This window comes from Corvus moneduloides, chromosome 24, assembly GCF_009650955.1.
Source record: "Corvus moneduloides isolate bCorMon1 chromosome 24, bCorMon1.pri, whole genome shotgun sequence".
Classification (NCBI taxonomy): Eukaryota; Metazoa; Chordata; class Aves; order Passeriformes; family Corvidae; genus Corvus; species Corvus moneduloides.
Window position 1 is genome coordinate 2674712 of NC_045499.1, and position 70196 is coordinate 2744907.

Consider the following 70196-nt stretch of genomic DNA (forward strand, 5'->3'; position numbering starts at 1 on the left):
AACTGATTTCCCCTGGTTCAGGCTGTTTCTTTCTCTTCTCACAGAGGGTTTAGTTGTAGAGAAAAACATATCAACAACATAATTACTTGTCTTTTTCCTCTCCCACCCTCCACAGAACTGATATCAAAATAACTCCTCAATAATATACATATTTATTTTCTCTTAATTAGTGCCGATATTTACAAAAATTGTGATACTCTGTGAAGAATAAATTATATACACTGATGATAAACCAGACAGCAAATGCTCATTTGGAGATGTATGTACACAGCTCTGTATATCTATATACAACGGGCAGCCTTATTGACTCGGGGGCCCCCTGCCCCTTCCCACGCACCCCCCGGCCGTCAATAAAGCAGGAATTTCTATAAACACTGTGCAATTCGGATCCAGCTGGTGTCTAAAGTTGTGTCTAGCAAACGCATGGTTAAATGACTTGAAATTCCCACGAGTCCTCCTTTAACAGTTTATAGGCCTCTCTCCATTCCTGGTCCCATTTCTCCCGTAACCATGGAAACAAAAGGTTCAGCTCCAGTATCCTTAGGATGGGTCCTTCTTGGATTTCCTCTTCCTATTGATTTGCTCAAATTAGGCACCACATGCAGGGTTGATCCAATACCCATTTTTTCCCCTTGCGCTTCGGGGATGACATTGGAGGACAAGAGCACAGTCTCAAACAATGAGGGAGCAAGTGCAAATGGATAATTACACCTTATAGGCAGCAGAAAAAAATAAAAAATAATAATCATCAAAAAAACCAAACCCCAGAAGACCAACCCCAAGCTCAGGACAGCCAGGCAGGGCTGGGGAGGAGATGTGGTGGGTCCATGTGCGTGGACCCGGTGTGGTTACACAATGTCCAGCAGCTCCTACAAGCCAAACCACCCCCTCTCTGGAGGAGAAACATGAATAAGGGATTTATCTCTCATCATACACAACTGGGCTGGGGGATCCTGTCCCCGGGGTGTAAATCAGTGCTGTGCTCCCAGGGCTGCTTCACCCCTGGGCTGGGCCCTCTTCCCCTGGTGGGATGCAGCAGGGTCGGAGCTGCCAGGTCTGAGCAGGGGGGTGAACTTTGGGCAGCCAAATGCAGAAACATCGCGGGGACACCGAGGCTGGGGGTGCTGGCAGGGCTGGGGAAGGGTGGAGCAGTGGCTGGTGCTTGGGGGGAACCCTTGTCCCCCCTTGGGGCCCCTGGCAGGGGCTGGTCCCCAACAGGAGGGACCAAGGGATGTGTCACATGGAGGTCAAATACTGCCAGGGGTGTGAGGACAGAGCCACAGCCTTAATGTGAGTGCAAACCAAAATGGTTTGGGGTTGACTCAAGCCTGCCTTTCCTCAGGCCTCTTCACCCTGGCAGCACAGTGACCAGCTCCCATGGGTGACCACCACGGATAACTCCCATGGAGAACTACCCCCAGGGATGCAGACCTCGGGATGAGGTCTCACGGTAAAGATCTTGAGATAAGGTTTCAAGGCCAGGTTGGACAGGGCTTGGAGCAAGCTGGGATAGTGGAAGGTGTCCCTGCCCATGGCAGGGGTGGAACAAGGTGAGCTTTAAGGTCCCTTCAACCCAAACCATTCCGGGATTCTGTGATAAACCTACCCTGGCTCCAGAACAGGACCTGCCACTCTGGGACCCAAAAGTCACCATAATTTAAGAGACCTAAAACCCAACCGTTACAAACGGTAACCCCAAACCCCACGCAGTGCAGCACAGCACCTGCATCTCCACCAGATCCCTTCAACTTCTGCTTGGCTTTCCCTGCACAGTCACAGAAATGGCCGTGACTGGCCCAAGCCGGGAGCTGGGGCTGGGAACAGAGACACTGCAGAGCTGCTGTTCGCAGAGGAGTGCGAGGAGCTGAATGCCTCAGGATGCTCCCGCTCCCAAGGCGAGATCCAGATCTCCTCTGCTTGCACCCATCCCCGAGTGTATTGCAAGCTCTGGAAAAGCTACAAGACTTTGGCAGCAGTTTCGAGGGCTGACCCAGGAATTATCTGATAACAAAGCGAGGTCCTTCCTGAAATGCCTCCTCCTCCTCTGTCTTTTTCTCTCCTTCTGTGTATTTATGCACAAATATGCCCATATTTATACACCCACGTGCCACACTCTCATAACGCCAATCCAGAGATCCTTTTCTTCTTATAGCTCAATATTCAAATCTGTGGGACTCTGACACAGTCGCTGCAGAGATTAATTTTCCCAATAAAACACAGTGCTCCAGAGAGATCTTTTTTTCCTAATCACTTGGAAGCATCCAGCTGGAACACGAGCCTCACCCCATTGCCCTCAGCAGATATTCTGGAAGATTTGAAAGGGCTGATGGGCGGCCTGCAGGCTTGGGCACGAGGTTGGGTGTTAGAAGACAACCCGCCCTGTAATCACAGCTTTCCAACTCTCCAAAACTGTGGCACAGTGGCTAAAACTAAAATAGAGGCGCTGCCTCCTCCGGGTGCCGAGCCAGGAGCACCTCCACAGACCAGAGAGCTCCAGTCCTCCATTCCAGCCTTGGAGAGAGGGAAATGGCTCCTCATGAGGAGGAAAGGAACCAGACTACCTCTGTTTAGAGGTCTGATGAAATCCAACACAGCTCTGGGACCCTCCCCTTCCCCAGTCCCTAATTTAGCATCCCCAGTCTGAGCCACTTTGCAGCTCATTTTTGCACCTTTCAGAGGCAGGAGGAGATTGGGATGCTCAGCATCTCCACAGAAACAGGCCCAGAGTCTCTCAAACCAAATTCCTCAAGAAAAAATTAAGAAAAAAAAAGAAAAAAATATCACAGTCTCCTCCTGAAAAACTGGTTCAAGATCACATCAGTGAGTCAGAAGCAAAGCTAGAAATAGCACTAGAGCTCCGACCTGCAGGCACAAATCCCATTAAAAGCTATAGGGGAACCGTTTCTCTGTGCGAGGCAGAAATCTGGACCCTTCTGCTCCGTGGGGGCTCACGGATCCCTCCCAGGCACGGCCCTCGCCGACCCTTCCCACCCTGAGCCAAACATCTGAGCGCTGATCCTGGGCATTTTCCTTGTGCCCCAAACAAGGGCAGCCCAGAGCTGCTCTCCCACCGGGGCTCGTTTTCCCCAGGAGCATCTGCCAGGGTCAGTGCAGGAGGTGCCGGATCTGTCCTAAGGACGGGACGGGCTGTGCTGGCCCCCACCATGGGGCACGTCAGTGACATCAGGAGTGTGGCCTCTCGCTCTTCGTCCCCATTCGCCCCTGCTGAGCGACTGTGGAGCTTCCCAAGGCAGCCAGGACCCGCCGGCTTGGAGAGTGGGTTTGGAAGTTTGGATCCTGCTCACGGATCCGCTCTCCCCTCCTGCCCGGCCTTGCAAAGGCCACAGGAACACCGTGCCCAGAACCCCACAGAACCTCACCTTCCTCCTCACCAAGCCATGACAACCCCCACCCAATGCTTTGGCCAACGCTCCCCCAAACCACCCCAGGCCCACGGGCGTTAAACAACCGGGCACTTCACGAAGTGTCAGCGAGTGCCACCACCCTCCACAACACCTGCAGCAAAACCACCAGCAAAACACCTCAACCCTGAGTGGGAATGGGATCCCCTGGTGCAAAGGGCGCCCAGAGGCGGGCGAGCAGCATCCCAGCACATCAGGCAGCTCCCCCGTGCGAGCTCATGTCCCCACGGACCCACCACGAGCCAGATCCATGGAAGTTGGATGACAGCCCTGGGAATCGTGCCCGAGCCAGCGACTCTCGCCAGCCCTGTCCCGTCCAACGGGATGAGCTTCAGAACTCAAGATTTATTGCTTTTGGTTGCGCTGGCTTCTTTGTGTGTGTGCGTGAAGGGGCTTCAGTGTCTCCCATTCCCAAGCTGCCACAGCAAAGTGGGAGTGCAGGGCTCCCAATTAACGAGATCCAATTAAAGACAGGCCGGGGACCTGAACACCCCTGAACCCCAGCACATGGGTGCTGCTGGTCCTCTGCCCCATGCAGAAGCAGGGACTGCCATGCACAAACCATGGACACTTGGAAATAATGATAGCCAGGCCTGAATCAATTAATCAATGAATCAATCAAATAAAAGTGAGGAGTGATTCCACCTGGCCCAGAGGAGCCCCATCAGCACAAGATGGATCCTGCCCTGGAGCAGCGTTTGGAGCCATTGCTGTAGATACTTTAGCACCGGTTGGATTATTGTCAGGAGCAGGGGTTTCCTCTCTGAGGAAGGAAGGGTCTGGCTGACCCCTCGCCAAGCTCCTTGTGCTCACCCTTTCTGCAATATTTCAGGGCTGATCGTGCCCTGGTTCAGCCCAAATTCACCCCAACTGAACCCCATTCCACAGCCCAGGGAGGCTTTGCTCCACCATGACCTTGGCAGGGATTTTCATCCATCTCCCCTGACCTGGAAGAGGAACAGGGCACCTCTCCCTGGGGATTGTCAGCAATGGGGAAAACAGAAGGAAACCCACAGAGGGATGGGGAAAGCAGGTGAGATTCCCCGTGGATCAACAGCTCTCACCCATCCCCAAAAAACACCGGGGATGAGGGAGAGGGAGAACCTCGGGCTCTCTGCACCTCGACCCACCACTCTAAACACCCTGGAAGACGGCAAAGCAAAGGCTCAGAGGTGCCAGCTCAGATCCAGCCCACCTCAGCACGTGCCCGCTCCATCAGAAAGGAATAAACCCCCAGCCCTGAGGCTCTACGTGGTTGAAAAGGAGCTTTCAAGCCCAAAACACACCTTGCCCCGGGGATGCCATGAGCTCCAGGGACAGGTCACCCTGCTCCAGGCCATGTCCCACCATCCCAGCAGCCCTGAGCCAGGGAGTCCTCGATGCCCCGAGCGCTCTGTTTGCTGAGGATTCGGCCCTGTAGTCGCTCTCTAAATATCTATACACACACACACACGGGAATGCTATGGGAAAGGCTGAAAACTGCTGAACAAACAAGTCAGGAGAGCTGGAACCTGCTATTCCACCTGCTCCTCGTGCCCTCTCCGATCCGCCGCGGTTTCTGCTCCTGACACCAGGATTAATGACTAATTACTCGCCCCATAATGAGCGCAGGTGTTTAACTTCCAGCTCACCTTCCCTGGCTTGCATTCGTTGGCTCTTGTGTCTGGATGCTCGGACACTCAGGCTTTGCCTTGTTATCTCTCAGGCTTTGCCCTGTTATCTATCCAACTGTTGTCAGCACATGCCTTCCCCATCCGGTTTTTAACTGTAATGGAGATTTTTTAAACTCCCATGAATCTCCTTCGAGCCACTGGAGAATCTATAAACACTATAAACATGAATACTGTATAGTCTACTAAGAAAATATATATTTGTGTGTGTATTAAATATTCAGATTCATGCAACAAATATCCATGCAGCTGTACTGTATTACTGGTTAAATTTCACTGCAGTATAAATATATTATAGGCCACAGCATAGTTGCTCCAGTTTTATATATAGATATAAAAAAAGATGCTTTTTCCAACTCATTTTCAATGTGTCAGTGGAGGTGTCTTTGGTGATCCTGGAAATATTGATGATGGAAGTGTCATCTAAATAAATAAATAAATTCCAAGCTCTTGATTTATTTACTCGTCCCTCCCGATGCCTCGCATAGAAAATTTAAGACTTAATAAATAATGTGCTGTCACACTAATTATCCCTCCCCTGGGCCTCACACTGGCACACTGCAGTGGCTGAAACTATTGCAGCATGCAGCATTTCAGTTATGAAACACGAGCCGGGCGACGCGTTCGCGCTTGGCTTTCCCGGGGCAGGAACTCGAGCCCTCCAGCAATCCGGCCCCACACCTGCAGCGGCCCTTCAGGAAGCTCTGCCTGACTTTTCCCAGCTGTTCCCCGTGCCTAGAAGCTGGCTGTCACCCAGGACAGGGACCGGGATTCGTGGCACCCCGGGATGGCCCGGACCTGCCCCTTGCATCCCCATCCCGCTGCTCGAAGTGCCCGTCCCCTCCGTATCTTTGGAAACCCACGAGCCTGGGATGGGAGAAGGGCAACAAAATGGTTTGGGTTTGTTGGGTTTTTTTGCACGGACGCTTATTCGGTGTGGAAATCAAAGATTAAAAGTCACTTACACAGCTATTGCTTCCCATGCAGAACCAAATATACACCGTAGAAAATACTGTATTAACTACAATGCAGAGCAGCACTCAATATCTGCAATTGTTCCACTTCAGCTTTAAATACGGGACTAGATTTTAGCGACTAGACATCGGTTAGCATTTTGGTGATATTCACATAGTTTGTGTTAGCTAGGGTGCAATTGGCTGTCTTCAAGTTCTCCTCCCTAAAATCCTCATTGCTATTGTTTACACCTTCCTGAATCTCCATATAATCAGACTTACTAATAGTAGAGGCACTTCTGCTTTTCTTTAGGTCAGGGGAAGAGGGGATCTTTGGGCAGCTGGTTACTTGCAAATATTGAGCCTGCTCCTCTCCCTCGGTCTCCCGGTGGTAGAAGTAATTGAAGTTAGACACTATGACGGGCACGGGTAAGGCAATCGTTAATACGCCAGCGATGGCACACAAGGAACCCACTATTTTCCCCCCGATGGTCGTGGGGACCATGTCTCCGTAGCCAACAGTCGTCATGGAAACCACAGCCCACCAGAAGGCATCGGGGATGCTCGGGAACTGGGACTCGCTCTCGTCGGCCTCGGCAAAGTAGACGGCGCTGGAGAAGAGGATGACGCCGATGAAGAGGAAAAATATCAAGAGGCCCAGCTCCCGCATGCTGGCCTTGAGAGTCTGTCCCAGGATCTGCAGCCCCTTGGAGTGCCGGGAGAGCTTGAAGATCCTGAAGACCCGCACCAAGCGGATGACTCGAAGGATGGCCAAGGACATGGCTTGCTGGCCCTGCTGACCATCCTCCGGCTTCTCAGCCAGCTCCGTCCCTAAGGTGATGAAATAGGGAATGATGGCTACGATGTCTATAATGTTCATGATGTTGGTAAAAAATCCAGCCTTGCTGGGGCAGGCGAAAAACCTCACCAAGAACTCGAAGGAGAACCAGATGATGCAAAGTGTCTCCACGATGAAGAAGGGGTCTGTGAAAGAAGTGGACTGCTGGTACCCCATGCTGCTGTTGGAGTAGGGGGGATGGCTCAGCCCGCTGCCGTGCATGTCTTCGTTCTCATCCCGAAAAATGGGCAACGTTTCCAGGCAAAAGCTGACGATGGAGATTAAAATCACCATGACGGAGACAATAGCTATAATCCTGGCAGGGCCTGAGCTCTCGGGGTACTCAAAGAGCAACCACACTTGTCTCTGAAACTCATTCTCAGGCAGCGGCCTCTCCTCTTCCTTGATGTAGCCTTCATCCTCCCGAAACATCTCCATGGCTTCTTCCCCCAGTTCGTAGAAGCGGATCTCTTCGGAGAAGATGTCTAAGGGCACGTTGACCGGCCGCCGCAACCTCCCCCCGGACTGGTAGTAGTACAAAATCGCATCGAAGCTGGGTCTGTTCCGGTCAAAGAAATACTCGTTCCGGAGAGGGTCGAAATATCTCATCCTCTTTTTAGGATCCCCTAGTAAGGTCTCTGGAAACTGGGCAAGTGTCTTGAGCTGCGTCTCGAAGCGCAGCCCCGAGATGTTAATGACCACCCTCTCACAGCACTCATGGTCAGTCTCAGGGTTGTACGTGTCCTGCGGGTGACCGGGAAGAGCTGCAGCTTCATCTGCAGGATCTCCAGTAGCAACTGTCATATTGGGCTTTAAAAGAAATCCTTATGCTAAACTCTTCCCAGCGCCCGGTGGTGGGATCGGGGTCGGGGCAGGGCTACTATCCTGCAGAAGGACAGGTACGTAGGTTTGGAAGAGTCTCATGAAAAGGCGAAGGGATGAGATAAAAAAAAAAAAAGGAGGAAAAAAAAAAAAGAAGAAGAAAGAAAATCGCCCCTGCTGAGAAAGAGAGAGATGGAATAAAGTTGGGGGGAGGAGAGCAGATCCCTTCTCTAACACGTCTATCCCCTTCCTGGAGGGGTTAATTTGCCTTCCTTGGGACAGAGTTCAACAACTCCCATCTAAACCCATTAGGTGGAACAGAGAAAACACCTGAGGAACCGTCACCTGTTCAAAACCAGCATGGAAAAACTGGCATTGGCAAACCAGGGCTTATTTTTTGGCTAAAAACAAAAATTCCAGTTAAAAATAGTAAAGAGGGGGAAGGGAAGAGAAAGGAAGGAGGAAAAATAACCCCATCCAGCCCTGAGGTGGCGAGAGGACCCCGCGGGGTGCCGGGCTCAGCTCATTTCCAGGCATGCAGCTAAGGGTTAATTAACATTTAACCGTGCGATCTCAGGCAATCTACCCTTCAGGAAAGCGCCAACTCCGCTTTTAAGTTTAACACCTTCCCAATCCTCTTTCCCTGGTGACATGCTGCCCTCCCTGCCTGCAGCCAAGCTCTGCGGCTGCCGGAATGTGCTTCCAGTTGCCCCGCGGACCACCGCAGTCCCCCTCCTCGGCCGCTGGTGTCCCGGCTCCTGTCATTCTCTGCAAACCACCATGGCACACAGAAAACAAATCACATTACCTGGAGAAGCCAAATCTTAGTGTGTCTCTTAGTAACACCGATTATCTGACCCTGGGGAAATCCTAGAGAGAAATACAGGCTTCCAAGATCCCCATAATTTCCTCTCTCTTCAAAGTTAAAAATAATGGTGAGTCATCGTAGAGAAAGGAGAAGGGACATAAGAGGGGTTAGATTCCCAGATGGTGGAAGTCAGGTCTTGTAATGGTTTGGACTGGAGAGAGAGAGAAAGAGAGACAGAGAGACAGAGAGACAGAGTCTTCCCGGGAGCTGTTGCGGATCTGCACTTCAGGGCAGATGAGCGTCTGTCTGATGCCTTCGGTACGACGGTGAAAAGCTGCTAAGCTCAGCAAAACCCGATGTCCCCAGTGTCCTCGGGAGGTGTGGCATCGCCTGGAAAAAACACCGAGAAGGTAGCAAGCTGTGGGGGTTCGCGAGGAGCATCCGCAAAGCCCCGGCTCCTCCGGGCACCCCGTTTCCCCGGCCGCGAGCTGTTCGCCCGCTGCCCGCCCAACCTGCACTGCAACACGAGAGAGAGGAGGGCGAGAGCGCCAGCGCCGAGGCGGAAAAAACCAGAGCCCCGTGTCCCTGCGCTCTGCTCAGCCCAGCGGGGCCGGCTGCCCGCCGAGCCCGTGCCAGCCGGAGGAGCGGGGGGGGAACGACGCAGCCCCCCCGGCAGCCGAGGCTCTGCAAAGCCACCGAGGGTTCCCAGCACCGCCAGCACCGGGAGTCGGTGTCACCCACCGGGCACGGCACCCGCGGCCGTTCCGCGGCGTTCCCCGGTGATCCGGGAGGCTCCGGCTTCATCCCCTAGACCGAACCCCCCGCCGGCCCCTCTCTGTCCCCCCGCCGATGGCTCCAAGGACCCACGAGCACCGGGGCCCCGGCCGCGGGACCCACGCGACCTGCATCCGCCCTCCCCATCCTCCCGAGAGCCAACCCCCCGGCCGACCCACCCCCGTGGGGATTCGGCTCCGCTGGGTGAAATTTCTCGTGGGGATGTTGAGGTTCATGTTCCCGGTGGGTGCCGGGTTCTCAGCATCCCTGCTCCCGACGAGCGCTCCCTCGGATCATCCTGCATTGCCTCGCACCGTGGAGATGCTCAGCCCGGAGAGGGCCAACCAACCTCTCATTTTTTGCTTTTTTTTTTTCCCTCCCAAACGAAATAAAAACCCCTCTAACCTCCCTTCTTCAGCTCCAACTCGACTTGTCTACTTTGAGCCAGGATTACAGAACCGGGCAGGGGAGGCAGGTGGAAAATAACCCCGCGGTCCCAATCTCCTCGGCAAAGATTTCAGCCATCTCCAGGCCATTTATGCCTGTTGGTTCCTCTCTTCATCTCCCGAGGTGCTGATATTGCCGCAGATCCCTCTTTTCTTGGAAATTTCCCTTTTCCGTGCAACCCTCCTCTCCCTTCTCCTTATGCACTAGAAAAAATAGTACAACCCTGACGAGGCTTGCAGCATTCAACCGCTTCTCTTAACCCTTTTCTGCCAGGCCCACAGGAGAGCAGGTCTCATTTGTCCCAGTTTTTATCCTTTTCCTGCATTTTCTCCCCACCACTCACTCCCCAGCGACTCGCCGAGGAGTTCAGCTGGATTTGACCTTCCCTGGCTCCTCCGAGCATCACGCCAGAACACCACAAACACCATTTTTCTGCTGCCGCAGCAAAGATCTGGCAGCCACAAACCCCCATCTCACCAAAAATCAACCAACCTTCAATGTTTTATTTATTTTTTTTTAATAAACACGCAGTTTTCCTCCTGCCCATAAACGCTCTCCTCCCCTTTCTCCCTTCCCCGAACACCCCGGATTTGTTTAACGGTACAGAAATTGACTTTGTTTTTATTTAACACGTTGATTTTTATTTGGCATGGGCTCTGGGCTTCTTCCTCCGACTCCGAAGCCAAGCGCTGATGCTCGGTGCTTGGCGGAGAGGGTTACGGCATCATCTCAGTTGACATCACCCATCCCAGCACTCAGTTTCTCCTACTTTCTCCCCACAGCCCGTTTTCCTGGCAAACAACCTCCGCCCCCCCTCAAGCATCTTTAGGGTTAATTCATGCAAATTTGGGGGCTGAAGGGGGAGAATGGAGGAGGTGAAGATTTGCCCAAAGCCCCTCAGTTTGTTCTCAGCCCGCACTGAGCACTGCAGGCGGGAGTCACACGGTTTGGGGTCGTGTTTGCGACTAAAGCACGACTCCCTCGCTTTGCACCGTTCCTGGCCAGGCTGTGTTTAGGCAGGGGAGCAGCGGGAAGGGGGGAAGGATGCAGGGATGGGGTGGGGAGGAGAGAAAAAGGCACCAACTTACACTTGGCTCTGCAGTCAGGCATGCGGAGAATGCACAAGCAGCTGCTCTGCTCCCGCCGCTGCCGGCACCTCTCACCTACAGCCCCCCAAACTCGTACCCCGGAGTCAACCTCCGAAGGCAGCTCAGCTTCTCCATGAATATTCATAAGATTAATATGAGCGTCTTTCCCCCCCCACCTCCTCCCGCACCCCTCCTCCCAAGCAGGAGACCTAGATTCCAACCACTGGGAAATAATCATATCCCTGGATACATGATGCTGCCTTGCCATGCGGCTCCGATCCGTCCCATCTTCTTGGTAATAGCCTGGATCTGCTCGGGGAGATCTGGGGGATGGAGCGCTCCCTGCAGCTCTGGGGAAGGAGATGGGGCAGGATTGGACTTGCAGGGGCTGCCCTTGGCTGGGGTGAGCATGTGAAAAGCAATCATTTTAATATCATTTTGTGTTTACTGAGGTCCCTTCATGACGAGGCTTTTCCCACCCCAAAGGAAGGAGATGGCCAAGCTCCTACAAACGTATAACACCTATGGATCCACCCCTGCCTTCAGGCACGAGGTTTGGACCTCTCTGACATCCCCCCATGGCCCCAAAAGGAGCACCAAGGAAGCAACAAGTCCCACAAGGCTCCTGGCACCCAAAGCACAAGTGCTGGAGGAGGCGATGGGAAATATTTTTATTCCCATATACAGTGATCAAATTTGTATGGAGTTACTGGTGCCGATGGGGATCACTCCAGGGATACCCTGAGGTGGGATGGAGGGCCCGGAACACCCTGAATACCTGAGAAAATCAGTGCTCAGTGTAGTGCCCACTCACCCAGGGGGATGTGGGGACATGGGGGGGGTAAACCACAGTATTTTAGCTCCCCAAGGAACCCGCAGCAGTGGGTGGCACAGACAGAGAGCGGGTGCAGCACTGGGGGATGTGATCACCTGCTGCTCCTCCCGACACCCCTCTTCGCCTTGAAACAAAAATTGTATTTTCCCAAGCCCCAGCCAGATCCCAATATTGAAAATTAATGTCTAACCCTATAGGAAAACTGGGAATCCTTCACGACCGGCCCTTGCACTATGGGTTTCCTTCCTGCACGTATCCAGCTTGGCAGGAGGCCGCTCTGGGCGAGGGTTTTTAATGTCATCAGCACCATTTTAGCCTTCTCTGGAGGTGGATCTGCCACGGCAGGGTGGGTCGAACCCAGAAAATGATTTGCCCGAGGCTGATCCTTATGCAATATGTAGAAACTGAGGCTGGGCAGGGAACAATCCAAGTGGAGCTGAGTTTCCAACGCGCTCCTCCTGCTGCCGCCTTGCGAAGGTTCTGCAGAACCAGGGGGATTTGTCATCCAAACAGCACCAGCTCCGTACAAAGAGCCAAAATCCCGTCTCCAGCAAATCAGGGGAATTTCTCTGAATTGAGTGATGCTCTCTCCTGATTTACTACCCTAATTGTGAGCTATTATTATCATCTGTGTGTCTGCGCTCGCCTCCCTCAGCCGCGCTGACAGCTCCAGACGCATCCCAGCCTCTCGGAGAACCAGACGAGCTGAGCTCTGCACCCACTTGGCTGTTTCACAAGGATTTAACAAGATGACGCCTTTGCTCAATACTATTATTAAATAATAATTTCCTCCTGAATTATTTCTCTTATCTCAATGGATTTTATAGACACCCAAACTGGAATTCTTACCCTGTGTGTGTGAGTGGTGCTGGGAAAAGCACTTGGTGGGAGGATGTTCCAGGAACGAGGCGATCCTGTGGTCAGAGTGATCTCCCCTCGTTTCCTTTATTCCCAGGGAAGCCCCCAAGGGCTGTTCAGACCCTCTGTTTGTGGGTTTGTTTGCAGGCAGCCATACAAATAGCAAAAAATGTGCTTTTCCCCACTTTTTTCTGTGGTATCCTGCTGGCAGTGAGTCTGGGAGACACCCCAAGAAGTGGTGCTGTGGGAGATGGGTGGAAGCCACAGGGCAGGGCTATTCCCAGCCCTGGCCTCATCCAGAACAGCTGAATTCAAGTCCCAGGGTCATTGGAAAGCCCAACCCACACCCAGCCCCACTGCTTAGGACACCCAGGGTGGGCACCTGCATATGCCAAGCCAGAGAAGGGGTGAGAGAAGCTCTCTGAAGAGGACAGACCCTGTGCCACCACCTTCACACCTCCTGCACAGCCTCAGGCAACGGCAGCTCTCTGTGGTGTCCTTCCTGGAGACCCTGTCCCACCTCCTGCAAAGCCAGAGGGACTTTGAGGGCTGGAGCAAATCCCAACAGCCATTGTGGGAAGAGGATCCAAGCTGGAGCCCAGCAGAGGCGCTGGACAGGGCAGAGCACTGAGCCCCATCTCCCTCTGAGCCACGGTTTTCCAGCTGAAGGTGTTGACATAACTGGGCCTTGTGTCATTTTGGGAGCTGTGAAAGCTGTAAGCGAGTTCCCAGGACTGTGATTCACCCTCCAGGGAAAGCATCCGACCTCCCACCCGCTGCTGACGTCAGAGGATGGAGCTCCTGGACCCCCAGCCCCTCCTCACCCCCTGCAGTGGGTGGTGGCAAGAGGAGGGGATGCCAGGAGACGTCTAAAAATGAACAGAGCCCAGGAACACGGTGACACGGCCCCACGGAGCAGGCTCTGCTCTCCCATGGCAGATGCTGCTGGTGAATCCCAAAATACCGTGGTGAGATAGGTCAGAGCGGCTTCCCCGAGCCAGGGAGATGGGGAGGGATCAGGGCTTTGCCTGCAGTGATGTGGGAAAGGAGGAGCAGAGCAAAGAGGGATGCTGGGCAGGGCTCCTTGTCCCTGGGAGAACCTCCTGCACCCCAGGAGAACCTCCTGGATCCTGGGAGTAACTGCTAAACCCTGGGAGAATCTCCTGGTTTCTGAAGAGATCTCTTGGTCCCTGGGAGATTCTCCTGGGTCCTCTGTGGTTCTCCTGGTCCATGGAAAGGCACAACTGCTGAAGGGAAAACAGCAAAAATCACCTCTCTGCAAAGTTAACAGTAAACACATCCCTCTGAAATCCTCCAGGGTGTTTTTCATAATAAAATATCCCATTATTTTAAAAACAGCTCCTTTGGGCTCCAGTCTGAATTCTCAATTTGTCAGGATGGCTGAGTTGCCACTTTGCCTCCGAAGCTGCTCCACCAGCCTGGGGGGCCACTCTGGAGAGGAACTGGGCACCACTCATTGAAATAAAAGTCTTTCAGCTCAACCAAAACACGGCAAAGAGCTTCAGGCCTGGGGGTGACTGTGAATGTTCCCTGCCAGGCTGCCCCTGATGGGCCTGGGCTGGCGTGGGGTGGGCATGGGGCCTGGAGGGTGTCTCCCACCTAGACTGCTCCTGCCACTCCGGCTGAAAGGCTCTCAGAGCCGCTTGGTTTCGCTTGCACAGCAGGACAAGGCAAATTCAGCAAGGGAAAAGGAACCAGAAGCCTCCTTCCAGCCAGCGGCAAGGACTTCTGCAAGGAGCCACAGCTCACAGGCCTGGACATCACCCTGACAGATCCCCCCAGCACCCCTGGGGCCTTATTGCCAGTGTCACCTGAGCCCCTGTGTCCCACAGGCTGCTCTGGGCCACCACCTCCTCCCAAGGGGACCCAGCCATGTCCCTCTGTCCTCCCAGCCCTGCTGCTCCAAAGGGACCGAGGACAGAGTCACCTCAGGGCTCCAAATGTGCCCAAATCTTTACCCGTGGTGCCAATGCAACACCTGCTTTGCCGAGCCAGCGCTGCTCATGGCACGCCAAGACAAAGGAGAGGTGATGAACATCTTCATTTCTTCTTCCTCAGGCCTGGAGCAGCCCATGTCCATCTCCCCATGGGACATCCCTGTTCCTCCAGTTCTGGGGGCCTTTTCTCTCACTCCAGGGGCTGGTGCTCACTTACAAACAGGGAAATTGGGCCAAAAGTTGAAACTTTCTGGTTGTTGAGATTAGGGAATAGAAGAGCAAGGAGAGGTGGGAGAAACCTGCAGGGGAGATGACTCTGCTGGAAATGGCCAAAGCCTCGGCTGGACACGACCAGTGTCTGCAGACAGAGCTCCTTCGCCTGGGGTGAGCTGTAGGTGACCTCAGGGTCCCCTCTGCACTGCCCTGGTGGGACACCCCTCCCTCCAGCCGTCAGCCCTGGGACTGGCTCCCCATGCGGGTGCTGGTCAGGGTGGAAACATCTCCCTCGCGGCACAGATGGGATGAGCAGCCCTGCAGATGCCGTTTTTAGAGCCTGTGGGTCTCAGCCCGAGTGTCTGGTGGTGCTGGGAGGGGGCCGAGAGCTGCTGAAGGTCAGATCTGAGCCACGGAGTGGGGTGAGATGTTCCCATCACCCCAAACTTTCATCCCTCCCCAGGAGCTGCAGGACTGCAAACAAGCTGGGAGGAAAAGTGGTTTGAGAGGATGATTTCCCTCTTCTCTTCCTCCCACGCAGAGCTGCTGCAGGGAGGAGAAGCCACCGGCTCAGGCTGGGAGTGCCTTCCCCACGGCCTGGGCATGGTGGCACCGAGCTGGCCCTGAGTGGAATGGCCACAGAGCTGGCCTAATCCCGGGGCTGTTGCAGGACATTCCGGCCCCATGGCCATTCCAGATGGGGAGCTGTGCCAAATCATGGAATCACAGAATGGTTTCGGTGGGGAGGGAGCTTGAAGACCATCCACTTCCACCCCCTGCCACGGGCAGGGATACTTCCCACTGTCCCAGGGTGCTCCAGGCCCCATCCAGCCTGGCCTTGGACACTGCCAGGGATGGGGCAGCCACAGCTTCTCTGGGCACCCTGTGCCAGGGCCTCCCCACCCTCCCAGGGAGGAATTTCATCCTTGTATCAAATCTAAATTAACCTCTTTTAGTTGAAGTCCTGGGTCATGCCAAACCTGGCTGTGCCAGACTGTGAGCTGTGCCAAACCATGAGCTGTGCCAAACCATGAGCTGTGCCAAGCTGTGAGCCACACCCGGCCAAACTGCGGATGGTGCCAGTTCGGGAGCTGTGCCAAATTCCAGGCCAGCCCAGCCCACTCCACCCGGCCTCAATCCCTCCAGAAGCCCCCAGCTGCCCTCACCCTGTGGCCAAGCCCCGCCATGTCTCTGCTGCCCAGCACAGTTCCCTTCCCAGGAAACGGCCCTGCTGTGGTGGGAAATTCCTGGAAGAAAAAAGCCAAGACTTGATGTCCATTTCCCAGGCTTTTGGAGGACGCTCGTTATTTACTGTCCCTGCCGAGCTGCCGGGAGCGGCTGGGGATGCCCCATCGTGGTGACACTGACCTGGCCCTGGGAATGTGTCCCCAGCAGCTCTGGGTCGCTGCTCTCTCTGGTGACCTGGGCAGGTGACAGATCCAGGGCTGCAGGTGGCACAGGGAGGATGCAAAGCGACACTTCCAAGGCTGTGTGGGCAGGCAATGCCAGAGCCCCATCTGCTCCTACCAGGACCCAGAGGCCAGAGCCCCCTGCCCAGAATCCCTGGGGAATGCCAGCGGGATCCATGGGGAATGCCACTGACAGGCAGCGTCCTCTTCCCCGTCATTCCTCTGCTGTATTTACTATTTCTTCATCTCCCACCCCCTCTTTTGGGAAGAGACAGACTTCCCCGTTTCCATGGAAACACTCCCCCTCTCCCCTCATTTCTTCAAAGAGGTTTTCATCTCTTTCTTTCAAAAATAGCTATTTTTAACCACGGCTTCCCCTTCTCCCCCTCCCCACACTCTGCTTCCAGCTCACGTTTTTCCAGCACCCACCAGGCACCCTTGAGCGCCCCTGGGAGTCGTGGAATCACCCCCATGGCCGGTGACTTGGGCTGGGCAAGAGCAGCTCAGATCCATGGTCCAGATCCCGGGGGTTCCCTTGACTTGTGCTGAAACCCTCTGGGGCTGTGGAATATTGGTGGACAAAGAAAGTGCTGGTGTTTGCAGGAGGGTCCTGGGAGCATCCAAAACCCCTTCACTCTGTGGAATGACTGTCCCTGCAGCATCCTCTGTGATCCCACAGCCCTGGGAAGCCAGAGGAATACTTCCTTTCCTGCCGTCAGGATAAACCAAGAGGGGACTAACACCTGACAGAGCAGGAGATAAAGCCCCTTCCACCCTTCCCAAATACCGACAGAGCAGAAACACAACGCAAATCCTCGGCATCAGGGTGAAGTGAGGGGCTGGAAATGCAGCACTGGGAGAACAAAATCAAAATCAAGAGTCTATCAATAAATTGAATGATAACAAAAGGCCTGGACAAGGTGCTGTCAAGTAAAGGAGAATTCCACAGGGGAAATTACAACGTCAGCATTCCCATGGGTAACTATGAGAGCAGAGGGGTGGACAACACCCCTTGTAGAAGGATGCCAGGCCTGGTTGTAACACAAAGGGAGATCCTTTGGATACTGCCATCCACTCAAAAATATCCAAGGCAAGGGTTCCTTAGCACGGCGTGGTTTGAGGAGCAGGAAAATACCAGGAGAAGCCCGACTCTGAGCTGGAAGAGCCCCTCTACATCCTGGGAAAGTCACGGTTGGAAGATCTGGATGCTCTGGCTTGGAAAGAGGCACAGGACACAGGTCATTAAAATCCTGCACGGTGCTGAGGTGCTGGGCAGGGGATGATGGATCGATATTTCTTCATAATGCGGGGAGGACATGGCTCCCAGGGAAACTCCCGAGCGGGAAATCTCAAGGCAGCCGGGGAAGGATTTACAGCGCGGCTCCGTCGCTGTGCAGGGATGTGCTGCTGGAGCTGCTGTGGCCACCAGCCCTCCCAGGGGATGCCCACACTCGGGTAGAGCATAGCAGGAGCCAAAAGGCAGCAGAAACCACCCTGTGCACAGCCAGGTCCCTCCAGAGCCTTATTTCAGCTGAATTTCTCTGTGGCAAAGCCCGGCAGCACCAGGGCTCGCTCCAGGGCTGGCTCTGAGCACCCAGCACTGCGGGACTGCCTCGGGGGCGTTTACCCTTCATAACCCCTGGGCATGCAGCAGGAAACACCACCCTGGAATGACTCTGTGCCCTCACCAGCCTCTCTGCCCCTCAGCTCTTCCCTCTAGAACCCGGCAAATTTAGCCTGACCCGGGGCAGAGGAGCTGCTGGCACTGACCACGTCCTGTGCCTCTGCAGCTCCTTGTACACCACCTTCTCCACACACTGACCACCCCAGGGACGGGCTGCAAACCCTGCAAACCCCACAGGGGCTGGAGAGAGCCTCAAGCCAAGGTTCCTCCTGGACTGGGTATGGGATCATTGCCCTCCCCTCATCAGTGGGGTGTGGAAGGTGTTTCCTGTGGCTCCTCAGGCAATCCCGGTGCCACATGGTGCCAGACCCACCGGACCTGTCCTTCCTAACCAGGCCTGGTTTTGGCTGGTGCCATTCGTGCCCCATCTGCATCTCAGAGTTTGCCACATCCTGCTTTTCCCGGATGTTCAAGCACACCCCAGGTAACCACATGTCAACCGAAAACTGCAGCTGGAGACACCACAACCCTCTGGGGAGCTGCTACAGAGATTGAGGTCACAGCAGAGAACGAAGCAGCAAGAGCTGCTAAAACGCACCTCAGAGAGCCCCTGAGCCAGCCCAAAATCTGCCCTGCCACCCACACCAGCCAGGAGTTGCTGTGGTGCCATCCAGCATGGCTGGATGAGAGGATTTGGGAGTGCTGGAGCTGAAGCTGACTTTGCTCACCATGGATTGTCCTCCCCCAGCAGAGCTGGTGCTCACAGCAAACCTCGAGAGCAGAGATAGATGAAACCACCCAGACCAGTTCCAGCACTCAGTGCTGCTTTTCTAGGAACTTCTTCGTCCCTGTCACAATTCCCGAGGCCGACAGGATCAAGATGTTTTGTAAAGCTCGGGAACTTGAGGTTCTCCACCGCTGCTGAATTCCTTTGGTGTGACCCTGCCCGGGGTGGCTGTGGGCACACGAGGCTGCTGCTCTGATCCCAGTCCTGAGCCCCCAGCTCAGCACCTGAAGCCTCTTGCAGGATTTCCTCCAGGATTTCAGCCCCAGAACTGGGATTTGCGAAAATAACCAAGTCACTTGGGATAATAGTCCGGGTGTCCTGGCTCAGTGAGCACTAAAATAAAATCCCCTTGCAGGAGCCTGGGGCCTCTGGCCCTGGGACACAGCACTTGTATGCACAGCTCAAGTGATTTTATCATGGAATCATCGAGCCGTGGAATCCTGGAATGGTTTGGGTGGGTAGGGACCTTAAAGCTCATCTTGCCTCACCCTCTGCCATGGGTGAAACCACCTTCCACCAGCCCAGATTTCTCCAGCCTGGCCTCAGACACTTGCCGGGATGGGGCAGTCACAGCTTCTCTGAGCAACAGAGGAGAAACAACTTCAATATTTTTAAGGCAACCAAAAACCTAAACCAAAACTTTGACACTCTTTGGCCACATTCACTTTTGAAGCTCACAGACGTGGTTTGAAGCCAAGAACAAGGTTCTCAAATGAGCTTCTGAGCTCCTTTTGCAGGATTTCCAGCTGTGATGGGAGCGGGTGGGTCAGCCCCCTCCGCCTGCGTTCGTGTGCCCGAGCACCGTCAGTGACCTCCCTTCTGGTGACACACCACCAAAATTTTAAGGGTTTTCCTGGAGCTCCCTCAGTCCAGGTGGCTGGGTGGGATGCTGGAAACGTGCAGATTTTGCCCCAGGGTTTTATTTCTCTAGCAGGGGAAATTCTGACTCCTGTGAAGGGCATTAAATTTCAGATTATTTCATCCTGAGAAATGAGTTCACATTAGAGGACCCTCCTCAAACCTCATCCTCACACCACCCTTTCCATCCCCACACTTCCTCTCCACTCACTTCAGTATCAAACACCACACGCTGCGGTTCAGCCGTTTTATTGAACTTTGCGTATGAAAGAACAGTTTCAAGTTCTAATGAGAAAAAAAAAACATTAAAAAAATAAATTCAACGTCAGGTAAAAAAATCACGCAACCGAAAAAAAAATCACTTTTTTAACCGGGAACTGAACACAAGGCCCACACCACGGTGGAGTCACCAGGACGAGGGGATGCAGCAGCTGGTTTTAGCATCAGACTGGTTTCAAAAAAAACAAGTTTTAAACAGTTGCAACACAGCTCAGTGGCAAAACCAGACTTTAAAATGAACTCAGAGGAACAAGACTGCATTTAACATCTCCAGTCCAAAATTGCATCGCTCCTGTGGCACCTGATCAGTCAGGATTTAGGGATGAGTTCAGATTTCCAGTCAGATGCACAGAATTTCCCAATATTTCACTGTTCACAGACCCAGTGCACGTCCCAGGTGAGACAGTCGTGGAAACACTTCTGCATCACCCACTTGCACACGTGTGAAGGAAGGAAAGCAAAGTCAAAATTATATCCAGCCGCCTCCATCCCGGGAAGATTCCGTGAAAACCAGTTGCATAGTAAAGGATGGGAAATTAAGAAACGTGAGCTGCTCCTGTGCTGGAAGTCAATGCAACACCTCCCTTCTGCCACGTTTTGGGGTCTCAGGTGATGAATTAAGAGCCTGCTCTCCTTGCAAGGTGCCAAATTCAGCCACGGAACCCCTGACCTCCAGCAGCGAGGGGGATTTTCCTGCAAGACCTGAGCAATTGGAATGACCAAATCTAATTCCAGTGCACCAATGGCAGCACAAGGGACGTGGCAGCCAACAGAGTTTTGCATTAAAACTCCGCTATTTCAGACACTTTCTGACTACATTTCCACCTAACACCTTTTGATTCACACCCAGCTCTGTACATGACTTGTGTGTTGCCAGGCAAATTGTCCTGCTCTGAAATCATCCTCTGGGATAGGAATGATGCATTTCAAACCCAGCAGCAGTGCTTGGTCTTGCAACAGTCAGAGATGTGTTCTGGACAGCACCAGTCAGCACCATTTCAGACCATTCCCTTTAAAGGTGCATTGATGACATCATCTTGGACAAACCAGGAAAAATGGGAAAAAGAAACATAATTTACCTGTATCAGAGGCTGGTGGAAAATATGGGGATTAGAACATGTAATTTAATTCACCCAGAGATGCTACTTGGCTTTAATCTCAGGTTGAGAGACAGACTTCCAGCTGGATTTGTGCAATGCAGGAGAGCGGGGAACACTCAGAGAAGAAAAACTCTACCTCAGAAATTCCTTAATTTTAAAAGGATTCAGTAGCAATAACAGCATTTGAACACCTGGCTCAGAAAACACCCAGGTGTGAGAGGTAATGAAGCCTCCAGCGTGCTCAAGGCTGTTTTCTGAGATGTCAATCCTGCAGGGCTTTGCCTGTGGAAAGAGGCTGGGATGGGACTGCAGGAATCACAGAATCACAAATTAATGGAATCCCAGAGTGGTTTGAGTTGGAAAGGACAGCTCATCCTGTTTCCATGGGCAGGGACACCTTCCACTATCCCAGGTTGCTCCAAGCCCCATCCAGCCTGGCCTTGGACACTTCCAGGGATGGGGCAGCCACAGCTGCTCTGGGCACCCTGTGCCAGGGCCTCACCAAATCCTGACTTTTCTCCCAAATCCAGCAGGGCAGAGCAGATTTCCAGTATTCCCTCACTGCCTCTGACAGCCCCTTCCAGCCCTGCTGTTAAGCCCTGTCCCTGTGCCACGTCCCCTGAGCCTTCGTTAGTGCCCTGAAACAGTTTTGGAGATCTTTTGCTTTCTAATTTTGCTGCCTTCTTAAAACAGCTTAAAACACGTCATTAAAAGAAGCAGCTTTACGTGACCCCACGCCAGCCCGGCTCCCCAGATCCGCTTTTCCTGCCTCTCCGCCAGCACGGAGCCAACAGCAGAGCTCTCATCACTTTAATTGCACCCTAAAATTAAAAGGGGAAGGGTTGGTGCCCGGCGCTGGGCTGGGCACAGAGCAGAGATGCCGACGTGTTCCGCGTCTAAAGAGCCGCGTCTGAGCACGACAGCTCCGAGCTGCTCCGGCGTCTGGGAGCACGGCTTTGAAGGGCTATGAATAAAGATGAGCAGCCTGCCTCGGGATGATTATGGGAATCAAAGCACGCTATTTTTTGGATCTTCTCTTGATGTCAGCCATCATTAAATCGCTCTCTTTTTTGTTTTTTTAATCGACTGGATACATTTTTAATTTGGCTTCCCTTGCCAAACGCAGCCCTGCGCTGCCGCTGCCGTTTGCACACGGCTGTGCCGGCACGACGGGAATCTGTGACACGCACGAGGCCGGGCTCGGAGTGGTGGCAACACGGATTAATACACTGGACTGACAGGTAAAGACTATCAAACTCTCAATTATCGTGGAAAAGCACATTAACAACCAGCTGGCTCAGCGACCAAGCACGAGGAACCCAAGAGCACGGAGCGCCAGAACGTACAACACCGAGGGGAGGTGGCATTTGGCAAGATTGTCATCATCGGTGTGAGACGGCCGGGGGGTGGCTGGGACCCACCAACCCCACCGGGTGAAGGGATATGGTTTTTCCCACCACTTTAATAATCAAAATACAGTTTTGAGCCCTAACAGAGAGACGCTGTAACAAGTGGCTACCGGAAACAGATGAGGTATCATTATGTTACAGACACACACACACACACACACACGCCATAAAAAAGCTCTCTGTAACACCGGTGAAAAATAAAAATCACTTTAGTACTGATACATTCTATCCCCCATTTTAAGGGCTACTAGATCATGTTCCAAAAGAAACTAAATATAACACCTTTGGGACCAGGGCTTCCCAAGATCCAGCTCTGTGCTGCAATCCAGAAAATCAATTCTCCTCCTGTTAATGTGCCCTTACCTCTGCGGGCAGCCTGGGCCCCCCTCCTCTCATGGGGGCCTGAGGCTGTTTGCAGCCCAAACCCATCAGCGCGGCGGAAAAGTGGGTTTGGGGTCAGTCTCTCACGATTTCAGAGCTGCTAAAGCTTTGTTCAGTCTCCTCTGCAGGCTCCAGAGCACACTGCGAACCTGTCACGCTGCAGGGAGGCTGCAAACAAATGCGTTTTGCAGCTCCTTAGGGGTTCGGGAGGTGAGACGTCCCAAAAAAGCCCTGCTCCATCTCCCCCAGCCTGCCGGCAGCTTCCTCCAATGGGGAAGAGCGAGCGCTTGGGAGTTCCCAGCGACGGGAACGGCTCAGCCTCAGCCCCGAACACCGGGCACTTTTCCCGGTCTCCTTACAAGGGTCGTTTAAGGTCTCCGAGATGTTCATGGTCCGAGCAGTAATTCATTTCCGTGCTGGGGTGGGGCAGGCAGGGGGACACCGCTGCTCTGTGCGGGGACAGGGGAGGGGCGCCTGGAGGGCGTTTGGCTGTGCCAGGGGCACAAACGAGCCCCGCTCAGAGCGCCCCGGCTGCTGCCACAGCCGCAGGGATTTGCCGGCGGAGCAATTTGCTGGAAGATCCCATGGAGAAGCTCCCTCTCCCCGCCCCCACCACGGGCTGGCCTCCGGGCAGGGCACGGCCAAACCAGGTTAATGAGAGCCGCTGCCTAATTAGCTCTAATTTGTGCAGGCGGCTTTCGCACCGCATCGATTTCACACCGCGGGTGGTTTCACCTCCGCGGTTCCCCGGCATCCCTGTCGAGCCTTGGCACCTCCTGCTCATCTCCGTGGGCTCAGGGACCTGCTCCATGTGCTGCTCCAGCAATCCCGGTCCCCGATCCCCATCTCCCTCTGCACCTCGCGCTGTTAAAGCCGTGACAGATCCAGGTGCCAGCAGCACCGGCCCTTTCTCCTCCGTTTGCCCACAGCTCCAGTGACCACAGGGGTTCTACCATGCTGGGAATAAATGCAAGAGGAGCAATGTCCCACTGAGAGCCAGATCCGTATCCGCTCTTCAGTCTCCAGCTGATTAAATTGGCTAAAACTGCTGGGTTTAACAACTTTTGCTTCTTTTCTCACCATCTCAGCCCATTCTGCCCAACCTGCACCTGTGTAGAGCGCCAGAGACTTCTGTGTTTGGGCCCCCCAAGCCCTTCTGCCATGAGCAAAGTCTCCACCACCAGTGGTGCACCTGCCATGGCAGGAGGAGGAATTCCAGCCAAGAAATCATCCGTGTTCAAAAAACAAACAGAATAAATGAGACCTCACCAAAGTCGACACATTCCTTGTAAGAATCACATCCTTTCCCAGCGTTAAGGGAATTTCTCAATCCAAATTTCAGCTGACGTTTGTGTGCAGGGTTCTTGTTCACCTTCAAAGCTCTCCTGCAAGACAGAAACATGGTGCAGTTGGCTGCTTTGCCTTGAGTATTCCCGAGTTTTCCCATTTCTGAGCCTTCCTTCCAGGGAGGGGTTGGTTTAAATTCATCCTCTCTGGGGCTGTGCCTCGAAGCACCCAACGTGTGTCTCCTGTGGATGTTCCATGTGAAAGGCAGGTAAAATCTCCCCTGGGGGAAGGATCCAGGTTTTGGAGCTTCCCTCTGGAAGAGTGGTCCTTGCTCCACCTTCCAGGTGTGTGCTGGGGACCTCAAGGCTTGTCCGTGGGCACCAATCAGCAGCATCAGCTCAAGGGTCTGTTTCACACACAATGATTTTGGTTCCTGTTGCCTCCCCCTGAGCTTCAGAGGAAGCTCTGGTTCACTTGGTTCTGTCCAGTCCAAATTAACATTCCCAAACCATTCCCAGGGAATTATTGCAATGCAGACAAAGAGGTTCCTGTGCTCATCCGAGTCCCTCCAACATCATTTTCACCCTTAAATCCAACGCTGTTCTGAGTTTCGCTCTGTTCCTCCGACGGAGGCTGTGCTGGGAGGGTTTCAATCTCCAAGCGGGGATGGAGGCAGCGTGAGGAGGTGGATGAGGCTGGGGAGGGGGAAAAGGGGGAGTCAGAAGCAGGAGAGACCATCAACCCCTTTGCCATTTGCATTTATCCCTTCACAGACCGTTTATCCCGTGGCACCAGGATAATATTGATCCATGCAGCCCTGGCAAAAGCAGTGAGGTTACAGAAAGCTCAGCTTTAAGAGCTTCCCAGCCCAGTACGGGCAACCCAGAGCTCTAAACCTGCCAGCAAGAACCTCAGTGTGCAAAATGAAACAGCAACAGGCAAAGGAGGGATGGAATTCTCGATTATTACGGAATTAGCAAGGCAACCCTATAATATTCCCACAATTCCGAAGTACTGTGGAAGTGCAGACAAGGGCAGAGAGGCTCTCATGGAATGAAGCAGGAGCATGGTCAGCCAAGAATTGGATTTTTAGACCTTTTCCACCTTGGAATTTCAATTTGTCCTTAGTTTTTCGTGGAGTGATCCTGATGGCAAGGCACAACTGTTCAACACCCTTTTCCTCAGCACCAGCAGAGATGTTCCTTCCTTAAATAAGGACTTAAAGTAAATCACAGCCTTTGGTACAGCACAGAGCTACTTATAAAGGGCATTTCCAGGAAAGTGAGAAAAATGGAACAGGAACGATTCCCGAAGAGCTGAGAACAGCCTGTGGCCTTCGCCAGGAAACAGCGACAGCAACCGAATTTCCCCCCACTCCCTCCCAACCCGAGCAAAACACTTGGGCTGAGTTTTAGCAGCTCTGCTTAACATTTCCTTTCTGGTTGCTTAATCTTTCAAGAGTTGGTTGTTGTTTTTTTTTTAAATAATAATAAAAAAAGACTGAAATAACATCCAAGTGATTTACACCTCTCCTCCTCCTTGTTCCTGGCTTTGCTCAGTCTCGTTATATTGCACATGAGTTGAAGATAATCTGGCTCCAAAGATGTTCCCTTCTACATAATGCACTTGTTAGAAAACACAGATGAAGTGGGAGACATCCCACATATAAATAGAAATGTATATATATGGAATATGAACTGGGTTTAGCTGGGGAGGACCGGCCCTCTGTCAGTCGGGTCTACGGCAGCGTCGGTCACCGTGTCCGGAATGTTTGGGATGTTTGTCCTTTCCTTGGAGGTGTTTTATTTCTCAACACAGTCCTGAAGGTCTTCGTTTCAAAACTTCTTCTGTGATCTGTTGGGCAGAGCAAAGAACCACTTTTATGCACAGGCTGCTTTGGAAACCAGGAACAGGTTCTTTCTTTTCTCAAGTAAAGTGGAAGAGATGTTGCACTTTGGTCCCCCCCTTGAGAAATTCCCATCTCCACTTCCCACGAATGAAAAGTGAAAATTTGCTATTTAAAATTCTTTAATGGACTGAATGCCACACAGTCTAAAGTGAGCTAAAGACAGGAAAAAGATTCATTAAATATATTCTGGTTATTAACTGTTATCTCACATTAACAGCAAGTTCCAAACCCAGAATAATTAGTGCCAAGTGGGTTTTCCTTGTGTTTTTATCTTAATCAAGCTGGGTTTGTTCTGACCTGATGTAATTCATGAGATATTGAGCAACTGGTTGATTTTATAAACCCAGCCCAGGTGATGCGAGGAGCCAGGGCTGATCCCACTCCCAGAGCTTGGACTGTGCAGTCGCTCCCACAGAGCACAAACCCCAAATCCCATTTGGATGTGGGTATGGGGGTGTCCAGCAAAGGGCCCACAAAATCCCCCAATCTCTGCAGTGCTGGAATTGCATCCTTAGCTCTACACTCGAGGGACTCAGCCTGACTCCTATTTTAACACAGGGAGATGCTCTGCTCTAAGACACTGAAATTTCTAGAATTTAATGCAACTGTTTTTATCCCACTCATTTTCCAAAAAATCCGTGCTCTGCCTTTAGTTCCCACCGTGGCAATTGGAGCACCCCAGCTCCCCAGAACAGGCTCTGGGAGCCGGGTGCTTCACCAGCAGCCGGTGATGAGGGAAAGGTTGGGAGGAGCCGCAGCCACAGCTCAGAGCCCGGCCTAAGGCACCGGGACCTGCCTGGTCCCCGCTCAGCCCCAAAATCAGCCTGTTTTCCCCAGAGGGAGAGGCAGGATGGAGACATGCCAGGTGGGATCCATGCACTGAGGAGGGAGAGACCCCCTCTCTGGATGCTGCAGGGATCAGGATGTAGGGATGGAGATGTTGCAGGGATGATGGGGATGCAGGGATGAAGCTGCAACAATAATGAGGATGTGGGAATGAAGTTGCAGGGATGATGAGGATGCAGGGATGATGAGGATGCAGGGAAGACATTGCAGGGATAATGGGGATGCAGGAATGATGATGTTGCAGGGATGATATGGATGCAGGGAGAATGATGTTGCAGCTATGATGAAATTGCAGATGAAGTTGCAGGGATGATGAGGATGTAGGGATGATGAGGATGTAGGGATGGTGATGTTGCAGAGATGAGGGTGCAGGGATAACGAGAATTTGGGGATGTAGTTGCAGGGATGATGAAGATGCAGCTATGATGAAATTGCAGAGATGGAGTTGCAGGGATGATGAGGATGCAGGGATGAAGCTGCAGGGATGACAGGGACGGAGGGATGGGGATGTTTTGGGGATGCTGAGAATGCATCTGCAGAGATGATGAGGATGTAGGGATGTAGCAATGATGCTACAGGGATGCTAAAATCCAGCAGAGAAAGGAAAGGGATGGGAATCCCTGCCAGGAGCAAAGATCCCCTTGCGAGGCAGTGCAGCACTGGGGAAATGAGCTTCCAGAGGGGCTCAGTGCTCCGAGCAAGGATCTCAGCCCAGGCAGTTGCTCAAGCACAGCTTATCCTGAAGTGCCAGCAGGACCATTCTGGGGCTTAAAGCTGACAGGGCTTTCTGCTTTATTGGACTGGGCTTGCTGGGGGATTAAACCCCTCCCACCTGCCAGCCGGGAAGGGCTCCAAACTGCCAGGATCCTCAAGGATCACTGGAGCATTACACACTCAGTAAATAAATAAATACACCAGCAAGACCCAAACAGCACCTTCAGCCCAGGAAATGCCACTGGGCAAGAAGGTGATGGTGGAGTTGGGACTCGCCAGATGAAGTGGTAAATAACGATTTTAATTGCCACCAGGCAAATAATGCAGTGCTTTGGGGTAACCTGGAGCCTTTCCAAGCTGTATCCTTGCTGGTGAAGAAAGAAATGCCAACTCCTCAGCCTAACAATGGTGTCATTTCTCTGAATCCAGCGAGAGCAGCAGTGGGAGTGAGAAGTCAGGAGCACTCAGGAGCTATCAGTGCTCCGGCTCCTGAAGGGATCCAGATGTCTTTCCATCGTACTGGGGAGAGGAAATCCTCTCCATCCCAAGAGAAATAGAGGATATTAAACAGCAGCCACAAAAATTAGATGTTTTTAAATTGGCTGAGCCAAATAACTTCTATCTAAACACTCAGAGCTGGCAAAGCAGCTCCTGGGAGTGCAAGTACTGAGCGTCTCCTGAGTCCTTCCAGAGGACTGGGAAACAGCTCCTGTTTGGGACAGTTTCTTAAGGGACAAACAAAGCGACCTGCAAAACCAACGGGTCTGGCCATCTGTCACTGATCTGGAACACTGTGCTGGAATGGCTGAGAGTCTTCAGACAGAATTAAAGAGGAAGATTTAATTGATGCCAATCAATGCAGCGTTAGGGAAAACAGATCTTATCAAATTAACTGATATCTCTGACTGAGTGCCACGCTTGGCTGATAAAGGTGTTGTGTAAAGCTCTCCTCAAGGGAATTGCGTGGCTGTTGGGTTAAGAAAACCAAAAAAGCCAAATTCCCAGGAGATCTCCCAAGTGAGAAACCCAGCTGGACCCAGGGCGTGTTCCCCACTCGCTCCTCCTCGGGCTCGCTGGGTTTTTTCAGAGCATCTTCCAACCAGGACGGGAGAAAGATCCCTGAAAATTTCCAGCCCCAGGACAGAACAGCCCAGGCTTGTTTCTGATGCTGCACAAAGAAGATTTCCTGCCTTAATTCCGAAGGATTTAAAGTGTGGAATATCATTCAGGCCCCTGCACCCACCGAGGCACGGGCAGAGGTGGAAAACCCCTCAAGCCTGCAGTGCCACATCCAGTTCACAGCGACTCCTTCCTCACCCCCCCTGCAAACTCAAACTCTCAGCAGCCAGGGCCATTTTAAGCCCAAATTTCTTGTGTCTGGTTTCTGACCTGCTGCAACAGCGTGAGGTTAAATTGCACAGGAGACACAGTGGCAGCTTCAAGCAGAGACCAGCAAGGAGGGAGAAGAGGGTTCTCAACCCTAAATGCACAGAGATTTCAGGAGAAATGGGCTGGAAGGGTGGAAAAGGGAAGATGCAGAGTGAAGAAATCACGGGAAAGGAGGATGTTGATGGGGAGCCGAAGGCAGAGCTGGCAGTTTGGGAAGCTGTGTGAAATCTCAGGCTTCCCTCCAGCCAAGGGAGGGATTACTGGGATTACTGGGGGACCCAGGACAGAGTCTGTAGGCTTGTCCAGCCTCAAGAAAGCTGAATCCCATAAAACCTTTGGAGGAGTCCTCGCTTCTTGCTCTGTGTTTCAAAACTGCCCCTTCCTTCCACGGAGTTTCATTGCAAACGCTTCCCGAGGCTGCTCGGTGCCGTGTACAGATGGGGAAACTGAGGCACGGAGGAGCCAACCTGCCCAAAGCCAGGGAGCAAACCCCACAGGTCTGGGAGCAGGGACGCATTTCCCTGGATTTGCAACCCAAACCCCCTGAACAGCTCAGCATCACCCCCCACCCGCTCTGCACGCGGCTCCGTCCTTGCACCAAGCCCGAGGGCAAACTCAGCTCTCTGCAAATGCAGGAAACACTTTGCAAAGTGTGTGTTCATCCCATCCGTCCCCCATCCCAACCTTTAGCTTCACCCCAAGCACAGACCCTGCTGCAGCCGCCCCGATCCCGCTGCCACGGTCGAGCCTTTGGTGCTTCCACCACTGAGCAGACCACGATAAAACCCTAAAGGATTTTCCTTTTCTATGCATGGTGGTGCTTTGGGGGAAGCAAAGCAAAGCAGCTGGTGCTGGTCAGCCTCAAAATAAACCCGACTGCACTTTGCAGCCTTGGTGGGGCGAGTGGAGGGGGCCACGGGCTCATCTTCCCTCACAAGCCACACATCCAACCCCAGCCCGCCCAGCCAGGGTGTTCAGAAATGCTAAAAATGAAGTGCAACCACTGGAGCAAAGCAAGAGAGCTTCAACACGCTCAGAAAAGCATCGAAATTACGAGTCTCAAGGAAATGAATCATTCCCAAACAAACCCAGCAGCGCCTGCTGCCGTCGGCGCGGCTGAGCCGGGGGTCTCGCAATGAGTGTGCAGAGCCAGCAGGGAACGGCTGCTGCCGCTCTGAGCAGGGAAGAGCAGTGATCAGGGAGCATCCCGGCTCCTCCTGACTCCAGCGAGAAGCTGAAGGAGATGGGAGACATGTTCTAATTTATTTGAGCATGTCTTGGTTCATAAGGAGGAGAAAAGTGACGGTGCCCTGCGGGGAGGTTCATGCGGGGAGGTTTCCCTGCCCGGCTGCCGAGCATCCTCAGCACGGAAAATTCAGGCTCTGAGCGGTGATGAGACACAGGCGGACCCTGAACCCCGCGGGTGTCAGAGCAGCACCTGAATCCCGGGAGGAAAAGCACAGAGAGGCTCACGGGGCTTGTGTTTGTGGCTGAGTTTTGCCAGAAACGGCGATAAAAGGGCTCCGGCTGTGAGGGTGGTGTGGGACTCCGCACACATCCCCCTTCCACACACAGGTTGCTTCTCAGGAGCAAAAACTGGGATTCCCTGAGTGACAAAGAGCAGGAGCCCCGACGCCTTCCCAGAGCGGAGCAGCCAACACGCGGCCATCGGGGGGACAAACATCTCTGGGGCAGGGACACCGTCACTCACTGGCCTGTTCGGGGAGCCAAGCACGGGAGTCAAAGGTCTCGGTTGGACCCCAAGCTCAAGCACAGCAGAGCTGGGAGAGCTTTGGCTGGAGCAAGAGCTGGGAGGGGCTGGGAGATGAGGCTGGGGCTGTTCTGCAGGGATCCCCCGGCAGCGAATGTGTCCCTGCCAGGGGATGGCTCTTCCCTAAGGCATGGCTGGGGCTGGATCCTCCTCCTGGTGCCAGTCTGACCTAAGTCTTCACCCCCCTTGAAATGGATCAAGCAGCCTCCACTGCTGGACAAGTGATTCCCAGATGGGACGAGGCACCTCAGGGCACCCAAAATATCCCCCAAACGTCCTCGTCAAAGTGGTGACGGCCACAGCCCCAGGACTGTTTCCAAGGAAAAGAAGCACATGGCTCCATCCCTCGGTGCTCAGTGCCCAACTCCCAGCTCTGGCACGGGCAGAGGGCTGATGCCACCCTGCACCCACCGGGATTGCCTGGACCTCAGCCATGCAAGCAGCACCCAGGGAAACGGGGAAAGGCAGCAACATCCCATCCTTAACACATCCTGCAGCTGTACGACAGCCCCAAAGCCGAGCCGAGAGCCCCATTCCTGCACCCACATTGGGGAGGGTGCAGGGGAGCAGCGCCGGCTCCAGAGGAGTGAGACGGTTCCTTGGGTATGGCCCTGCCCACAGCCCCCTGTAACCACCGGATCGTCAAATGCTTTGGGTTGGAAGGGACCTCAACGGTCATCTATGACAAAGGTCATACAACATCCAGAAATCCCCTATTTCCCTGCTCCCATACGACCGCCCTGGCACGAGGACGCCGGGGCATTGAGCTCTCCTCCCAGGCACACACAGAACTGAGACCGGAGGGCAAAATAAGTCGCAGTTAAACCCTGCTTGCCTGTTTGCACTGCCAGGTTTGCAGCCTACCCAGAGATCGTTTGTTAAAGCGTTTAAAAATAGGGAAAACCAAGCCTTGCTTCCACCCGGCGGCGGTGGAGCCTCCGTGTGCCCGCACCAAGATATGCATATTTTAAAAGCTTGGCAGGAGAGGGCTCCAAACTACACAATTAAACGGATTTTACACACAACGCTCCCCGTACACACCAACCACTGCCAAACACCCTTTCCTTGTGCTACATCCCTGCAGGAGAGACCCCTTTGGAGCAATGACCCTGGCTGGCTCCTTCCACTCTGCCGGGGAAAGCACTTGTCTGCCCTTTGCCGCTGCTTAATTGCCCATAAACTGGGGATTAAAACCAAAAACGGCTCCTTTTGTCAAGGGATAGAACAGGAACAATTGCCTGGGAAGAAATTTAACCCTCCTGGAGGAAAGAGATATCTCCAGCCCTTGTCTGTGTCCACACGTGGGGTGGGATGGATACTGCTCCGCTCCGGCCACCCCAAGCACCCGAAGGGCATCTATTGTGCTGGAGAACAACAGAACCTTTTGAAGGAGTTCAGGCCTGAAAACACACAAAAAAGAGGGCAAAGGAGCAGGAGAAAAAGGTGACGGTGTCAAAGTACCGAGTGGAGGGGCCAGGGTTGCGGCCGCTGCGTGTCCCTGCACCCCCAGCACCAAGGACGTGTTTCAATGCGGCACCGAGGGCTGAAATAGGGGAACAAGTCCCAAAATACAGGCAGAGGGAAAGGGAAACTGATAGGGGGGCTGTGAAGCAGAAAACAGGAGGTACAAGGCTCTACGGCACCCAGTGCCCCTGGGTGGGGGCTGGAACAAGATGCTCTTTAAGGCTCTTTTCAACCCAAAGCTTTCTGAAATCAACTGAGGGCATCCGTGCAGGCAGCTCCAGCCTCCCAGGGCTGCATCCCTGGGGTGGGAGCTGCCTCTTCCATCCTTGTTGCCATCCTTCAGTGTCCCTGTGTCTCTCAGGTGACAGGGATGAAGGACAAGGGACGGGGGTGTGGCAGGGAGGACGTGGAGACCACACGGGGATTGCCAAGCGCTGCGGGGACCCTGTGCTCGCTCTGGGGGTACTGGGAGCCGTCAGCCAGGAGCTGGAGGTAATGCCCTTTCCTCCGTTTAATGGAATAAGCCGAGTCTAGGCAAGCCCTTTGCCTCGCAGACAGCAGCTCCACTAATGCTAATCCCCTAATGCTGCCCCTCTAAGCACATTAGGGACTGGCGACTCCAAGGCTCCTCTGTAACTCCCCAGTGGCTGCTGAGACACTGCCGTGTCCTGATGGGGCACACGGCAGGAGAGCAGAGCCACTTAAGTAACAGCTGGCTGGGGAGAGCCCGGCGTTTCAGGGATCTCTCCAATTCCTGGCACAACATGTGCAGCAGCCAGTTCCAGAGAAGCCGTCAGACCACGGAACAGAAGGTGTTTATCAGAGTCACTGAATGGTTTGGGTTGGAACGGATCTTAAAGACCATCCCGTTCCAGCTCCCAGCCATGGGACACCTTCCTCGAGAGCAGGTGGCTCAGGTGGCTCAGTTTCTCTCACTGAATGGTACCCATGAGACAGCAGAGAGGGAAGATGCAGAGAAACAGGGCAGAACATCCAAAGGATATCACCAGTTCTCCACTTTCAATTTTTGGGGTGCATCTAAAAGACAGAGCATCAGTGAATTTGTGTTTTTCAGCGATATCGCTCAGTACTGAAAAGTATTTTTTTGAACATCAAAAAGGGGAAAATTTAGGTCAGATATATGGAAGAAATCCTCCCCTGTGAGGGTGGGGAGGCCCTGGCACAGGGTGCCCAGAGAAGCTGTGGCTGCCCCTGGATCCCTGGCAGAGTCCAAGGCCAGGCTGGACGGGGCTTGGAGCAGCCCGGAACAGTGGGAGGTGTCCCTGCCCATGGCAGGGGTGGCACTGGATCGTCCTTAAGGTCTTCCCACCCAAACCATTCTGGGATTCTACCAGAGCAAAGCTGCCTTTTACCCTAGTGGATGAAGTGGTTTTCTTGTCACCTCTCCCATAAAGCATCCTTTGCTGTCAATAAAATCCCTTTGAAACTACTCTGCTCCTACAAAACCAGGCAGGGAGGAGTCAGGAAAACAAACCAACAACCTGCAAGGCCTCTGCTTATTTAAGATGACAGAGAAACTGAAAATTGTTCCTGTGCCATTTCCAGGAGAACATGTGGTTTCCGTACCCTGTGCAGCTGCCACGGGGAAAACACCAACCCAGAACTCATCTGCAACTCTCCTGACTGAGATGTTTCCACTGCTCTTAAACTCAAACCTTCCTTTTAGGAATAGGTGTGTGGGAAAGCTTTAACAACAATAAAATTTAATAACAATAAAAGAGAATAACAATAAAAAGTGAGAGCTCATAGGCAGAAATGACATTTTAGCCCACTGGCAGCCTGGGGAAAAGCCGCACTGAGATGTTCCCAGTTATCCTAGACAAGGAATCCCAGTGACCCTGGACAAGGGATCTCAGGTTTGTACCTTCCCATGATGTTCCAGAGCATCTCCCTGATAAAGATCATCTCTTGGACCCTCAGCTGATGAAACCTCTGGTAGCTCCTATAAAACCATCCCACCCCAGCAGCCAAGGAGAGGCTCTGATGTTTTTCTTGGGTTTATTGACTGTGGCTAAGGGAGAGTGCTACAAACCATCCAGATCCTTCTAAGTCTGGGAAAAATCCCAGCTAAACTCCGATTTTGGCATGGCTGGCATCTCTCAGGACAAGCCCCCTCTCCACAGCCTTGGGAAAGGTGTGACTTGCAGAGGCTGGGGCCAAATCTCTCTTTGCTGTAGGTATTTAACAGCATCCCTGTTCCGTGTGCTACCTCGGAGGAATTTGGCTTTTCTTAACCCAAAATCCAGCAAAATTGAGCAGAGCTGGAGCCAAAGCTCTCAAGGCCAAGCTGCCTTTGGCCTTCACCAATGGCAGGGGCTGGATGGGAGCACTAAACCACGGAAATCACCTTTTTAGCACAGAAGTGAAGCAATCCAGCTGCACAGAAGCAGCAGGGTTTTCCTCCTCCCACAGCACTAAAAAGCAAATTCAATCAGAGGAGCTACAGGATTTGATCCCACTTTATCTAACGTGTATAAAAATACCCGAGAACGGCAGGATAAGCTGGAGAATAAAAGTAAGCAGTGAAAAGCATGGGGTTTGTCCAAAAAAAACCAACATTACTTTATGGCTCCATTGAACTCTCCTCCGTGCAAAGCTCACCTGATCCTGTCAGATGTCCCATGGCCCCTGGCGCACACGTGAAGATGAAGCCGGTGATTTTTCCCGGCGGGATTTTTGGTTATTTTTCAATCCTGTTTTTTATTGTCCCCCTTGTTTCACAAAGCTGCCGAGGCTCCCCGGCCAAGCTTCCTGGCAGCTGATCGGCACCAGTTCCCCCAGGGTTTGGGGTCGTTCTCGGTGGAGCAGGATGAACCTCCATCCCCGGATTTTAGTGCCAAGGTGAGGGACAGGTGGATCCGGGAGTGCTTATTGCCTGTGGACGCTTTGTTGGGCACATGGGAGGAGCAGCGGGGCAGGGACCAGGAAGGGGGTGCCGAGCCACGATGTCTTGTGGGATGGAGGAGCTGGAACCATCTGGAAAGGTTTTTTTGCAGGAAGAGCAAGGACCAAGGGGGATGGGAGAAGGGATGCCATGACAACCTTTGGGGGTTTCCCAGGAAACCATGGTCACCATGGCAACTGCATCACTCCGGTTGGAATTAGTGACTTCCGCTGGAAGGCGTGTTCGCCACTTTAATCTTCTGCTGATAAGCGGCTGCATGTCTTCCAAAGGCTTTGCAAAAAGAGGAGGAAATATCCCTTTGTCTCTGGCTGGGTGGGCTGGAGGCTCCCAGCCATGGCCAGGAGCCCGTCACGGATCCTGCTCCACGCCGACATCGCTCCCTGCGCCAGCGGCTCCCGAAACCATTCCAGTCTGCCTCTCCCCTCCCTCCCCCCGCACACATCCCTGCTGCACGGCCACAAACTTGACATTGGAGGAAATAATTCCATCAGGTTACAGGGGAAGGGAATTCAGAATAGAAAACGAGGGCTTAGGGAGTTTTTTTTCTATTTAAATCAGCATTGATTGCACTCGGTCTCTGACCAGATTAGAATTTCATAAATGATCTAACGGGGAGAAAAAGGGAATCTGGGATGTGCCTGTAATGGCACATCACATGTTTCAATATTAAGCATCATTTAACGATGTGGTAACAGAGACTCTCTGCAGAATTAAATGGTTATTTCCTCCCAGCCCCCTCCCAGTACGCTCTGCCTCATGTTTTCCTCCTTCCTCCACCCAATCCGGGTTTGTTAATCCAACAAGTGATCTTACGTGATGGAAGGGAGATCGGCTACAAGCTGCCCTTAGGGAAAGAGGGGGGAAATTCGGGAGCAAAGCAAGAGGTTCCCCAAAAGCCCAAAAAGCAAAGCAGCCCTGCAACACGTTGCAGAACAAACACCTGTTCTGACAGTGAGTGTGGTTTGTCTTCATCTTCCTTCTCTTTACCCTTTGGCTGTCCTTTTCCTCGGAGAATTTTAAATCCTTTTACTTTTGGATCTTTAGAAAGGAAGGATCTAAAAAAATAAAGGTATAAAAACGAGGGCACACACAGACCGACGATGGTGCATGTTCCACACAACACCGACACACAGTCACTTTGCATTATTATTGGTATTGTCATTGGTATTGTTTCACCGCATCCTCAGATTTTGTTGCTGTTCGTTTGGTTTGGGTTTGTTTTAAACATCCGTAAAGATCTTTTTGATGTTCACACAGTTGGGATTGTTTGTGGTTGTGCAGTTGCCTGCTTTAAAGGCAGCCTGTTTGAATGCACTGTGGTTGATCGCCCCTTCCTCAATCACCATGTACTCGGACTTGCTGAGGGTGGAATTGCTGCGAGCCTTCTTCATCTCCTCGCTGGACGAGAGGTGCTGGCAGCTCCCGACATGCATGTACTGGGCTTGTTCCTCACCTTCCGTCTCCCGGTGGTAGAAATAGTTGAAATTGGAGACGATGACGGGCACGGGCAAAGCGATGGTCAGCACCCCCGCGATGGCGCACAGAGACCCCACAATCTTGCCCCCAATGGTGATGGGGTGCATGTCCCCATAGCCCACGGTGGTCATGGTCACCACGGCCCACCAGAAGGCATCGGGGATGCTACTGAACCCCGAGCTGGGATCATCGGCTTCCGCGAAGTAAACGGCGCTGGAGAAGAGGATGACGCCGATGAAGAGGAAGAAGATGAGCAAGCCCAGCTCCCGCATGCTGGCCTTGAGGGTCTGCCCCAGGATCTGCAACCCCTTGGAGTGCCGGGAGAGCTTGAAGATGCGGAAGACCCTGACGAGGCGGATGACTCTGAGGATGGCCAAGGACATGGCTTGCTGGCCGTTGCCTTGCCGCTCAGCCAGCTCCGTGCCCAGCGTGATGAAGTAGGGGATGATGGCCACAATGTCAATGATGTTCATGATGTTCTTGGAGAAGGTGGCCTTGCTGGGGCAGGCAAAGAAACGGACCAGCAGCTCGAAGGAGAACCAGATGATGCACAAAGTCTCCACCACAAAGAAAGGGTCGGTGAAGGATGACACCATGGAAACAGCCGAGGATGAGGAGTTGGTGAAGGCATCAGGTGGGAGAGGGCCACTGCCTGTCCCAAAGGGCCCTCCAGTTCCCTCATAGTCATGGTCATCCCTGAATTCAGGCAGGGTCTCCAGACAGAAGATGACGATAGAGATAAGGATGACCAGGACAGAGACAATGGCAATGCCTCGGGCCGGCCCAGAGCTCTCGGGGTACTCAAAGAGGAGCCACACCTGGCGCTGAAACTCCTTCTCGGGAAGCGGCCGCTGCTCCTCCCGAATGAAACCCTCGTCCTCCCGAAACTTCTCCATGGCCTCCTCCCCCAGCTGGTAGAAGCGGATCTCCTCGGAGAAGATGTCGATGGGGACGTTGACGGGACGCCGGATGCGCCCTCCCGACTGGTAGTAGTAGAGGATGGCGTCGAAGCTGGGACGGTTACGGTCGAAGAAATACTCATTGCGCAGGGGGTCGAAGTAGCGCATCCTCTTCCGGGGGTCCCCCAGCAGCGTCTCGGGGAACTGTGCCAGGGTCTTGAGCTGGGTCTCGAAGCGCAGCCCCGAGATGTTGATCACCACGCGCTCGCAGCACTCGTGCTCCCCCGCGCCCGCGGGCTGCCCGGCGGGCACGGCCGGCGCCGGGGGCTGATCGTAGCGGTCCCCCCCGAGCAGCGCAGGGGGATGCTGGGGCTCCTCCAGCAAAGGGTCGCCGCCGCCGCCGCCTCCCACCACGGTCATGCTGCTTTCCTCCCCTTCTTCGCCCTCTTCCTCCTGCTGCTCGGGCGCCGGCTGGGGGGCGGCGGGGGGCGGCTGCTCGGTGTAGCCCAGGTTGTGGTGGCTGCTGCTCGAGCCGCCCCGCGGCTGCCGGCCGGCGGAGGAGGCGGCCGGAGAGTAGAGCAAGCTCCGGCGCTCGTCCATAAAGGTGTGGGGCGGAAAGGGGGGGGGGGGGGGGGGAGGGAGGATCGGAGAGGCGGCAGCCGAAGCCTCTTCTTCCTCCTCTTCCTCCTCTTCCTCCTCCTCCGGGCGGAGAGGGAGCAACAGCCGCCCAACTCCTCCAGCGGCTGCCGCTGCTCTGAAGAGCTGAGGCTCTTCTCAAAAAATCCGCCCCCAGCCCTGGCACCGCCTCACTCAGTCACCGCTCTCGGAGACACCCACCAGCCCCCCGGCCCTGCCCGCAGCCCCCCGCCAGCTGCGGGCACCCCCTCCCCTGCCCCTACCTGGGGGACCCCCATCCATCCCCCAGCCAGCGCCGAGGGGCTTCAGTCTCCTCCCGGGAGCATCCTTTGCTGCTCAGCGGGCTGCAAGCAGGGAGAGGGTTTTTTCCTGGCAGAACCGCTGCCTAGAAAGAGTTGTTCTGCCCTTCCCCAGGTGAAATGCAATTTTGACTCTGAATTTTGGGGTTTGCCGGTTGGTTTTCAGTCACGGTTTCACGCGGTGGGAGGCTGCGGGCAGTGGGAAGCCGACAGCGTGGCCAGAACCAACAGTTGTTTTGAATCAGCGTCTGGGTTAGGCTGGGGATTGTTTTTCTCTGCCTAGGAGAGCGTGTGCATGGGTGTGTGTGCACACATGTGTGTCTGTGTCTCTGTGTGTCCGTGTGCTTCCCCCTCCCCAAATAAACCCAGAAGTGAAGCTGAGCCAGCCCTCTACCAAGGAGGTTTCAGGCTGAACCCAAACCTGCATTTCAGACCTTCCATCAAGAAAGCCAAACCCCTTCAATTTCTATTTCTCCCTTCAGTTGATCTTTTTAAGTAAATAGTTCAATTGGGAGTAAAAGCAATATTTTCAGGCTAAAACCTCCTCTGCAGGAGCCCAGCCCTGGAAAACACCCCATGCCCAGAGATGTGCGTCAGGGACAACCTCTGATCTCTGCACCCCCAGCTCTGCCCCAGATCCCCATTTTTCCAACTCCCTCCAACAGCAGAAGCACTTTAATCCCCAGCCACGTGCCAAGGGGGGTTTAGGCAATTCAGGGAGCTCCCAGCTTGGGAAAAGTAACAGAATGGGTTGGGTTGAAAGGGATTTTGAAGCTCATCTCCTTCCATCTCCCTGCTGTGGGCAGGGACACCTTGCACTGGACCAAGAGCTCGACCATGAGGGTTGGGGAGAGCAGGGAGGCTACATTCCCTTCCGGAGCCAGACGGGTGGTCCCGCCGTGATGGAGGTTAAAACCCCTCCACCATCCCCACTTGAGCTCATCATCCCGCTTATTTTTAAGCAGCACAGCCCCCAGAAGGTAGGGAGAACAACAGAGGAAAAGATCAATCTTATTTATACTTTAAATCAGAAACAAGTTGTCCAAAATACCCAGATCTGGGGAGGGAACAACAATAGATGTCGGTGCAAGAGCTGGCTCCAGACTCTGCGTGGCAGATGAAGAGTGAGGATGGGGTCTGGCTGAGCTGAGCCCACCGACCCCTTTGCTGACAGAGGGGAAACCCCCTCTGCCACCAGAAACCCAGGAGGATTCCTGAGGGAAGGAGCCACAGCAAGGTGGCACGGGAAGGTGGATGTGCACCCACGCCCCACGCAAGGACAGTCATCTCCAGGCCACATCACCCCACCCCAGACTTGGACACAAGCCCCTTGTTGCCACCTCCGTCCTTGGCTTTAAGCCCCACTTTTGAGACCTGTTTTTCTTGAGGGTGTGGATCTCCTGGGAGGAGGGAGTTGGGGAGTTGCTCCCCCACCATTCCTGCAGCAGTTCATGGTGCTGACCAGCAACATGCTCCCAGTGAGAGCATCCACTCCCCCCTTCCACCCCACAGCATCTCCCAGCCATGCCAAAACCCAGACAAGGCAGAAAGCAAAGCCCTGGAGCGCCATTAACACTTGAGCTCCGCTTGTTGCTTGCAGGTTGGGAAAAACCCCTGGAAGCAACAGTTCACACCCAAGTCTGAGGCTTCATTTTCATGAAAATGAAATAACCATCATGCCTTCACCACATGTATGTGTGCAGCAGTTAAAAACTTGTCTGGCTCATCCCTTTTCCCTGCTAGGATTTCTGCCAATAAATCAGTGTCGTCTGGTCTAAGGCAAACAAATGAGGCTGCCTCAAACCATAAACATTTATTGAGGACACAAAGCTCGAGGCACAAGGTGTAACTTCCATAATTGCAATAATTTACTCTGGATCTGTCAGGGGCAAACCCATCAGGAATTTTCGAGAGAGCCACAGACCTTTGGGATGCTGCTTGGAAAAGCCTTTCCTTTCGAAGCAGCAGGATTAAGCCCTTACCCCATAGCTGCAGCACAGCAGCAGACATTAACCCCTGAGCTCCGGCAGCTCCGGTCGGGCGTCGCGCTGGGATTTCTCTGGGAGCCGGCGGCCCCAGCGCGTCGTGGCCTCCTGGCCCTGTTTATTCCTCCGCTGCTTCCCTGTAATCCTATCAAAGCCAATTAGGCTGTGCCAGGCGAGCAGCAGCGCTGCAGGCAGAGAGCAGCCGAGGGGCAGATCCTCCCCAGCCCTTCCCCTCAGCTCCTGCCTTCCCCTGGGTCCCCAGCCGAGCTTTGGGGCAGCATCGGGGTTGCAGCAGCATCATCACCTCCCCTGTGAGCCCCCGGCAGCCCCACACGCGTTCTCTGCAGGGGTTTGCATCCGGGAGCTGCAGCAAGCCCAGCATTTGTCAGGCAGAAACAGAGGTGGTCTGGGTCAGGCTTCAAAACCAGGAGGTCTGAGCACAAGGGCAGGGGGATAAAAGCCATGGGGAAGGGATATCCCCGTGGTGTCCAACCCAGCCAAAGATTTCCCGTAAGCTGGGAGCTCGGTGCAGCACCAAACCGTCTCCTCTAGGCTGTGGTTTGCTGTCTAACGCGAGATGTCCCAGTGTCCCCTCTGCAAATCTCCTTCTGCTTTTTCATCCATCTCTTCTGCTGCATCTGGTCTCAACAAATTTAATTTCTCTCCTAACGGCCATTTAAGAAATCCCCCTGTGCAATGATCTGCAGGCTGCCCTGGAACAGCACATGCAGTTTCTATGAGGAAGCAGAGCAAGCATGACTCTTTGCCTCCCTTAATGGCCTTTTCAGGGCAAATTTCCAAGCAGAGGGGACAAACAACTTCCCTCTTCCCACAGCCAGACCCAGACCATGAGGGGAATCCCCCCAGCACCCCTCCCCTGGGGGACACAAGCTGCACAAAACACGTGGGACCTTTACCCCCACCCTCAGTTATTCCCAGCCATGGGGCTGCCTTAGCATCCTGCTTCTGCCTTGAAATTTTCCTTCCTTCTTGATGAATCCCAGCACCTCTCAAGCAGTGTTTTGGGGTTGTCCTTCTACCCCCAAAGCTCCCTTGCTAGCACCAGCAGCCAGGCAGAGCGTACAGAATCCAGCCCAGCTGTGTGCAGGATCTCACCCACCCTTCCCTCCCCTCCCTCCCATTTCGATGGGAACTCTGCTTCCATTGATAAATCTGGGACAAATCTGCTCGTCTTTATTTCGCAGGATCAGAAACCTCTCAGCCAAAGGCGGTTACAATAATACCTTAATGCACTGCAAATGCATTGTCTGTCCTCCTGCAGCAAAGCCCCAACTGCTCCAGCCAGGCAGCACAGCTTTAACTCCCTCCAGGTTTCTTCTCTCAGAAACACGAGCCCTCCTGTGCTGCTCAGAATGGACAAACGTCACGGAGAAAGGCTCGAGGTTGTCACTCAGGTCACCAATCACAGGCAGGACTGCAGGGACTGTTGGCAGCAAGCACAGCTCAGCATCAACCCTACCTTCTGAGATTACCTTGGAGCAATCACACAATCTCAGAACCATGGACTTGTTTTGGTTGGAAAAGCCCTCTAAGGCGATGGAGTCCAACTGCCAAGGCCACTCTAAACCATGTCCCCAAGTGCCACATCCACGTGTCTTTTAAATCCCTCCAGGGATGGGGACTCCACCGCTGCTCTGGTGAGACTGTGATAGTGCCATATCTTGGGAAAGAAATTTTCCCTAATATCCCACCTGGGCCTCCCCAGCACAACTTGAGGCCATTTCTCCTTGTCCTGGCTCTCAGCAATCAGGGAATAAGCTGAGCAGCACAACCCTTGGTTCCAGACTGGCCAGTCCTGCCATCCTCACCTTCTTCCTTGCAGAGACAGGAGGTGGGAGCATCCCCTCAGTCTCTGAGGCTCACACCCTTCCAGAAGAACTGGGATGCTATTCCCAGTGTACACCAAGATGGGGCCATCTCACTCCCAGAAATCAGGGATCCTATCTCATCTCCTCACCGAGCCACAAAAGCATCCAATGAGGTTTCCCTCTCTGGGGTAAGACAAATTCTCCGCCAACGCCATCCAGGGAGGCAGCGGGAGGGATGGGAACTGAATCCCGATTTCCCAGGATGGATTTAGCGCTCTAACTCTGGAGCACACCATTCCTATTCCTGTCGCCGTCTTAGTCAGACTCCAGGTATAGCTCAGTCGTGGAGTGAATCCTTCAATCCCTCTGTGCCTCAGTTTCTCATCTGTACATTGAGGGAGTATTTCTCGCCTCCCACCTGGAGTCTATTTCAATCCTACACCAGAAGCTTTTCACTGCACTCAGAGTTGCAGAGTTGTTTCTCTTTTTCTGTTGAGAAAGACACTGAAATTTGGAAGAGGGAGGAAAATCCAGTGCTGTGCAAATCCTGCAGCTTGCTCAGCCCTCGGCACAGGTGGAAGGCATCACTGGGAGCTCCACAGGGAAAACTGACGCCTCTCTCTAAGAGGACATTTAGCACCAGGCACAGCCGGACCCCAAACACCCTGGGATCCTCTCTGACTGCTGGACGCCTTCAGAGAACAGCCTCATGCTGGGGGGGAAGTGAAAATTGGACTGATACCCCAAAATAACTGAGCGTGCTATTTTTCATGGGCTGTTTCCCATGAAAGCTGAGGATTGAGCAAGAGCATTTCTTGGGAAGTGAAGAACAAGTTCTGGTGGCTAAAAAAGACCAGCCAAGTTAGTCAGCATCACCGTCATCCATCGGCTTTAACGGAGCTAAATCCCGTCCAACCTTTGGGGATCCAGGGGTTACAGCTCAGGACGGCGTTAGACCTAGTTCAATATCCTAAAAATGTGATTAACTGGGTGGGATTATGATGGCCAAACCACGTTAACGCAAATTCCACTGGAATGGGGATCGCATTCCAAGGCCTCCACAATGACAGCAAAACGATACGCAACGACTCCTGTTGCAGGGCATTATCTGGTCATTAAGGTCTAAGATTACATTGACAAAGAAATTTAACCACAAATCCTGGGAGACAACGGTGTTTTCATTACCAATGTCCGTGGGAGGGGAAGATGAGCTGCGTTGAGAGAGGGGAGCAGGAAAATCAGGGACATCTCCGGGACTCAGGGTGATGCTGGAAGAGCATCGGTGCTGAGCCAGAGGCAGCCTCAGCGTAAAGATGTGAACCCCCCAGTTTCTGGCAGTAAAAAGCATCGTGTGGGCCAGTGGGGACTGTTTGGCCCCTGAATAATTTATCCCGTGGATGTCACTTCTGGTTGTGGTTGGTGACAGTCACTCAGTGAGGTGGCACGAGCCTTCACAGCCTCCCTTAGCAGAGCGATGCCATCCCACAGCAAGGAAAGCTCTTGGTGTCAGCCCTGCAACCAAAACCAGCAACTGATCTCCCTCTAAATCCATGTGGTTGGAACAATTTTCCCTAAAATATGGGCTCAGTCTCTTCCCAGCAGTATTTTAAGTTGAAATACTCCGAGGACTTTCAAGACACTCTGGGTGATTTGGTGCCTAACTCCAGCTGCACAAACAACTCTGTTTTTAAGGAAAATGGTTTTGCTTTCCATAAAAAACCTGGGGGATCTGTAAGTCACCGCGGTGCCACAAAGCATCCCTTGTGCAGGCTCAGATGTTTATTTTTGAAACACGCCCTCTCCACCTTTCCCTCCCTCTTTAGCCAGTTTTATTCAGAAAAATAAATTGCATCAGAGAAATGAAGCAATTTTTCCTGTGCTGGGCAGCTGGGCTGGAGCCAACCTCGACCCTCCTCTGCCTGGCAGCAGGCACCGGAGCCTGCCAGCACTGAGATCCACGGGAGGTGGGGAGGAGGAGACCTTTGGAGGGCAGGGAGCTGTCTCAGCCAGCCACAGATCCCAGTGACAGCCGTGGGGCCGCCTGGCAGCTGTCAAGGACCTTCAAACCGTGTTTTTTCTCTTGGATTTTTCCGCCTTTTCGCAATCCTCCCAGTTTTTCTGTGACTTTTCGTTTGCTCGTTCAGTGAACATCGTGTTAGGAAGGAGTGAGATGGGATCTGAGGCTGCAGGAGTTTGATTGACACAGCCCAGGAGCAAATAATGAGGGATGAGGCGTTGCCATCGTGGTGTGTTCAAGTGGGACACTTTGTCCATCAAGGATGTGGTGATGGAGAAGAGCCACCATTTCTTGAATTATAGAATCCCAGAGTGGTTTGGGTGGGAAGAGAGCTTAAATCCCATCCTGTTCCACCCCCTGCCATGGGCAGGGACACCTTCCACTATCCCAAGTTGCTCCAAGCCCCGTCCAGCCTGGCCTGGATGGGACAGCCACAGCTTCTCTGGGTAACCTGTGCATCAACACCTTCAGCCTGGGGACAAACCAGCCCTTGGAGAGCAAGGCTTGTTCTCCAGATCTCAAAGGATGAACAGGGTTGGGCAGCCCAACCCAGCTCTGGGTACCCCCAGCCCCCCTGCAACTATAAAACACAAAAAACCAAACAGAGGGAACTCTGCCTTTCACCAGAATCACACACTGGGTTTTGCACGATGTGAAACTGCTGCTGGTTAAAGCAGGAAACACACAGGGGGGAGGAAACCGAGAAGGGACAGAAAATCCTCCTCTGTAGTTCACATTTTTATGCCTTCTAACACACACAGGAGCAAAGTCACTGTGGTAGAATTACCCTGAAGCCATCAGACTTCCATTAGAGTTTGATGAAATCATGGAAAGAAACAGAGTGACTCTGCCTGGCTGCAATGAGAGAGCCACGACAGAGACCAGGATGCTCCTGAGGGCTGGATCCCCCAGCAACTCTGTCCTTGGGCTTTTAGGCTCAAAGGAAGTGACTAAACAGAAAATTAAAACCTGCACAGGTCACCAGGCCAAACTCATTAGTGCAGCCCCAGCTTCCTGGCCTCTGTTCATTAGTTAATGTTTGGGCAGTGCTTTGAGAGAAAAAACCACACCCTGAATACAGGTCTAATATTGACATCATTCCCTTTCCACCTGGAAATCCAGAGGAAATTCTCTTCTGCCTCAAGACCCTTCTGTCTGTCCTCCCCATCTTCACGGCCAGTTTAACCCTCGATCACCAGTGCTGGGAACTGGTTTGTTATAAAAAGCCCTCCCTCAGCTGTCAGGTTGTTATTGAAGGGTCATTTTGAGCAGGGGAGATGAATTTGTTTGCAAACACAGGTGGGGACTTCAGCTTTAGCTGCAACATCTGGATGCTGGTAGAGCTGCAGAGCCTGCAGGTAAAGCTGGAGCTCCCAAACACTCCCCAGCCATCAGCAGAGGCTTCATTTCTAGCTGGAAAACCCAAACCAGCAAAAATTTGAAGCAAAGGAACTTGCCTGCAAAGGACTCACAGACCCAAGCTCTGCAGCTCAACCCTGTGATTTATTTTTAATCAGATTTCCTGCTTGGCAGCTGCAGCACTTCTGGGGGAACCCCCTGAAGCCCTGCTCAGAAATCCCGTGTCTGCAAGGCTGAAAATGGGGTGAGGGGGAGCAGATGAGTCTTTTTTTTGCCTTCTTAATCCTCCTGTGGGGACCAGGGGTGTGATGGGTGACAGTCCAGGCAGGAGGTGACCCATGGGTGCCACAGGTCAGGTTCTCTTTGCTGACCCACATCCTTTCTGACAAGAGCCAGCAATAATGAATTAATTCTGAAACGATTATCACGAGATTCTCTCAGATTACTTTTCTTACACAACCTCCAAAACCACCATGTTCCTTTTTTCCTTTCCTCTAAGCCCCAAATGACAAAATAAGCAATTTGGGGGGGTTTGGGGGTGGAATGGAGGATTTCTGCAGCCTGCCTTTTGGTTTTGCCTTGATATATTCAGAAAAACATGTCCTGGCTCAGTTCGGGGACACCGGAAAGGCTGATCCGCTCTGTCACCTGTGACAGTCACCCCAGCAACAGCTCGGCTGCCGGCAGAGGCAGGAGAGGATGCTGACTCACTGCCTGCTTTGCTTATGCAGCTCACCCTCCACAGAAATCATTGCTGGAGTCTTGCTCTTCCTTTCCTCTAACCCTGCCATTAAAAAAAAGGAATTAAGAAACCTTAATTATAAATGGACACACAGGGGAAAAAAAAGTAGCAGCCACTATCAAGGAGAAGTTTCATTCCGTTTCAGAACTGGTTTGGGTTCCAGAGGCTGTGCCCACCATTAATTCAGTGGAGTCTTTGCACACGGAAAGGACTCTGAGATGGAAGGGTTTGCTGCAAATACAAATCACTGAATGATTAACAGCCAGGAGACAGCAAGAGAGGGGAGGAAACCCGAGGGGCCTTCTTAAAACAGGAACCTTCCCCCAAATGACCAAAAGTCCCTTCTTTCCTTTGACCCTATGTCTGTTTGCTGCTTGCTTTCCTTCTCAGTGTAAATCTGGTGATTTCTCTGCTGCTTTGTTCCCCTTCTTCTCTTGGGGAAGCACCAAATGAGATCCAGAACAGCCTAGAGAGAAGAAATCACTTGACTTTGCCTTTTTCTCACAGCTTCTCCTCCTGGTAATGTCATTTTGGCTGGCAAGTGATGGGAGGCAGAGGATGGAGATGCCAGTGGGAGAGGGACCAGGGGTGGCTGGGAGGAGGGATATCATGGAGGTCCCCACCAGGACAAGCTTCTGCAGCTTCTCTCTGGGCAGCAAAGCTCCATGACACCCCTGCTAATAAACAGTCAGCTGGGAGATGCCTTTTTAATTGCCAGGATTTATTTCTGCATTTGATTCCTCCATTTGGTCCCTCCTGAGGAGCACCCAGGTCCCCCCGACACACAGCAATGCTGCTCTTGCCAGATGTGGCCAGCTGTGGGCTGGGTTCCCTCTGTGCTGCCCCCAGCTCCTGTCACCCAGCAGGGATGGGAGACCCTCACTTTCACTCAGAGGGTGAATTCCCAGCCCTCATGCAGCACCGAGCCAGAGAAAACCCTGCACAAGATATTATCATTGTTATTATCTTCCAAACCCTCAGGAGGTGCCTGAAGATGCCAGGGAGGGGGAGAAGCAGAGGATGAGTTGTGACTCACGGCTGGGAAATGCACGAGGGTGGCAGAGCCTGTTAGAGAAAATCAGCCCAAAAATCCCTCCTTGCTCAACAGTTGTCATAAGCCAGGATTCAACAGGGAAATCCTGCTAAATCCTCCTGCTCCTGCAGCACACGGAACCACCTCTGGCACAGCAAGAAGGCAGCAGTGCCAGAGCCCAGGGCATGGGGATAACGTGGGGCTGGAGATATGCTGGGATATGCAGAAGCTCTGCTGGCCACAGAGACCCTACACACACCCTACACACACCCTACACACACCTTTCTTCCCAATTCACCCTTTTTCAGGTGACAACCACCACCTGTACACAGACCTCCCCGGGAGCCTGGTGCCAAAATGATCCGTCCATTCCCAGCAAGGAACCTCCCTGTCATCCCAGAGTCACAGTGAGTTGGCCTTGTCCCCAGCCCAGAGCACTGAGTGCCACCTCCAGGCCCTCCCTGGACACCTCCAGGGATTGGGAACTCCAAACCTCCCTGGGCAGCCCCTGCCAAGGCCTGAGCACCCCTTCCATGCAGAAATTCCTGCTGATGCCACCCTGAGCCTCCCCTGGCCCAGCCTGAGGCTGTTCCCTCTCCTCCTGTCCCTGTTCCCTGGCAGCAGAGCCCGACCCCCCCGGCTGCCCCCTCCTGTCAGGGACTTGTGCAGAGCCACAAGGTCCCCCCTGAGCCTCCTTTGCTCCAGGCTGAGCCCCTTTCCCAGCTCCCTCAGCTGCTCCTGGTGCTCCAGACCCTTCCTCAGCTCGGTTCCCTTCCCTGGTCACACTCCAGCCCCTCAATGTCCTTCTTGTCATGAGAAACCCAAAACTGACCCCAGGATTGGAGGTGGGGCCTCAGCAGTGCCAAGAGCAGAGGGACAATCACTGCCCTGGGCCTGCTGGACACACCATGGCTGGTACAGCCCATGTGCCCTGGCCTTGTTGCATTTTATTAGAAATTAATGTGCTCCAGTGATGTTCTCCTTCAGTATCATAAAATCCCAGACCCACTGAGGTTGGAAGAAACCTCCAAGGTCATCGACTCCGACCTGTGCCCGATCACCACCTTGTCCCCAGCCCAGGGCACTGAGTGCCACGTCCAGTCATTTCTTGGACATCTCCAAGGATGGGGACTCCAAATCTCCCTGGGCAGCCCCTGCCAAGGCCTGAGCACCCTTTCCATGCAGAAATTCCTGCTGATGTCCAACCTGAGCCTCCTCTGGCACAACTTGAGGCCATGTCCTCTCATCCTGTCACTCATTGCCCGGGAGAAGCAGCCAACTCCCATCTTGCTACAACCCCCTTTCAGGTAGAGAAATCATCTCCTTTCAGGTGGAGGTGCTGCCAGCAGATCCACCTCCTGCTCCTGCTGCTGGCACGGGGAATGAGTCAGAGAATGTGTTTTTCACTCGCTGCCTCCTGCACAGGGCTGCAGCTGTACCTGCCTGTGCCCATCGTCTGCTGCCTGCCTTCCACGGGAGCTTTTAATAGCTCTGCTATGGCAGCAGAGAGGGTGAGAAGTGTCTCTGCAGCTGAACTGGAAATGCCTTTTAATGAGGATGATTCACGGTAGCTCCCAGCCCTGGTGTCAGCCCCGGCACCGCGGACACGGCGCTGCCTTGCGCTGATGTTTCATCAGGAGCTCGGAAGAAAAGCTTCTGGCTGCTGGCGTCTGCAGCATGGAGGAGACAGGGAATTGGGACCTGAGGCTGAGCTCTGCTCATCTGAATCTAAAACAAAGAGGTAAAAGGATGGGTTGAGCCCCAGAGTTTGCAGGAATGGCCCAAAATTGATGTGACCAAAAATGCAACAACCTCCTCCACCCACCCAACTCAAGGACAGCGGTAAAGCCACAGAGCAGGGACAGGAGAAGGTCCTGGACCTGGATTTTGGACGCTGCTTCACCATTTAAAGATAGATGAACTGCAGATCAGGGTCAGGGAAAAGCCAGGAGGCTCGACCCAGTGTGCCCAGAGCAGCTGTGGCTGCCCCTGAACCCCTGGCAGTGTCCAAGGCCAGGTTGGACAGGGCCTGGAGCAGCCTGGGACAGTGGAAGGTGTCCCTGCCCACGGCAGGGGCTGGAATGAGATGAGCTTTGAGGTCCCCTTACAGCCCGTTCCATGATTCCGTGAGTCAGTGCCCACGTCTGGGACAGGTTTAGCCCATCATTCCTGAGCCCAGGAAACAAATCCATTCCAAAGTCCACAAAATCACTCCTTAGTCCATGAAACAGGTAACTGGGACCATTTCCCAAGGTGAAGCAGAAATTTTGGGGGGAAAAGGACTAAAGCACATGTTCCCCCACCCGTCACCAAGGCCCTGTGATGCCTTGTGGTGCTTCAGTCTCCCCATGTGTCAAAAGGGTCGCAGGTATTGACATTCCTTCCCGGAGTACCCTGAAATTGAGGAAAGACATGATTAGGGGTGGCAATTATAATTATTCACACCCTCCTAATGGATCTTTTGAGCCCATCAGGGCTGTGTCTGGATTCTAACATTTGCTAGAAAGAGATAAAAGCTTTCTTCACTGATGGTGTGAAGACTTTTCGAGCTCTCTTTGATGCGCTGTGCCTTAATAGCCCCTCCGTTTGATTAATTTTCATTTCTGCCGACGGTCTTTAGGAGCTGCCACACAGATTTTTGTGAATGGATTGGAGGAGACGGAGCAGCGCTTCCCCCCGCCCCGAGCTGCTCCCATTCTCATTAATACCAATCCCTGCAGGGCGAACTCCGAGCCCGGCGCTCGTGTGCGAGGCAGCCGAAAATAGCAGCGTTTATAACAACAATAAATAACGGGGCAGGCGCTAGGAACCATGAAATGCCTCCGACGGATCTGGGGCGGGGGGTTTGGGGGGTGTGGATGTGTGCGGGAAGGTCCCAAAACGCAATGACAGCAATAATGGAGGCTTTTGTCACGGTGTGAGTGCTTGCAGTAATTGAATCGCTGCCTTGTTTCATGCGGACCGATTTAGACCCTCATTATGCGTTTGGCAAGTACTTGGCATAACGAATCAATTTAAAACGGCACATGAGACTCAAGTAATTCATAATGAAACTCCAAATCAAGATTACAAGGCAAGACTAAGCCTCCTCAGCAGAAATGAACGGGATGGAGAGGCAGCCGGTGATGGAGATGAGCGGAGGGTGGGGAGAAGGCAGGAGAAGCCTCTGCCAGCGCCCTTGGATCCGGCATTTCAGTCTCCTGGGGGCTCTGCATCCCTGAATTGCACACGGGGTGTTCCTATTTCAGGAAGTATTTTCCTCTCCTGTCACACTCGAGGCAGGTGAGGTGTGGTCTGTGGTCACTGCTGGGTGGCCCTGCCTCCATCACATCTTCATCTTTCTACTGAAGAAACAGCCCCAAATTTAACCAGCTCTTCTCCTCACTACCCCTGTAAAAGCCCCTCTTCCACATGGCCTGTGAGTTCTGCCATCCCTCTCTGCTGATCTCAAATATTCCCCCGCCCCTCAAAAATCACAGTTTCTGGGCTTACAACGGTGAGATGGGGGAAGAGGCGTCGAGGAGTCATGTGGGCGGGATGAGGTACCCACAGCAGGACTGGGGTGTAAATGAAACCCAGAAAGGCTTCACAAACATCCCAAAATCATAAATCCATCAGAAAGGACATGGAAGCTGTCCAAGAGGCTTGGAGCAGGGCAGAGCCTGGCATAAGCTGTGTTCAAGCCTGGCTTTGCTTGCCCGAGGCAGGTGAGGAACGAAGCAGCACATTCTCAGAGCATCCGTCTGCTCAGGATTACCTCTGTGCATTTTAGGAATTATTCAGCTGGGATTAAAAAGGCCTCCCACCCCTTATTATTTAAATATAGGTTTTCAGGCTAACAGGGGGAAGAAAAAAAAAGAAAGAAAGACAGAGACAAGGCTTTGCTCAAGTAGAGCTGAATAATTAGGGGTGACTAATGCGATGTCCTGTGGGAAAGTGCAGAGGAGACTCTTGCCAGGATGCAGACCCTGGCTGATAAAACCTGCTGCCTCCACAGGATGGGTCACCTGGGGTTTCTGGGACACTGCTGGCTCAAGCTGACAGCCTCAGTCTCCTGAGGCCCAAACAGGCTGCTCTGCTGCCACAGCCTGAGGAGCTGCTGAGCCCACGGGACTGTGCTGGGCTGGCACCACCCCTTTGCTCGTGCTCCTCTGAAGAGGTCCCAAACAAACAGAGTCATGGAATCATCCCGGGATGGGTTAGGTTGGAAGGAACCTCCAAGCCCATCCCACCCCCTGCCACAGGCAGGGACACCTTCCACTGTCCCAGGTTGCTCCAAGCCCCGTCCTGCTGGGGAGGATGAAAGTTTGGTAAGAAAGTTTCACAGGTATGTAGGCTTGGCAGAAAGGTCTCTGAATGTAGAAACTGGGGATGAGATAGAAATGAAACAAGTTTTGGTATAGAATAAAAGATGTTTTGCTGAAACAGTGATCGATGAATAACTGAGAAGGCAAAGGTTGGAGATGAGTTGGAAGGAGATTTTTAGGAGCAGGACAAAGATATGTGACTACAAACAAAGACATGTTTTTCACCAAGTAAATAAGTCTCAAGAATAGCATAAGTAAATAGAAAACATGTCTTTACCAAAAAGAGAGATATCACAGGTAAACAAGAAATGTTGATGTAGGAAGAAAAAGAGAGGTCTGAGAATTTTCCATTGTAAGCTTAAATTGTAACTTACTCTTGTGATTGGATAATAATGACTATAATATGGTGATGGTAGTAGCCATGATAGGCTATAGGCAAATGTAAAGGTATTGTGTGTGGTGCTTATTGGTTGTTATGTGTTATGATACTCTGCAAAGAAAAGTATAAAATGCTTTGTAACTTGAACAAAAAGGGCTTCAGGTATGCCCACAGCTGGAGCTGGCAGCTGTAGGGCTGGCTCTGGATACCCGCTCCCTGAACTGCTGTAACTTCACCTATGCAATAAACAGCTTTCAGGAGAGCCGCCTGAAGTGCAGACATCCTTCGTGAAACCTTCTCCTATACCAGTTTCCAAACTGGAAACCCACACCAGAGCCAAGCGGGTGCTGGGAGCACTGCGGACTCCAGCTTGGCCCAGGCACTTGGGTTACTTGGGGAGAAAGGAAAAAGCTCATCCCGGTAGATTTACACCCAAGTGATGCTCCCTGCAGTAATTCCTGGTCAGAGGAATTGGAGCTGATGTTAAAGGGTGACAAAAGGATGTTACTAAGCTCCTGAAAGGCAAGCACAACCCTTAATCTGTATTATAATGTAAATCAGACTGAGAAAAATATTTGGGATCCTGATATTCCCACTGCTGCTGAAGCTGCTACCCAGTGCAGGTATTAGGGATGTGCAGCAGCAGCTTCAAGGTTTTTTTTTAAGATCTCAGAAAAAAAATCAGAGCTTTGTACGTCCAGAACATTCTATGCAAGAGACTGAAAAGAACAGTATCACATCCAGTGTCATGGTGGAATAATTTTGGCTGAAAGGCATTTCTGGAGGGATGTTGTGCACAGGAACAGTTTAAACAGACAAGAATTGTACACAAATAGTCATGGAGACTTGCAAGTTGTGACAAATCAATACTTACTGCATTAAGTTACGTTAGATGTATTTACTTCTTAAATTAATACTGAATTCTTAGAGGTTCAGGGTTTATCCTACAAAGTGCAGGGGTGAAGTTACAAGATCCTTTACAAAGTTATTTTGCCCATTTTCCAACATAAACACCTAAATGTTCCGCGCTCAGTTTTATATCAACAGTGCCATGGCCTATACAGGTCCTGTTTTGGACAATATAAAATTTTGGTGGGATGAGCTGTCCCTGAAGTCACAGCAACCTTCCAAAATTTTGGCAAAATTAAGGCTTGTCCTACCCAGGTCCTGCTCATGTCTCCCAGCTGGATCCACAAGGTTCTTTACGTCAAATGTCCACGAGCAGCTCTTTCCTGCGTTCACATTTTTCCCAAATGATTCTTTTTTTGCTGAAAACACTTGGGTACATTTCTATACTCAAGGCAGGCATCTTCTGCTTCTTCTAAAATCTGCCACAGCTCAACAGAAGATGAGAGAAGTTCATTCCCCAAAATGTGTTCACACTTCTTCTATCCAAACACTTCCCAGGACTCAAAACCAGAATAAAGTATTCCGATTTTATCCAAGTCTGCCAATTGCTATAAAAATTATTTATAAATAAATATTTATAAATAAAGCTACAATTCCCAGGAAGCCCCCAGAAAACTGAAGGAAGAAAAAAATCCAAGGGGGAAATCATAGGAAATTAAAAACTTGGGTCACGTTCTGCTCTAAGGGAATTATTGCAAATATGGAGTGTGTCTCCAGAGAAAAGCCTGGACTTAGAGCATCTCTAGTGAGAGTGGAGAATACGGACAGAAAACAGGGAATTTGGTTACCTGAGCCAGCAAGGGAATGTGTGTGTGCACCCACACGTGTTCCCAGGGATAACTGGGACATGGCAAAGTTTGGACTGTGTGTTTTATCAGAAATTAATGTGCTCCAGTGATGTTCTTCATTAATATCACAGAATCCCAGCATGATTTAGGTTGGAAAAGACCTTCAGGATCATCGGGTCCAAGCTGTGCCTGATGCCCACCTTGTCCCCAGCCCAGAGCACTGAGTGCCACCTCCAGGCCTTCCTTGGGCACCTCCAGGGATTGGGAACTCCAAACCTCCCTGGGCAGCCCCTGCCAAGGCCTGAGCACCCTTTCCATGCAGAAATTCCTGCTGCTGTCCACCCTGAGCCTCCCCTGGCCCAGCCTGAGGCCGTTCCCTCTCTCCTGTCCCTGTTCCCTGCGAGCAGAGCCCGACCCCCCCGGCTGCCCCCTCCTGTCAGGGACTTGTGCAGAGCCACAAGGTCCCCCCTGAGCCTCCTTTGCTCCAGCCTGAGCCCCTTTCCCAGCTCCCTCAGCTGCTCCTGGTGCTCCAGATCTTTCCCCAGCTCCGTTCCCTTCCCTGGACACGCTCCAGCCCCTCAATGTCCTTCTTGTCATGAGAAACCCAAAACTGACCCCAGGGTTGGAGGTGGGGCCTCAGCAATGCCCAGTGCAGGGGACGGGCACTGGATGGGCCTGCTGGACACTGCTCCTGATCCAAGCCAGGTGCCTTTGGCCTCTTGCCCCCCTGGGCACACCCAGGCTCACGTCCAGCCGCTGTCACCAGCACCCCCAGGTCCTTTTCCAGCTTTCCAGCCACTCTGCCCCTGGCCTGGAGCGTTCCACGGGGCTGTTGTGACCAGAGTGTGAGCTGGTTGTTGTGACCATTCTGGGAGCTGCATCCAGGGGACACAACGCTGTCATAGAGCCCAGGAGCTGGGGTCTCCACGGACACAGAGCCAGTTCCAGGGCCATGGAACCAACACCAGCTGAAAGCCAAGGCCAGGCAGTGTGGGATCGGTGCCTCTGTGGCTCCAGCCCTGAGTCACCCCGGAGGAGAGCAGGTTTATGGCTTGTCACGTAACCTCCTCCTGCCACTCCATGGCTATGTAGGACACGCAGCCTCCGGGGAGGCTCCAGTGCTGATAAAGCATTCCTGATTCACCGAGGGTTGGCTGCCACGTGTTCCTTGGCAGATGGATTATCTGGGCCAAATCCTGCACTCGGGGATACCCAACACGCCTCTCATGACTTCACTGAGCCTCTGGATCTCGCAGCGTGACCGCGGAGTGTGCGTGCACTGGAACGGGCTCCTGTGTGTCCCAGGTGTCTGGGACAAGCTGTCCCAGCACACAGCCACAGCACATGGGGCTGTGTCCCAGCACACAGCCACCACTGCACCCCCTCGTTGTGACGGGAAGCGTGTGGCCATCCCAGGCACAAGGAAAAGGAGGGATGGGGGGAATGTTCAGCAGCTCCCCAGTGTGTGGATTTGGGGTTTTTAAGTTAAAGATAGGCTGCTCAAGGCAGATTTCAGCTCCTGCTTGTGGTACCGAGCATTTACCATGAATCCTCCCCAAATCCCAGTCCCTGAGGGAAGCCAAGTCCCAGCTGCATGTGTTCAGTGCAGATGAAGTGCAAATGATTAAAAGGCGTTTTCTAAGGAATCAGAGAATCATTTGGGTTGGAAAAGACCCAAGATCGTTGAGTCCAACTGTTAAAGGAGAGCCTCCCCTTCCATCCCCCCACCATCTGCACAAATCGATGTCCTCTCCCTTGCTGGGGAAAGGAATTGACCTTATTTCCAGTTCTCCCTCCTGCAGAGCAAGGAGAGAAGGTGACACAGTTCAGAGATCCAGCTGTGGCACAAGGCAGTGCCTTGGGCATTGTTAGAGCACCCTGGAAGATGCTCTAAACTGGGAGGGGTGACATTTTTGGCACTGTGTTCTGCAATGAGCTGCTCTAAAAATCTGATTTGCTATTAAAACACCCAAAAAGAGCTTCATGCTGCAAAAAAAATTCCTGCCCCTGGTAAAAGACTGCTCCAAAGCACCAAGAGCCTGGACTTAGCCATTTCTGGGGAAATGTCCCCCAAACTGTGACCCCTAGGCACTGACTAAATCCATTCTCATTAGACGAAGAGTTTAAGGAAGTGATCTGGGCTTCCCCACATCTGGCTGGGTGTTTCACCAGGAATCTTTCCCTTTGTGTTTAATATAAAAAGGCTTCTTGCCCTGTAATTCCCACATCAAGCCTGGCTTGCAGCAGAGCTGGAGGAGCCCTTCAGTGTTACACCTCATCTCAGTGCAAAATTTCCATTGCTTTTTCCATTCTCTCTTTATTCCATGGCTGAGTTTATTTCGCTACATCTTACAAATACTCCCATAGAGAGACAGTCTTTGAACTGCAGATTTTAGGGCCTCAGCTCAAATCACGATGGAAACAGAGCCACGATTTAAAGGTGAGAAGAGGAGGAGCATCTCCCTGCCAAGTATTTTAGCACTTGAGCCTCCCGGATACAGACACACGGCTTAGCCCAGCTTCGTATTAATTCTTTTTGAGATGCACAGTTTGACTGAAAAATGCAATTTTGCTTAAGAATAAAACTTTATCTCCATGAGCCAGCAAGGGAGAGGTTGTACCAGAGCCACTGGCTCATCCTGGAGCAGACACAGCCATTGAGCTCGGCCACCTAAGGACAAGGAGTTTGCCTGTTATCCTATTTTAACACCAGCTGGGCCCAAGTGGCAGAAATACAGAACAAAGCTGTCGATTTAATTTCTATTTGTCTCCTTCAATTTTGCTGGATGCTGAGCCCATTGCTTTGGATACATCCCATGAAGCTGCTGCTGCTCTTCTTGGGAAGAGTTTCTGTTGTATTATCCAAGCAGAGCAAGCTCAGCAGTGACCAAATCCTTTCTGGTTCTTGTATTAATCCCCCGATCTCTTCATTTTACCTAATAATCTCGGTGTTTCCCTGTTTATACTGCCCTGCTGACCTCCAGCTAGACAGACTCCTGCTCTCCCCGTCTAGGAAAGCAGGGATTTGGCTTGTGAATTGGTCAGTTGTGCAGGCGAGGTGTTAAAAAAACTGGCTTCACATTCACAACCTCATCTGCTCCTTTCTTTCGTTCCTGTTTTTGGAGACTCATCAGTTGAGTGAGCTGTGAGGTTTGGGGGCACAGCTGTCCCCTCAGTTCCCAGTCCCATGGGCAGAGGGGGACACCCAGCAGTGATGCCAGGGATGGAGAGCCTGAGGATCCCCTGGGGGACCATTTTGCTCCTCATCTCAGCCTGACCCAACCATAAATGTACAAGGATAAAATAATAAGAAAAAAGACTGGTTTTAGCCATCGCTGGGGGGTGGGAAGGCTGACTTCTGAGGATCGAAGAGCGATCTTTGTGGGTCCCTGGAGCTCAGCCAAGCATCACAAGTTCAGCCAGAAAACCTGCTGCCCTCAGTTATTAGCTCTGCTGTAACACAGGTGCTGCCGGATCCCGCTCTCTGCCTCACTGAGCGGGAATTCTGTCCCTGGGGAGGCTGGGAAGGCACGCAGCCACCCAGGCTGCTCCCTTCACCTGCACTTCAGACACCCACGCACGATCCCTCCTCCTCCCACGCCACATCCAGAGCCCCAACGCCACTCAGCTCCTGCTCACGTGCTGGAGGGGGTGACACGCGTGGAGGTATTTTCCACAGGGCAGAAAACCTCCCAGGTTTGGCCAAGTCTTCCCCCAGACACCTCCAGCTGCCAACCAGACTTGCACAGAGCTGCGTGTATTAAAATCAGATGCAAATCTCTCCGCTGCAGAAATATTCGACAGATACAAGCCTTTGCTCTTTGCCAGGCATAATTGCAATTTGAGGAATGCTCTCCTCTAAGAGAAATGTCTATTTAACCTCCGTGTTATCGAGAGCTGGTTAAACTCCACATGTCCATCTGCAGCAGCTGATAGGGAAACACTGAAGGAAGCTGATACCATCTTTCATTTCTCCTCGGTAACCCCACGGCCAGCCCGCTGCCAGCCAGCTCATTTGCCATTGTACAAGCACCAGCTGCATCCTTCCAAGCCCTAACAACCCACTTTTCTATCTATTCAAAGCCTGTCATTTCCACCAACATCATTAACAGCAAGATTTAGGACAAAATGTTTTGCACCTTGGTTTTTTTTTGTTCATTTTATAGTCACAGCTGGGAGAAGGAGGTTTGTTTTTTGCTTTGCAAAGGAAGCTGCTAGGAGAATGACAAGCCTTTGTTCTTCCTAGGGTGCTTGGAGAATTGGCACTCCCAGAATTTAAGTCCTTAGGAGGCTATTCAGACTCGGGGCTGTTAAGAAAATTGATTAGAAATTCCATTAAGCAAGTTGAATGAACTGAATCTGGCACCGTTGATTACCAGCCCTGCTTGCCTCAAACTGACATTCCCAAAAGCCTGGCAGATTTGGGCTCCTTTCTTTTTTTTTTGAGAAAAACCCTTTCTGCAAAGCTCAGCAATGCAGCTGAAGAGCCCTGACACAGAAACCCAGGGTCAAGGCTCAGATCTGGTCCCCACAGCTGCGAAATGTCTGTGGCTGTGGCAGTCAGGCAGTGTCAGGCTCTGGTGGTGGCAGAGCCTCCACCCAAACCCAGTCATCCCTTCCCAGACTCACAGAACATCCTGCAAACTCCCCAGAAGGTGCTGGGAACAGAAGGGCAGCAAATCCACCCTGCAGCCCTCAGCAGAGTCTGGCACCAGCAGGGAGACAGGCCCTGAAGGGCACAAACTGACTCCAGCAGACATCCCAGGCTCCTGCCATGGATCCCACGCCAAGGAGAGGTTGTCCCTCTTTGCCAGGGATCCTGCTGAGCACAAGAGGTGCCCGTAACTGCTGGAAGCTTTCGTGGAGAGCCTGGAATGCACTGCACCACCTGCAGCATCCAACACGTGTCCCTGAGGAGACCCCTCTGGGCCTTTCATCAGTCCTGTGTACAACAGGACAGTTCTGTGGAGTGATGCTGGTAACCACCAGGAGAGTGTCTGCTACTCAACACCCAAAAGCCCCACCAGGCTCTGCCACCTCCTGTGTCAGGTCCTGCCTACACACCTACTGAAAGGCCACTTTATGTCCAAAAAGCTCCAGCTGGAAGTGCTAACCTTGCTGCAGAGATGGGAAACAGAGGCACAGGGTTTCCTGCAGCTCAAGAGCTACAACCAAATCTCCCACATCTGACCTCAGTGTCCCTCAATGACCACTAAACCGCAGCCCCTCCCAGCCCCACAAGCCACACACGGCTGCTGGGACCTGACCCGCAGCTCATTTCGGTTTCCTCGGCACAAGGATGGCAGAACTCTCCCTGTTTCCATCGCTCATCCTGCAGCAGGACCTACCCCCAGTTCCCAGCACCAGCCAACACCCTCTCACCAGGCGAGAGGTGGTGGGGGATGTGTGACCTCTATTTTAAGGTGCTGCCATGTGACTGCTGTTTCTCTGTTTCTCCAGCTCCTCAGCGGTGTGAATGCAGCGTCAGGGGGAAGGTGGGGACAGTTCCTCCAGCCACGCACTCGGCTGTGCTGTGGGAGCAGCACTCACATCTTCCAGCTGAGTCACCACTGACATGGGGAGAAGGCAGCCTTCCCATCCCATCCCATCCCATCCCATCCCATCCCATCCCATCCCATCCCATCCCACCCCATCCTATCCCATCCCTTCCATGCCCTCCATCCTATCCCTTCCATCCCTTTCTGTCTCCTCCCTTCCCATCTCTTCCATCGCATCCCTTCCCATCTCATCCTATTTTATTCCATCACATCCATCCATCCATCCATCCATCCATCCATCCCATCTCTTCCCTTCCCATCTTTCCCATCCCATCCCATCCCATCCCATCCCATCCCATCCCATCCCATCCCATCCCATCCCTTCCTTTCCTATCTCTTCTATCCACTCCCTTCTCATCCCATCCTATTCCATCCCATCCTGTCTCTTCCCTTCCCATCTATCCCATCCTATCCCATCTCATCCCTTCCATCCCATCCATCCCACTCCATTCCATCCTGCCCGTGGGGTGCAGGAGAGGTTGGGATGGGGGAGCTGATGATGTCTCAGGGCTGAGACATTTGAGTGCTCAGCACGGAGCCAACCTCCCGCCCCGTCCGTGTCACCAGTGCCTGGTAACAGCGACTTCCAGCACTGCCATGTGCCACCTGGCGAGCACCACACAAACCCACGTGCCAGGCCAGAGCAGATCCCGGTGCCCAGCTCAGAGCTGACAGCTCCCATCCCCATTCCAGTTTGTCTCCCTGCCCACCCTTCCCAGTTCCACAGCCAGAGGTGCAGCTGGACCCGTGGAGGGGAACGATGTGACCCCGCTAGCCTGCCATGAACAGACACATTGTGCCCAGCTCCTCCTGGCTGGCAGATATTTGTCTCTGGCATTTGGGAGGGTTATTAGTACAGAGGCAAAGCTCAGCAGACAATAAACCTTCAGTGCTGCTTCAGGAAACTTCCAAATCCCATCCACAGGGACTTGAGCCCAGCGGTGGCCAACGCCGGGCTGCTAAGTGGGCTTGTATTTATTTTTAATAATAATTCCTCTATTAAACCTGCAGTGATTGGAGGTTGCAGAGACAGGAAAGTGAAAAAAGGGGATATTGAACCTGGAAGGCCAGGCAGGCATCTCCACTGTTTTCCTAACCCTCATCAAAATAATCCTGAAAACAAGGAAAAGCTTGTCTTCCCAACAGGGATCTACAAATGCTTTGGCCCAGTACAGCAGTGGAGAAAGCCCTGCACACTGACCTGCCCTTGATAGCCAGGTAAAACCACATTTATGGGATTAGATCAGCTAATCCCTGACAAATGCATTTTCGTTGCACTATGTTTGGATTGAGAAAACAACCAAGCACAAAAGCCAGGACAAAAAGCAGAGTTGAGGATATTTGGATCCCAACGGGGAGGGCAGGGAATGGTAAACACTAAAATCCAGCAATTGATGGAAACTCAGAACTGAGCCCAGGGGAGAATTCATTGCAGATGAAGGCAGTTGAGAGAAGGTTCCAGGGTTCCTGCCTTTACATTGGCTGTGATTTAATGCTCAACTCCCTGGCACGCTCCTAGGGGAAGAGAAAAAGGTCTGAAGGCTCCATTTTAGCTTGGGCTGGCCACAAACCCTACCAGAAATACGTTCAGATGAGGCTGTGGCATACAGCGAGGGGTTTCCCCACGCCTACATGGCAAACGTGGGTGGGGACACCCAGCAGTGCTCAGTGCCTGCTGCTGGTGAGAAGGAATTCAACACATTGTCCAGTGGACCAGACACCCCAGGGATGTCTCCAGTCCCCCTCCATCACCTCTCCTCTCTGCCATATCCCAACCTGAGCTTCCCCCATAGGAAAACCAACAGCCAGGGATGTCCCTTCCCATCAGAACACTGCGGTTCTGAAACTGGAAAGAGCCAGACACCATCCAGCACTGCCACAGCCACATGGAGAACACAATTCCCTTCTGCAGGCACGGCTGGACGTGTGTCAAACCCCACGAGACCTCACCCCAGACAGTGCTTTCCTCTCAGCCCTGCAGCAGCTGATTCTCTTGCTTTAATGGGACTTGACAGGATTATTCTTTTCCCCAGGTACACTGGTCTGTCTTTTCCGCTCTCTTCCTGGTTTTTGATGGCTGGGATGCTGTCAGCCTCATCCCGTTCCACAGCAGGGGCTGCTGTTTGGAAGGGATGCCCTGCAATACCAGGAACTGGGAATTTCATACGAGATGCTGATTTCTTCCCTTTAATTGCAAAAGGGGCATCAGGCCCTGGCTCCCATCTTTCCCATAGGGCCAGTTCTTCATGGGGACTATATATTCCCACAGATCCTTGCCTAAGGACACCACGAATCACAGTTAGGTCCACCAAAAAACCCACACCCTCCAGATTTTAATGCAAACCAGGGTGCTGGGTGGCTGCAGGGACCCTGTGACACTCACTGTTGTCACTGCAGAGGCACAGGGTTACACAGAGCAACCCAAGACCTGCACGGCTTGAGATTTACTTTGAGCAGAAACAACTCTCCCAGCTCCCATCCCCTTCCCCACATCCCTTCTGAGCAGCACCAGCCTGGTGAGCTCAGGCTGAGGGTGCTAGATGGAGGACCTTCAGGCGAGCAAGCATGGCTGGATTTAATGTGCTGAACAATCCCGTAGAAATCCTGGGCCCAGATCCTACATCTTCTCCAGTAGCCCGGCAGCACCTGGAGCCGGAGCCTCCGCGGGGTTCCCTGCGTGTGGGGAATCCCAGGCTGACACCGATACCCAGGGTGGAGAGAGAAAACAGGAAATCAAGCGATTCCCGTAAGAGGACCTTGGGGACGTACTCTGGTAGCCTCGGAAGTGATGTAAGTGACACGTGGAGCCACCAGCCAACGTCAAGGCCATAAAACAGGGCTGGGCTGCTGCTCCCCGCTGGCAGAGGCTCCGTGTCACACAGGGGACGCATCTGGGCTCAGGTACAGCTGAACAGCCTTGTCCCATCTCACAGCAGTGTCTGCAGACCCCCAAACCACACCTGCAGTGCCAGGAGCACCCGAGCCACGTGCCTCTTTTCACGCTCCATGTGTACGTTTTCTAGTCCACTGCAGCAGGGCAGGGAAGTCCCAGGAACTCCGGGTCTGGCGTCCTTCCAGCGCGCCAGGGGACCTGTCACGAAGGGAGGGTGATGGAGCTGCTGTGGATGCCAAGCGTGGCAGGATCCTTGATGCAAACCCCAGCGTGCTATCTTTAGAAGGAACACATGCTCTGCTCAATTCCTTCTGCTCTATTTGCCACGTTCCCGGTGCACGCTCGCAGGACGTGGAGGGAGGAGGGGGCTCCCCGTGTCCCACAGCCAGTGCTGGCAAGTCTGGGAGCACTAAGCAGGTTGGTATTTAAGCTTTGACACCATCATGCATCTCCTCCTGCTGGGGACTTTGTTGTCACACATCAAGAGGCACAGGAGGAGGTCACTCCAGTGGGGTGTGGAATGGAGCCACATCCTGCTCAGCCACTCTCACCACTCACAGTCAGCTCTGGGAAGGCTGGTGGAAGCCCTGGTGCAACAAGTGTCATGGAATCATGGAATGGTTTGAGTTGGAAGGGACCTTATCGATCTGCCAGTCCCACCCCCTACCATGGGCAGGGACACCATCCACTATCCCAGGCTGCTCCAAGCCCCATCCAGCCCAGTCTTGAACATTTCCAAGGATGGGGCAGCCACAGCTGCTCTGGGCAACCTGTGCCAGGGCCTTACCACCCTCACAGGGAACAATTTTTTCCTAATATCCAATCTGAAGTTACTCACTGTCAGTGTGAAGCCATTCCCCCTTGTCCTGTCACTCCAGGCACCTGTAAACAATCTCTCCCCATGTTTCTTGTAGGCTCCCTTCAGGTACTGAAAGGCCACCATTAAGTTACCCCAAAGCCTTTTCTTCCCCAGGATGAATATATAGGATTTATCCTCAGATTTGTGGTCCAGTACCCAGACTCAGCCAAGTCTAAGAGCTGAGGGCTTCCATCCTGTTATATACACATATTTGTCAACCTTTTGGTAACAGGTGCACAAGTGTTCCCTATGGAAGTCTATAGGGTCACTGCAGGAAAGAACTACCTGGAAAAGCACCTCATCTGCTCGGGGTGGGTGCTGTTACAAGTGAGGTTCTTCCAGCAAGTTTCTCCATTCTTGCACCCTTGGGCTGGGGTCCATATATATGGACTATAAATGGGTCATAAACGGGCTATAAATGGGTCAAAAAGGTATTACCTGCCCAGAATCTGCAGGAAAAGAGGTTTCTGTGGGCTTTGGGTGTGATCTCAGCCTTCTACCTCGCAGTCCTCCTGTGCCTTAGACAGTGCCTGGGTTTGCAGACCGGGAAGAAGTCATTGCAGCAGAGGAGCTCTGAGCTCAGACCCACCAAAGCAGCATCATTACTGCCCCTAGATTTCAGGAACTGCCACACTTTAGGGGAATCTGACCCCAAACCCCATGTCAGGAGTAAATAGCAATCATTTGCACCATTTGGGAAGGGAGACAGGGGAAGGAAATTCCCCTCTGGAGGGCCAAATTAAACCTTAGTGCAGCCACTAATGAGAAACAGGAGTGAAGAGAAGCCCAGACTGTCCCCACACGCTCCCGTCTCTGAAAGTGCTCTCAGTCTGTCCCCACCTCTGGGGTTACAATCCAGCCAAACCACGTGAAGCAGAAAGAGAAATGTTTGGCAAGGAGTCGAGGTTGCTCTTCTGGGCTGCCAAAGCTCATCAGAGCTGCCTGCGGGCAAAGCAGGGCTCTGCCACCTCCGCGCAGTGCTGAGCACAGCCACCCACCAGCCTCACCGTGGCTCTAGGGCAGCAGGGAAATATGCTGCCAGCCGAGGTGAGGAGAAACTGCCGGATACTGCTGGCTCCAGGAGCCAGGAGGCTCTCCCAAGGTAGGATTTTGAACAGCAACACCTCACCCTAAATAGAGAGATGGGTCATTTATTGTCTGCAGTGAATTTAAGTGCAACCGATACCGTGCTGGTGTGTGATTTCTCAGAGGGGTGACAAGGCTGTCACCCGTAATAACCGTGCCTGCTGTGTCTGACAGTCACCCAAGGCAGGAGTGCGGGGCCGGCCCTGCTCGGCGGGGCTGGCGAGACAGCTCCAGCTCTGGGTCATTGCACCAGCACAGGGGATGCAATCATGGGGCTCATTGCTGCTCAGTGCTGCCCAGTGCTCCTCAGTGCTGCCCAGTGCTCCTCAGTGCTCCTCAGTGCTCCTCAGCGCTCCTCAGTGCTGCCCAGTGCTGCCCAGTGCTGCCCAGTGCTGCCCAGTGCTCCCCAGTGCTCCTCAGCGCTCCTCAGTGCTCCCCAGTGCTCCTCAGTGCTCCTCAGTGCTGCCCAGTGCTCCTCAGTGCTCCTCAGTGCTCCTCAGCGCTCCTCAGTGCTGCCCAGTGCTGCCCAGTGCTGCCCAGTGCTCCCCAGTGCTCCTCAGCGCTCCTCAGTGCTCCTCAGTGCTCCCCAGTGCTCCTCAGTGCTCCTCAGTGCTCCTCAGTGCTGCCCAGTGCTCCCCAGTGCTCCTCAGCGCTCCTCAGTGCTCCTCAGTGCTCCCCAGTGCTCCTCAGTGCTCCTCAGCGCTCCTCAGTGCTGCCCAGTGCTGCCCAGTGCTCCCCAGTGCTCCTCAGTGCTCCTCAGTGCTCCTCAGTGCTGCCCAGTGCTCCTCAGTGCTCCTCAGTGCTGCCCAGTGCTGCCCAGTGCTGTCCAGTGCTGCCCAGTGCCACCCAGTGCTGCCCAGTGCTCCCCAGTGCTCCTCAGTGCTCCCCAGTGCTGCCCAGTGCTCCCCAGTGCTGCCCAGTGCTCCTCAGTGCTCCTCAGTGCTCCCCAGTGCTGCCCAGTGCTGCCCAGTGCTCCCCAGTGCTCCTCAGTGCTCCCCAGTGCTGCCCAGTGCTGCCCAGTGCTCCTCAGTGCTCCTCAGTGCTCCTCAGTGCTGCCCAGTGCTCCCCAGTGCTTCTCAGTGCTCCTCAGTGCTGCCCAGTGCTCCCCAGTGCTTCTCAGTGCTCCTCAGTGCTGCCCAGTGCTCCTCAGTGCTGCCCAGTGCTCCCCAGTGCTCCTCAGTGCTCCTCAGTGCTGCCCAGTGCTCCCCAGTGCTCCTCAGTGCTCCTCAGTGCTGCCCAGTGCTCCTCAGTGCCCCTCAGTGCAGCGAGAGATGCCAAATTCCTCTTCTGCAAGACTCTGCTCCCTGCAAGGCGCCAGCTCCTGTTTGCTTTGCAGGGTTAAGCAAGGGGAGATGGGGATCCTGCGGGAGGAAGCAGCATCCATCCTCAGTGCTGGCCAAGAGGGAGTTTGTGTCCTCTGCTCCTCCAAGTTGCACAGAGGAGTGCAGGGGGCAGTGGTCTCCGGGCACAAATCTGATATGCTCCATTTCTCACTGGGACGGATGGGGGAAAGCACAGGGATCTTCGCAGATACTTATTTTTTATTTCCAAGAGGAAGAAGAACAAAAGAGCCCCAGCAGGCCCTGGCAGCAGCCAGCCAACAGAGCCACTGGCCAGGCAAGCAATTAACACATTGTCACGGACGCAGGAGAGTACTCCTGGCGGCTGGGACAGCCAGCAGCCTCTGGCTTCTTCCCTTTTGTTTGGGAGCCTAAGGAAAACAGAGAAAGGAGCCGCCATCCCGTTGGTCTGATTCCGCTTGGATCAGCACCCAGCAGCCTGATGCCCCCCGAGTGCCAGGCTGCTGTGGATGTCAGGTGGCAGAGGCCAGGCTGCCAGGAGCTGAAGGAAAGCGAGGAGCTCTCCTCCGCCTCTGCTCTGCCAGGGGATGTTAGAAAAGGCCACTGTCATCCCAAAATGTCCAGATGTGCCTCCAGCCAAGCGGGGTTGCCTTGACATTTCTTGCGGCTTCCTCCACCCACCACCAGAAATCCAAAGGGATAAAAATCAAAGTCTGGAGGAAGGAAGAGAAGAATCGTTTCTGGAGGCATTTCTACTAAAAATTGTTTAGGGACTTCTGGTTTCCAATCTCTCCTGGCATTGAGAAGAGCAGCAGATCTGGGGTTCACCCAGTGCCAGCTGAACCTCTTCTTGTAGAAGGCATCTCGACCCACTTTTTTGTTGGCCTTAAAGCCACAATCCTGCTCCAACTGATACAGAAACTCAGGCTGGGAATGGGATTTCAAACTGTGATTTTCGGTCTCTGCAGGAATAAAGAGATTTTGGACAGTCTCACAGTGCCTGAGCACCATGTGGAGGCAGCATCAGGAGCAGGATGAGGGAATTCTCACACCAGACTGGGAGCTCTGGCACTTTGCATAACGGCAGCAACAAAAATCAAAGAATTAAGAGCCACTGAGGGAAGTGTGAAGCCCCTGAGACAGGGGAGGTCACAACCCAGGGCTGTTTTTTCAGATGGCACAGCAGTGAGTTTGGCTCCTTCTGCCCAGGAGCCCATTTGAACTTGGCTGAAACAAGCAGGAAAAATTGAACGGGGGGAAGGGGATGCTTCATTAAATATTCATAGGAAGATGCATTTTTCTCCCTCATAAATAACAAAAATGTGTTCCTCCTCAATTAATATGCATCACTACTAACTTGTCTAATGAAGCCAAGCTCTGTCTGAGGAACTCAATGCTAATGCTTTCTGTCAGTTACATGCACCAGCACTCACAGATTATTTTTCAGTCATTTTTTTCTTGATTTTCCTCCCAAGGTGGGAGTTCCCAGCTTGTGTCTGCCCTGAAAAACGTGAGCCAAGAATCTAGAGCCACAATAAGTAAGAAAGAGCATCACACTAGAGATACAATCGTGCTGTACCAGGCAGTGCAACCCAGCCCTGGTGGGTTGGGGTTTTTCCTTAATTAGAAATAAAAGCAATCCCTCTTGCTGGTCTATATTTGGACTAGGATATTTAAAGATACCAAGAGAGGAAGACATGGAAATCCCCTGCATTAGGAGGCTGACACCAAAAAATACAAAGATTATGGGGGGGGGGGAGCGTTAACATGTGCTCCATATTTCCCATTTTGCCAGCCCAGGGGTGGATGATTAGAGGAGGAGGAGGATGCTGAAATCCAGGTGCAAATCACCCCAAGGCAGAGCTAAGCTCCACCTTGCACCACTCGAGACCTTCCTAGAGAGGGATCCTGGGACATACCCAGGGCACCAGACCTGAATGCAGATGGATTATATTGATTATAGGGTTGTTTTCAACAGGGAGTCTTCAAGAAAGAGGGAGAGAAACATTTTACAAGGACATGTAGTGACAGACCAAGAGGGAAAGGCTTCAAACTGAAAGAAAGTAGATCTAGATTAGATGGTAGAAAGAAATTCTAACAGGGTGGGGAGGCCCTGGCACAGACCGTCCAGAGAAGCTGTGGCTGCCCCATCCTTGGAAGTATCCAAGGCCAGGCTGGACGGGGCTTGGAGCAACCTGGGATAGTGGAAGGTGTCCCTGCCCATGTCACAGGCTGGAATTGGATGATATTTAAGGTCCCTTCCAACCCAAACCATTGTGGGGTTCTGGGATTCCATGATTCTCTCTCTGGTTCAGCTGAGACTCCACATCTCACTACAGGTCCTTCAGAAAGGTCCTTGACCAGTTGCTTGCTTGAATCCTCGCTCTGCATCTTCCACATGAACTCCCCTGTCTCTCCCGGAGTCCTTTCTGACTGTCTGGACCTGTCTTGTCACAAAAGGCCAGCTGTCACTGCGGTCTCTGGCCTCCCAAACACCACATGTCACCGCCTGGCTCCAATCACTGTCACCCCAGCTCGTGCCGCCGGGGCCGGCCGTGAACCCCGGCAGCGGGATGCAGACACGTGTGAGCACTGAGCCGTCCCTCCTGCTGGTACAGTCACCTCCAGGCAGCTGGGAAGGTAACTCCTGCCAGAGCAACACTCAGCAGGGCTGGGCTGTCAAAGGCATTAAGCCCTGGAAATTCAGCTGCTCCGCACAGGGTCGCTGATGTCTCCTCAGAGCACCCCAAAACCTCCATGACAGCAAGGTGCAGGGACAACTGTGGCATCTGTCCTGCTGCTCCAAACTCGCTCTGCTTTGGCCACAGGGAATGAGTGCACTTTGACAGAGATTGAGCTGGCTGGCCATGCCCACCAGCACATCACCAGGGGCACTGCTCTCCCCTCCCATTGCTGCTCCACCCTCTCCAGCAGCCCCAAAATGGTTGAGATGGGATTTTAATGACATCTTTCTGGCCCTTCTCTGTGCCCAGCTGCAGACAAGACGCAGAGAGCAAAATGCCAGCACCAGTTGTCCTTCCAAAGAGGAAATTTGGGGTCTTTGTAGTCAAAAAGCAGATGATGGACCACACACAGCTTGAAGCCCAGGAGCAACTTCTGGAATTGCCATGCTGGTACCACCCCTCCTCCTGTCTCAACTTCAGCCCCAGGGAGGAGAGTCATGAAAGGGAAGCAGAGAAATGCAGGAGCCAGCTCAGCTCACAGCACCTCTGGAGATGAATATTTGAGTGAGTTTCCCCATCTTTTGTTCAGTATGGAGAAAAGATGGCTTTGGGGAGATTTTATTGCGGCCTTCCAAAACCTTGAGGGCTTACAAAAAGGAGAGAGAGAGAATTTTTATATGGACAGATAGTGACAGGACAAGGGGCAATGGTTTTAAACTGAGAGGGCAGGGTGAGATTAGATGTTACGAAGAAATTCTTTATTCAGAGGCTGGTGAGGCCCTGGCACAGGGTGCCCAGAGAAGCTGTGGCTGCCCCAGCCCTGGCAGTGTCCAAGGCCAGGTTGGACAGGGCTTGGAGCAACCTGGGACAGTGAAGGTGTCCCTGCCCATGGCAGGGGGCTGAAACTGGATGAGTCTTAAGGTCCCTTCCAACCCAACCCATTGTAGGATTTAAGAAAACCAGGCTTACACAGCAAAAGGGTGAGGTATAAATCTAATTCCCACCATCAGTTCGCAGTACACAACATCCGCAACACCACAGTGCCAGAGACTGGCAAATCAACAAAAAATAATCCCTGGTTTAAAATCTTACACAGGTCCTTCTCAGGATGACCTAGAATTGATGGATCACAAATTTTCTTTCACCAGCCCAGCCAAAACCTTGTATCTGCTTGAAAGAGCAGGCGATGCTGCACAGGAGGAGAGCCAAGAGCAATACTTCTAATCCCGCGTTAACAAACATGACTCACCCATTTATTTTCACTGGTATGTTCATGGTTATTTTAAGCTTTGTCTAAAGAATGCCAGCTACTGTATAATAACTGCAATGAAAGATGGCAGTGTTTTTATTTTGCTTTACAACTAAAGATTTATTTTTAGTTCCTTTTAAAAAAATGCAAAGCGAAACTGGTTTGTAAATGATTTTAAAGACTTTGGCACCGATTTCCTAAAGCAGATCCACAGGAGCAAGTCCCACCTCCAGGCCAGAGTCCCCATGAGGGAAAACCGGTGGCCCAGGTGCCACAGGCTCTGCACTTCCCTGGGAATCAGCCTGGCTGCCAGGACATCCCAGGTGTCTTGGGGTGACCTTATGATGTGTATCCCATATCGCTGCCTATGCCCAGAAATTAATTTTTGTGCCTTTCTATGCCTCTAAACTGAGCCTGAAAGGGGGAAGGAAAAAACTGAGCAAAACTTTCTCAAAGCAGTTTGCAGCTCGTTCAAGGTTACAAAAAGATAGCAGGTTTTTTTTTTTTCCCTAGCTGGGGCAGGGGAGGGAGGAAGCACCCGGCTTGTTTTTTTTCCAGTCAGTTTTTGGCCAGTTTTTTCTTCTTCTTGTTCTCTGGAGAGAGACTGAGAGTTGGACTTTGGATTTCCTTCTCTGGAATTCCGGATTTTTCCCCTTTTCTACTGGACTGCCTGATTGCTGTAACATCAGAGCACATCGGGAGGACTTTCCACCGGGCACAGAGGGCCTGGCCCCGGCCCAAGCCCCAGCTCCGAGGAGACCAAAGGGAGGACACTCGAACACTTCCCCAGGTTTTTTCCTCTACCGCGAAAGATTTTACCATCTAACATTATTTTCCTTCCCATGTGTTTGTTAAATAAATAGTTTTATCTTCTTCACTTTCCTTCGAGGAAAATTTATTTTTTCCCGAACCTGGTGGGGGAGGGGTGGTTGTGCCTTCTCTCAGAGGATATATTTCTAAATTTGCCCAAACTGGAACACCAGGCAAATTCCACCTCACAGGTGAGGGGTTTTAAGAGATAAGACTTCACTTTGCAAGCTGTTTAGCTCAAGTCTGAGTCTAAACAGCT

The 70196-nt window shown here is 52.8% G+C and overlaps 2 protein-coding genes across 7 annotated transcripts; both read right to left on the reverse strand.

Annotated features, from left to right (window-relative positions):
* Positions 1 to 133: 133 nt before the first annotated feature.
* Positions 134 to 10933, reverse strand: KCNA2 (potassium voltage-gated channel subfamily A member 2). 6 transcript variants are annotated; one of them, XM_032133217.1, is made up of 3 exons: positions 9693 to 10022; positions 8514 to 8903; positions 134 to 7879 (listed from the first exon to the last, which is right to left on the reverse strand). In XM_032133217.1, exon 3 carries the CDS (start codon positions 7685 to 7687, stop codon positions 6188 to 6190), a length of 1500 nt encoding a protein of 499 aa, XP_031989108.1. In that variant the 5' UTR covers positions 7688 to 7879; positions 8514 to 8903; positions 9693 to 10022; the 3' UTR covers positions 134 to 6187. The 6 variants fall into 6 exon arrangements, with proteins under 6 accessions (XP_031989108.1, XP_031989109.1, XP_031989105.1 ...); XM_032133218.1 differs by having other exon boundaries at positions 134 to 7882; XM_032133214.1 differs by lacking the exon at positions 9693 to 10022 and adding an exon at positions 10823 to 10933 and having other exon boundaries at positions 134 to 8903.
* An 11412-nt stretch (positions 10934 to 22345) lies between these two features.
* LOC116455352 (potassium voltage-gated channel subfamily A member 3-like) lies at positions 22346 to 37861 on the reverse strand. Its single transcript, XM_032133128.1, has 2 exons — positions 34536 to 37861; positions 22346 to 25674 (listed from the first exon to the last, which is right to left on the reverse strand). Exon 1 carries the CDS (start codon positions 37812 to 37814, stop codon positions 36060 to 36062), a length of 1755 nt encoding a protein of 584 aa, XP_031989019.1. The 5' UTR covers positions 37815 to 37861; the 3' UTR covers positions 22346 to 25674; positions 34536 to 36059.
* Positions 37862 to 70196: the final 32335 nt, after the last annotated feature.

Bases quoted from the DNA above. Each gene is read 5' to 3' on its own strand.
- KCNA2 (XM_032133214.1), bottom strand. From the start codon at position 7,687: ATGACAGTTGCTACTGGAGATCCTGCAGATGAAGCTGCAGCTCTTCCC.
- LOC116455352 (XM_032133128.1), bottom strand. From the start codon at position 37,814: ATGGACGAGCGCCGGAGCTTGCTCTACTCTCCGGCCGCCTCCTCCGCC.